The 72,089-nt window shown below is 38.3% G+C and overlaps 2 protein-coding genes across 2 annotated transcripts in view; both read left to right on the top strand.

The window, feature by feature from the left end:
- Positions 1–17,138: 17,138 nt before the first annotated feature.
- Positions 17,139–58,758, top strand: LOC131521267 (lysophosphatidylcholine acyltransferase 1). Its single transcript, XM_058745823.1, has 14 exons — positions 17,139–17,951; positions 33,867–34,006; positions 35,975–36,189; positions 38,865–38,977; positions 39,884–39,944; positions 40,603–40,661; positions 40,976–41,010; positions 41,160–41,214; positions 43,192–43,274; positions 52,999–53,124; positions 53,497–53,650; positions 53,779–53,877; positions 53,967–54,108; positions 55,152–58,758. The coding sequence occupies exons 1-14, from the start codon at positions 17,841–17,843 to the stop codon at positions 55,301–55,303; spliced, it is 1,545 nt and encodes a 514-aa protein (XP_058601806.1). The 5' UTR covers positions 17,139–17,840; the 3' UTR covers positions 55,304–58,758.
- An 11,503-nt stretch (positions 58,759–70,261) lies between these two features.
- Positions 70,262–72,089, top strand: part of slc6a3 (solute carrier family 6 member 3) — a 23,165-nt gene continuing 21,337 nt past the window's right edge. The window contains exons 1-2 of the mRNA XM_058745822.1: positions 70,262–70,465; positions 71,563–71,905. Coding sequence (XP_058601805.1) covers positions 71,617–71,905 — 289 coding nt within the window. The 5' untranslated portion in view covers positions 70,262–70,465; positions 71,563–71,616. The remainder of the gene's footprint in view (positions 70,466–71,562; positions 71,906–72,089) is intronic.

Raw genomic sequence — 72,089 nt, forward strand, 5'->3', positions numbered from 1 at the left:
GGGCATGGAGTTCACCAGAGCTTCACAGGTTGCCACTGGAGTCCTCTTCCACTCCTCCATGACCACATCACGGAGCTGGTGGATGTTAGAGACCTTGCGCTCCTCCACCTTCCGTTTGAGGATGCCCCACAGATGCTCAATAGGGTTTAGGTCTGGAGACATGCTTGGCCAGTCCATCACCTTTACCCTCAGCTTCTTTAGAAAGGCAGTGGTCGTCTTGGGGGTGTGTTTGGGGTCGTTATCATGTTGGAATACTGCTCTGTTGATCATGCTCTGCTTCAGTATGTCACAGTACATGTTGGCATTCATGGTTCCCTCAATGAACTGTAGCTCCCCAGTGCCGGCAGCACTCATGCAGCCCCAGACCATGACACTCCCACCACCATGCTTGACTGTAGGCAAGACACACTTGTCTTTGTACTCCTCACCTGGTTGCCGCCACACACGCTTGACACCATCTGAACCAAATAAGTTTATCTTGGTCTCATCAGACCACAGGACATGGTTCCAGTAATCCATGTCCTTAGTCTGCTTGTCTTCGGCAAGCTGTTTGCGGGCTTTCTTGTGCATCATCTTTAGAAGAGGCTTCCTTCTGGGACGACAGCCATTGATGCAGTGTGCGGCGTATGGTCTGAGCACTGACAGGCTGACCCCCCACCCCTTCAACCTCTGCAGCAATGCTGGCAGCACTCATACGTCTATTTCCCAAACACAACCTCTGGATATGATGCTGAGCACGTGCATTCAACTTCTTTGGTCGACCATGGTGAGGCCTGTTCTGAGTGAAACCTGTCCTGTTAAACCGCTGTATGGTCTCGGCCACCGTGCTGCAGCTCAGTTTCAGGGTCTTGGCAATCTTCTTACAGCCTACGCCATCTTTATGTAGAGCAAAATTATTTTTGTTTCAGATCCTCAGAGAGTTCTTTGCCATGAGGTGCCATGTTGAACTTCCAGTGACCAGTATGAGAGAGTGAGAGCGATAACACCAAATTTAACATTACCTGCAAATTTAACAATACCTGCTCCCCATTCACACCTGAGACCTTGTAACACTAACGAGTCACATGACACCGGGGAGAGAAAAAGGCTAATTGGGCCCAATTTGGACATTTTCACTTAGGGGTGTACTCACTTTTGTGGCCTGCGGTTTAGACATTAATGGCTGTGTGTTGAGTTATTTTGAGGGGACAGCAAATTTACACTGTTATACAAGCTGTACACTCACTACTTTACATTGTAGCAACGTGTCATTTCTTCAGTGTTGTCACATGAAAATATATAATAAAATATTTACAAAAATGTGAGGAGTGTACTCACTTCTGTGAGATACTGTATATATGTATGTGTATGTCTGTCTCTGTGTGTGTGTGTGTGTGTGTGTGTGTGTGTGTGTGTGTCTGTGTGTGTGTGAGAGAATTTGAACATCAGAAAGTGACACTTCATCTCTACATTCGATTAGATTTTGAGTTTGTTTTGTACTTTTTACAGCTCAACTTTGTTTGTTAAGAGAATGTTATTTGTTAACACACGTTCTGTGTGAAACTAGTGCAGAAAAGCAGGAAACACGCGCCCTGGAGGCTGCATTTCTCGTAGCTAATGCATGTTGATATTAGTGTTTGGATATGTTGGGAACAGGGCTGTGTTTGATTGACAGGCGGCTGCGGCTGGTAAAACACAACATCAGTCCATGTGTCAGCGGAGCTCCGCTGAGGCCTGAGGCTTCGCTATAATGCAGCTGAAGCAGAAACACAGCTCTGACAGAAACAGCTTCTGTTTCTCTGCTTATTTCTGCATTCATGTTCATCACGGAGGAGGGTTATTGGATCAGAGGCTTTATAAACCAATACCCTAATAAACAAATAATGTACTAAAATGCAACGTTGTACTATCATGCATTTTAATGTTTTTACAAGTGTGTTAACAGGCTCTGCACTTTCTGCAGTGTGATGTGTTGATGTCATTAGTTTGTCTCATTCAGGAGAAGTTCTCATGAAAACAGTTTCTTCATTTGACAACACATGTGATCGCACATGAATCTGTCCCTAACCTTGTTGTAATGTTAATGAATGTGGAGTACTCTTAATGAGCGACCAAGTGCCTGAAGTCAGTCATTTGCATAAACACACCCATAACTCTCCATATAAGGGCTATGATTTTATAATCATCATAAGGCCACCCAGAGTGTGTGGTTTTTGAGTGTGATTGCAGTTGTTCCATTACATGTTTTCTGTAACTATAGAATGGATGTTAGTATGTAAGATACTGGTCAATCATGATTAATGGAAATGTTTGTATGAAGAGCGCTGTTCTGTTGGCAGATTCCTGGGTTGCACTTTATTTTAAGGTAATATGGGGATGGCATCAAGACAAATTTCACAATTTGATTTGATTTCAGTTCCCAAGCTTGCAATACAATTAAATTTTGTCCTTGATTCAATTTAATTCGATTCAGGTGGATTTACGGGCAATCGGGTCCAGTACATGCCCATTTTTTTTTTTTTTTTTTTTCGAAGGAAAAAAGAAAAAAACCTCTCTCAACTAATTCTGTAAACTATACAGTAAACCCTGTCAGTTGGTACATTACTAGAGTACAGTGATTTGCAACTGATTTTGCAGTTTTTATTTTTGAAAAAAAATGTCATAACTTTTTAATTATATAATTATGTTTTTGCTCCAGTTTGTTGTTTCAAAATAAATATCAAAGTAACTAAGATTATTGTGATTATGTTGCAGGAGCAACAATTAATGTTTGATTAAGCGTTGTTCACACATCAACTGAAAACAGCATAGACTGATTCTTGGGGTTTAGAAATTGACATTGGTTCATCAAAATGAGAATCTATTAAAATTGAGACATTGATATTTTTAACCCAGCCCTACAGCATGCACTTAGTTGCTTGTAATTATGCATAATTTACATTTATGCATTTAGCAGATGCTTTTATCAAAAGTGATTCAGGAAACACTTTGATCAGTTCTTGTTTTCCCTGGGAATCGAAGCCACGACTTTGACGCTGCTAGTGCCATGATCTGCTGTTTGAGCTAGACGAAGCCAGTTTACTGTTATTACTACAGTAAGCACATGAAACAAGGACACTGTAAAATAAAGTGTCACTGATTCCTGCATGAATCTTTTGTGCTCTCTGCTGTTTTCCACAGCTGGAATATGATCATGTTAACAGAGACTCGCAGACATGTTCACATCAGAGCTTCAGTGTGCCAGAACGGATAACTCGAATACACCCTTTACCACGGTAATCTCTGAAGAGCCTCAGAACGCAATCAAAGATAGCTATGATAACTTACTTCAAAATGCACAACACTCCCTCCTAGCCACAAGCTTATTTGTCATTGAATTGTTGTGGTTTTCTGTAATAAAGTCACACAGTCAGGCTTAAAATTCATATGGCCTTTCTTTATGAAACCTGAGAACACTTATGCTTTTATTGCATGTTTAATAAACCATTGATAATAGAACGCACCTTAAATTCAGACTTTAATTTGAATTTGTGGGACAAGCATGGCCAATACTGCACGGGTTGCTAGTAATTGTCTGCAGTCTCTGGTAATTGTGCTGCATTTGCAAAGAGCGACTTCTGGAGTTTGTTTCTGAGAGGGAACAGAAGTGCTGCAGTGTATAAAACACAATGTTTGATTGTGTGAAATGTCATCGGGATTGATTCTGCTCCTGCATTACCATTCTAATCAGTGGTGTAGAACCACGTGTAGAGAAACACACGCGCCCCGGGCTACCACGGAATTGGACAAGGCCCGGGAAATTGTGTCCGCGCTCCAAACAAGTGTTAGGTGATTGTTTACTTCATGTCTTTAAATTGCATTTCTTCCGTTTTAATTCCTGCGGCGTCAGGAGAGCGACGGGCGGGGAGGTTTTCTCTGGCGAGGCGACGCCTCTCGGATGCTTACCAAATGCAAAAGTCACGACCCGAGGGCAGCAGCGACAGCCACTGACACCCGCGAACGCATGATATTATAACTCAATACAGCGCTGTTTTCCACTTCAGCAGCCGAGAACACGGCTTTAGCAAGCCTGTCCGATCCGCTTCTCATTTACAAGGGTAAAGAAAATGTTCTGCAGTAATATTTCCATGGCCTTCATCACTGCGACACACAAGCACAGCCGCAGTCTGAGATTCATCGCATTGACCTCATGATTATTCCTCCACAGATCCTCTAAAATCTTCACAACACGATGAGCAGTTATACTTGTGTCGGATCATGCACCACAGTAAATGTTAATCAAGGAATACTGTGTGAAAGCAAATTTAGTTCTTCTGTATATTCATTCACATATGCTTTTCAGCTGAGAAGGGACATTATTATTTTAGAAGTGGCACATCAATACATCAAACACATCTATGGCAATGAATGAAGCTGATGATTCAGAGAATTGTGATTCAAGATGATGTTGTGGTTCATGGTTAGTTCATCAAAAAGATGATTCTGTCCTCATTGACACATGTTGTTACAGACCCGTGTGCTTTTCTCTCTTTTGTGGAACATATAATAACATATAACGGAAATATAACGCAAAAATGTGATGACGGGACGTTTCCACCAATATTATTTTTAGTATCCTTGAGATATTATGTTTTTTATTACCGGTGATATTTTATTATTTGAAAAAGTTTAGTAATTTTGTTGTTTTGTCATTTTCAGGATTTTTTTTTTTGTTGTTGTTAATTTTTTTTTAAATTTTATATAGTTTCTATTAACTTTTATTTCAGTTTTAGTTATTTTAGTACATCAATTAAAACTAAATGATAATTGGAAATAAATAAAATAAAATAGTAAATGAAATAAGTTTAGATATACAAATGTTTCACAACATGTTTATTCACCTGCTCATAGTTATGATTTTATTTATTTATTTATTTTTTGTATTAATTAATTAATTAATTAACTAATTAAATAAAAATAAAACTTACTGTAAATCCTTTATTTAGATATTCCTTAAATCTTCCATATTAGGATTCTTCTGTCTTTATTTTAATTTAGTAGTTACATTTATTCTTGCAAATGTTAAACATGTTATGGTATAATTTATTTTTAGTTCACAAACAGAATTTAAAAGCAAATGATTGAAATGTATATAGGTTTTGGAGAACAGTCTCCAACTGGAGGCCTGTATGTGCACATTTCTTCTTCATACATAAGGACTTTCTCACAGAGGAAAAATCAAGAAAATATCAGTCTATCTGCATGACAACAATTCACTCCGCCAGCACAAGAGTCTTTGGCGCCCTCTTGTGCTGATATTATTGAACCGTATTACTGTAATTGTCAGTGATCAGCCACAAGAGTGTGCCAAAGCCTGTACAAAAACCCTCACCTCTCACTGAACACAGTTTCTGCAGAACCAGGTCTGATGTGATCAGCTGATCAGCGCTGTGGGTCCTGTGAATGACCTGACACTGCACAAATCAGCATCAGTAACTGTGTTGTTAAAATGTCCTTTAAGTTAATTACTTTAATATTAAACCTTACTGACAAAAATAAATAAATTAAAAATTCTGCTAACTCCTGGATGAACCTTTATGGGAGGTTTTTCTCCATGTTAACACCAGAGGACACTCTTTACAACACATGTGTATTGGCTGCTATTTTTGATACATTTTATTGAACCTTTAGGCAAAACATATATACAAAATATATTTTTTTAATTTGCATATGTGTTTTTGATGATCGTCATATTGCGATTCATCTGCGATAATGAACGCGATATTGCGTAGCTTTTCCGTGAACTACGGCTCAGTGTATTAAATGGCGCTCTATTTGAAAACAGGTGATGGAGATTTAGCGCTAATCACGGAACCGGCTTTACTGACCAGATGTTAGACTTTAACTCAGCATCTGTGTATCCCAGACTTAGAGGCCTAGTTGATTCATTATATGTTTAGTTGAACTCGGAGGGTCAAACAGTATCATTTTAGTCTTTGATTCATTTAGGTGGAGAAAACTGGCTGCCATACACTTCTTAATGCCATTAAAGTAACCAAAGAGTGACTGTAAAGCCAAGTTATACTTTATAGGGAGATAAAGCTGAGTATTGTCAGCATAAAGGTGATATGATATATTGGGTTTCTGACAAATATTGGCCAGAGGAAGCATATAAATGGAAAATGAAACTGGGCCCAATATAGATCTTTGTGGAACCCCTCATTTAATGTGAGCAGAAGAGGAAGAAAAATTTCCCAATTCAACAGGGAGAGTTCTCCGTGTAAAATACAAAGCAAACTAGTTAAGAACATTCCCTTGAATCCCTGCCCACAGCCTTAAACAAGTACTCCAGAGTGCAATCTGGATGATTGAGGCGGGGCGACACATTGGTTTACCAATTTCATTGGTTTATAACACGGCAAATCTTATTGGTGTAGACCCGAGCATGCTCATTCCTTTGTGTACAATTTTGTATTTAATTTGGCCATATTACAGAAATATTATGTGCTAACTCTAGAATCATAGGCCTATCTTAATTATTGTCTGTTTAGTAACCAGTGTTGGGGAAAGTTACTTTTAAAAGTAATGCATTACAATATTGCGTTACTCCCTAAAAAAGTAACTAATTACGTTACTTAGTTACTTTTTATGGAAAGTAATGTGTCACGTTACTTTTGCGTTACTTTCACATTACTTTCTAACCTGGGAAGATCTTGCTTGTTTGTTTTTAATATAAAAAGTTTTATTTTTAGCAAATGTAAAAAGCCTTTCACACCAAAAAGGGAAATGAATAAGCCTCAGGCTGAAGGAAAAGTAAATTCAGCAGAATGCACGAGAATAAAGTTTAACACTCTTCAGCAAAAAAAAAAAAAAAAACAATGGAGCATAAATGTTAGTTTATCTAAAGTAACTTTTGCTTATTAGTATGATTGAATTGGATAATCGAAGGTCAGCAGCAAAAACATTGGTTAATAAAATGGGATTAAACACATAAAGGATATTTGTGATATTTAATTATTGCAGGTTTGCATCATATTCTGAGTTTGCATTTCACTGTTTTCATTTTGATAAATACTGAATCTTTTTGTGCAAGTGAGATGAATTAACGCATGTTCATATTTAGTCTAGAACTACAGTAACATGTTTACACTCAACGCTCTGCACTTACTCCTGATTTCTCTCAACATGGCAACACAAGAGCTGCCAGTCAATACATGGGAAAACAAAGTAACTGGAGTTACTAATTTGAAAAAGTAACTCAGATATTTTCTTGTAAATTAAAAAGTAATGCGTTACTTTACTAGTTACTTGAAAAAAGTAATCTGATTACGTAACTCACGTTACTTATAATGCGTTACCCACCAACACTGTTAGTAACCATGGCAATTTTGTCTCCTTGTTTATACATTAATAAAATATTTGAGACTATATTGATTCTCTTACAGTTTTTAAAGGTTCCTATCTTATACACTCTCAGAAATAAAGGTACAAAAGCTGTCACTGGGGCGGTACCTTTTCAAAAGGTACACTTTTTTTAGGTTCAAATACAGTATGTACACTTTAAGTACTAATATGTACCTTTAAGGTACCAAAATGGATCCTTTAGGTACAAACATGTACCTTTTGAAAAGGTACCGCCCCAGTGACAGCTTTTGTACCTTTATTTCTGAGAGTGTGAGTACGGGATGCATTTAGATTCAGTTATTAACACTCGATAATTGTACCCATATAGACCTGCATAACTATCGAATATTAAATCACTCAGAGCTGTAAATCTGTGCAATAGATACGTGAGCACTTTTAATGAGTAAAAGAGACATTCTCTGTGATTACTATTTTTTTTTATTTATTAAAGACTATAATAACTACTAAAAATCTAAAATCAGATGGCCTAATATATGATTCCTGGTTATTTTTAAAGGATTGAGCCATAAAACCAGTACTTTAATTTGTGCATATAGCCTATATATAAAAGTATAAATAAAAATGTTACAGAGAAAATTAACATTTATTGCTTAAAATACGCACTAAAGCACATTAATAATAATATTTGCTGTAGGTCAGATTTAATAACAGCTGTTTTAGTAAACAAAAACATTTAACATAGACCTATATGCAAAATAAAAATTATTTATATATATATATATATATATATATATACAGTGGGGCAAAAAGTATTTAGTCAGCCACCAATTGTGCAAGTTCTCCCACTTAAAAAGATGAGAGAGGCCTGTAATTTTCATCATAGGTATACCTCAACTATGAGAGACAAAATGAGAAAAAATCCAGAAAATCACATTGTAGGATTTTTAAAGAATTAATTGGTAAATTCCTCTGTAAAATAAGTATTTGGTCACCTACAAACAAGCAAGATTTCTGGCTCTCACAGACCTGTAACTTCTTCTTTAAGAGGCTCCTCTGTCCTCCACTCGTTACCTGTATTAATGGCATCTGTTTGAACTCGTTATCAGTATAAAAGACACCTGTCCACAACCTCAAACAGTCCAACTCCAAACTCCACCATGGCTAAGACCAAAGAGCTGTCAAAGGACACCAGAAACAAAATTGTAGACCTGCACCAGGCTGGGAAGACTGAATCTGCAATAGGTAAGCAGCTTGGTGTGAAGAAATCAACTGTGGGAGCAATTATTAGAGAATGGAAGCCATACAAGACCACTGATAATCTCCCTCGATCTGGGGCTCCACGCAAGATCTCACCCTGTGGGGTCAAAATGATCACAAGAACTGTGAGCAAAACTCCCAGAACCACACGGGGGACCTAGTGAATGACCTGCAGAGAGCTGGGACCAAAGTAACAAAGGCTACCATCAGTAACACACTGCGCCGCCAGGGACTCAAATCCTGCAGTGCCAGACGTGTCCCCTGCTTAAGCCAGTACATGTCCAGCCCGTCTGAAGTTTGCTAGAGAGCATCTGGATGATCCAGAAGAGGATTGGGAGAATGTCAGATGAAACCAAAATAGAACTTTTTGGTAAAAACTCATGTAGGGACTCCTAAAAATATACCTTGTTTAACATGCTTTGTGTCAGAAATAATACACAGTATTAAAATGTGTTTTATTTTATTTTTATTTATTTTGAAATGTGATGCAACAACTATATGCTTGCTTATATCCAATGAGAGAGTGTTCAATACAGGTGTACTATTGCAAGCCAATGACTGTTGAGCTTGAGGTTGCATCATAACGTGAATCACATAATGAGGAAGAAGGGAGGAGGAGCATCGCACGTGGCAAGCCTAGGCTGCATGCAGGGCTGGACTGGTAATCTGGCATACCGGGCATTTTCCCGGTGGGCCGACGCACTGAAGGGGCCGACAGAATTTTTTTAATTTTTTTTTGCCAAGGACCATCACGAGCAGCCAGTGGCCCATTGGTTTGTCTCCTGAATTGACAGCGTAAACCACCCAATCACAATGCGCTATAGACGGAGCTATGAAGTGTTTTGCTCCGCCTATATAAAGAACGCTTCACCCCAACTTCTTCGTCGTCGGCTTTTCCCACGTTTTCACAGCAGCTTTATCAAGAACAGGCTTGCTCTGCAGTGAGTGATGCAGCGTAAAGAGCCGGCAGGAGGAGGAGAGGAGAGCAGTTGAATCGGTAAAGTGCTTGATAGAGACTCACAACGGAGGCAGGCATCTATATCCTGTGTGCGCGCGCCATTAGTGCAGAATACGCAAACACTTCTTAATTAAACGTAAATTTGTCCACCGCGATTTTTTTTTTTGGCCAAGTCATGTCAAGTGTGTCCATAGAGGTTTCCATGGGCTAATGCGAATAAATCTAGATTTAAATTCGAAAAGACACAATATTGTCAGACCTGAAGTTTTTTTATTATCCAAAACAACTAGATGCAATGATACATATCTACACTAGCAGTCAAAAGTTATTGAACAGTAAGATTTTGAATGTTTTTAAAGAATTCTCTTCTGCTCACCAAGCCTGCATTTATTTTATCCAAAATTCAGCAAAAGCAGTAATATTGTGAAATATTTTTACTATTTAAAATAACTGCTTTCTATTTGAATATATTTTAAAACGTAATTTATTGCTGTGATCAAAGATAAATTTTCAGCATCATTACTCCAGTCTTCAGTGTCACATGATCCTTCAGAAATCATTCTAATATGCTGAATTGCTGCTCAAGAAATATTTATTATTATTAATGGATTCTTTGATGAATAGAAAGATCCAAAGATCAGCATTTATCTGAAATAAAAAAGCTTTTGTAACATTATACAATACACCATTCAAAAGATTGGAGTCAGTATAATTTTTGTTTTGTTTTTTGGGAAAGAAATTATGGAAATTAATACTTTTATTTAGCAAGGATGCTTTAAATTGATCAAAAATGAGGATAAAGACAAAAGATTTCTATTTCAGATCAATGCTGTTCTTCTGAACTTTGTATTCATCAAAGAAACCTGAAAAAACATTATACTCAGCTGTTTTCAACATAATAATAAATGTATTTTGAGCAGCAAATCAGAATATTAGAATGATTTCTGAAGAATCATGTGACACTGAAGACTGGAGTAATGATGCTGAAAATAACGCTTTGATCACAGAAATAAATTACATTTTAAAATATATTAAAATAGAAAACAGTTATTTTAAATAGTAAAAATATTTCACAATATTACTGTATTCAGACTTGGTTAGCAGAAGAGACTTCTTTCAAAAAAAATAATGAAAAATCTTACTGTTCAAAAACTTTTGAATGGTAGTGTATATCACATATTATATATATATATATATATAGTGGTGGGCCACCAGGACCAAAAAATGCCAGGGCCGATTTTTTGTCCCAGTCCAGCCCTGGCTGCATGTGTATTCGGGGTGCGTGCAAATCTGAATCGTTGTCAGTTTGGAGACCGTGTATATTTGCAGTAATATAAGGCCCAAAGTGAAAGGGAACAACCCTTGTTTATTTTTGGTTTGCTTGCTTAAAGTATTTTTCTTTTCCTTGTTGTTTATTCGCGATCATCTGAGTCACCCTGTGTGTGCTGATAGCTAGAGACATTCGGCCTAGCAGCCATAGACATTTGCCTTCGTGAGAAGTGATTGCATCAAAGCAGTTCGTGTTACGAGTGCTGAATTCGTTCGGGACTGGACGCATCCTGTTTCTTCAAGAGACTTCGCTGGACTGGACTCATCGTGTGCCAGAGACTGTTTGAGACTAGAAGCCGTGAGTGATTTCAATATTGCCTCATTATCGTCGGAAGGACGTAAGTTGATTCATTTTCGTGACTCCTTGACTGTGAGCGAGTCCTCTGAATTCATCATCATCTGATTAATGTGCACCAACGAACTGGGCCCCAACGATAACGATCGATCGTACATTTGAACTGTTTGACTGACTTGCATATATTTGAACTGATCGTAAGAGATGTAATTAATGTGTATACAGTACTGAAAGACAGTGTATGGGGTGAATTGCAAGTTTTCTCAAGTGTATAACTGATCTTGAAAGAGAGTTTTTTATTATTGTATTACACGGTTCTGGAGGCAACTGAGTGTTTTGCCAGAATAGGGTTCTGAATTGACATTATATATCTCAGTTGAGTTATCATATTCTAAAATAGGAACAAAGCTAAGGTTAAGAGAGTGTAATAAGTGTGAAAGAACAAGAACCGTTCTGAGGGGAAAAAAAGGTTGATTTCTTCAGTTACTGTTTTCTTTAAGAAAAAAGGGAGTTATTACATTAATGTAAAACAAATAAATCTTTGTTATTCTTTTTCTCTTTAACATTTGTATTTTGGTGTTTCATTGAGTCTGGCAAGTTAATTCATTTACAAAGTTACTAAATTCCTGAGAATTGCAAATAAGAATTGTTTAATTGATCTTCAGTAAAGGATTGGGTAAAATTGGTACAGGAGAAAATATTTAACTTTTTGTAAGCACTAAAAGAAAAATACCGGCCTAATTCACCATCTAACGGCCGGGGATCCAGGACTTGTGTTAGAGAAATAATTAAATTAACCCCTAGGGTTAAGAAAAGGGTTACACTCAACTTGTCGTGTTTGGAGGAGAAAGAATGCCAAGTTGCATCCAAAGAACACCATTCCTACTGTGAAGCATGGGGGCGGAAACATCATGCTTTGGGGCTGTTTTTCTGCAAAGGGACCAGGACGACTGATCCGTGTAAACGAAAGAATGAATGGGGCCATGTATCGTGAGATTTTGAGTGAAAACCTCCTTCCATCAGCAAGGGCATTGAAGATGAAACGTGGCTGGGTCTTTCAGCATGACAATGATCCCAAACACACCGCCCGGGCAACAAAGGAGTGGCTTCGTAAGAAGCATTTCAAGGTCCTGGAGTGGCCTAGCCAGTCTCCAGATCTCAACCCGATGTTGCCCAGCGACAGCCCCAAAACATTACTGCTCTAGAGGAGATCTGCATGGAGGAATGGGCCAAAATACCAGCAACAGTGTGTGAAAACCTTGTGAAGACTTCTGTCATTGCCAACAAAGGGTATATAACAAAGTATTGAGATGAAATTTTGTTATTGACCAAATACTTATTTTCCACCATAATTTGTAAATAAATTCTTTAAAAATCCTACAATGTGATTTTCTGGATTTTGTTTTCCTCATTTTGTCTCTCATAGTTGAGGTATACCTATGATGAAAATTACAGGCCTCTCTCATCTTTTTAAGTGGGAGAACTTGCACAATTGGTGGCTGACTAAATACTTTTTTGCCCCACTGTATATATATATATATATATATATATATATATATATATATATATTGTTTCAGTAAGGTTTTTATTCCCATTATCCACACATAAAACCCCAGTTCATGCCGATGGACTATTTGGTATTATTGTCTTATTTGTCACCGCAGTTGTTCTTTAAAATAAAACCATTTGCGGGTTTGTCCTGTGTCTTACTGAACTACAGTGAATTATCATCATATCCAGTTTTTATCCACCGATCCTAAAATAAAGAATATAGGCTACATATAAATATACATTATACAGCTAAATCTCAAACAGTGGATAATTTTTATCAGCATCGCTCAGCTAAAACTGCTCAATGTTTAAGTATGTCTGCTTCGTGTACAGTGAAAAGTGCAATAATATCCGACTTCATTTAACGTGCAACCCACCTGTTGAGATTGAGGACCACTATTTACTTTCATCACACAGAAACATAATATTTCTCATAGGTGAGGCTATTTGTAGCATAGGTAGGACTATATCATGGCCACAAATTGAGAATTTGTTCCCCAGACTGAATTCGTGAGCCGCTCATATCACACAGCTCTGTTCTGCCCGAAGTACTCGGAGATCCCGCCACCAAGCCTTTGATAGGAACTTAATCTAATTTGTCATAGGTTTTTTAAAAAACACATTTGTTAATGTCATGTGACACACGGCAGCCACAATAGCACTTATGTTTTATTTATTTTTTTCCTTTTTATTCAAAACATTCCCAAACACATTAACTATATCATGAAATATCTCGATTCTCACCTTTATAGATTATGATGGTCAAAGTAGCTATGCATAAAAAACTGTCTGTTTACTTAAGTACCAGATATGGGTGTCATGCCATAATATATTTTTAATACGACTGACTTTATATTTAATGTGGATATTAAACACATTGTAAGTTAGGCTGCTTATCATAACACTTTGTACAGAAAGAGAGCAAAGAACATTTTCACTGACAGTCTAGAGTTCAAGCACTCTCAACAGCTCCCATTAAAATCACTGAATCTGTTTACACTGTGAAATTAATATCTTACTTACAGATTCATACACACATCTGCACTTTGTTGTTTCTGACGAGAGAATTCGCCAGTCAGCGAGCGACTCATCTGAACACCTCTGATTGGTCATTGCATTCATAAGCTCAACAGAATCTTGTGTGATTGGTTATAATGCGCAGTGCTGTAAAAACGCATCTGTCTATGACACACTGAACGATTTAATATTTGTAGCAAATACAGAAAATATTATTCAGCTATTTTTTGTCTTTTGGAAGCTGCATTCAAAATGCACTTGGCTCACTTTGAATGGGCATGACGCCTGGTTATTATTATTAACATGCAAGTCTCCAAAAAAGTAATGAACTTCATGATATTCTAACTGTGCAAGTGCTGTATTTGTGAACCTTAAAATATGAAGATGCAAGGAGGAAGAAACATTAAAAACATTTGTCTTATCTGTACGATCAAAAGTAATGGAACATTTTAAGATCTTTTCGCTGTTATCAGGAAAAAAAATGCAAGTGATCGCCTTCAAGTAAGTAGTAGAGTAGAAGTATACTTCTGTAATATTTTTCAGTCAATATTAAATGAATGAAAGAACTATGAGTTTCATTTTGTAGTGTATTTTTAAGTTTGATATGTTCTCAAAGTAACTTATAAGTAAAGTAATTGTTAATCTGATTACTTACATGCAGTAATACACTGTAAAAAATGCCGTAAAATTGACGGTAAAAACGGCAGCTGTGGTTGCCAGAATTATACCGTAAAATATATGGTAGCAACGTTTTAGGTTTAACGGTTTAAACTTAAATTTACAGTTAAATACCGTAATTTCAATTAAATACCATAAACTGATATAATGTTAATATAACAACCTATTGAAATACTGGAATCTGTTTTGTACCTTTGAAATACACTGATAACCACCAAATGCAGAAGGTGATGAGAAAGTCACATGATGAACCAAAGCCCATCACAAGCAGCTTTTAAATAATAACATATATAGAAGGTGCACAGTGTCATTCACACAAACACTAAACACCATCATGGTGAGACTCATTAAACTGAAATATGCAATAAACATTAATTTAACAACATTAGATGTAACATACAACCCTAATAAACATAACTGATAAGAAAAATAAGAAGAAACCTAGTTATTTCAAAGAAAAAACATCAAATTCAAACAAAATTTGAAATGTAACGCAGGAAATTCTGGGAACGTCAATTTACGGTTTTTCCCTGTAAATTTTACATTCTTTTTCACTTCCAAAAGCGGTATTTCAGCGTAAAATTGTCTGAAATGTCTATTACAGTTTTTCACCGTATATATTAGGGGAACTTACCGTTAACCATTTAACAGGTTTTTACTGTAGCTTTTTCACAGTTTTTCACCGTTAAAATCACGGCCATTTTTTACAGTGTATAATCAAGTTGCAATTATAAGCTTTGTAGTGGATTACTTTTTTGAGTAACTTACCCAACACTGGCCACCAATAAAGAAAAACTAAATGCCCTCTTTATCTGTGTACCGAATAGGCCTACTAGTTTTTCATGTCAATATTTGTGTGAACTGAAGCAAACTAGTCTTGTTTAACTTTAGTAAACCTATAGAAAGCAATCCATAAATGTGGGAACAAGTGGGAAAGCACTTACCAGTGTTAATATGAAGATTAGCCCTCTTTAATAAATTCGCCAAAAACATTAATTCAATGCAGTTCGATTGTGTAACTCGTGGCGCACTAGCTAAGACCACAACAAATTTATTGGCTGATAAATTTGAAAATCTGAAGAAAGAAAAAAAAAAAAAAAACTCTAATCGTTCGAAGAAAGGGATTTGAGGACTTTTTTTTTTTTCAAATATTCTTTTGGATGGAGAAACAGGGGTGAAGCAATTTAAAAAAAATGTCAATAAGGATAAATCATATAGAAGTTAATATGTGTGCATTAACTTATTTCAATATTACACAAATATTGTTTTTGTCCAACACAATTTGCAAATTCTTTAATACTGAAACATAAAACCACACAATTTTTACACACTTTTGCATAATTTGATAAATTAGGCATACGCCTTGTTTGTAAATGACAAGAAGATTCCTGTACAAGTGAATTGTATCTTGATTTTTAGAAACGGTTTTCTACACACATTCTCAGAGTTCATCTCAAGCTGCTCTTGATTGTTTCCTTCTAAATCAAGAAGGCATTGGAATGATTTATTTAGTGCACATTTTGTCATTTGTGCAACAGGCACTGTAATTGCTGCTTGCAGCTGTTGTGGTGGAAATGAAAAACATAAAATATATCTTAAATTATTTATTGGGTTTCATAATATTCTCTGGTGTGAAATGATTAAAAATGTGCACCAATTTACAACATGATTGGAATAACACACAATAAACAATATTCCACGCACAAGGGAAATTTACATTGCTTTTATTGGCGTTTTGTTTTCTTCACGTCATTATTTCAAACATGCTCTTCACTCTCATTGCTAAATAAAGCTTTATTAGGTGCAACATTGTTCAGTGTTGTGGAAAAAAAATATATATATATATATACACACACAATAACTGTGGGCCAGCTGTAAACTTTGAATAATTGATAGAAATACAATACATATTGAGACACTTTATTTCATGTGTTGTTCAGTTTATTATATCTTTAACACATTATAGCCTAATTTTAATTTTTCTCTCTAATGGATTTTCATAGTTTAAGATTGGAAGAGTAGATCTGAGACTAGGGTAAAACAAAATCTATATATGAAAGTTATTTTTAAAAAGTAGCCTAGCAAGTGAAGACGTTGTAAAACGTTCCCAAACCTAGTTCAAGTTCAACACATACTAAATCATATAATCTTAAAACAGCTGAACAGCTTCAACACGTGTCAGACTCCACTCACCTGTTCATCTTTACGGGCATGTGACGCTGTAGCGCCCCTAGAGGCCGTGTGCTGAACTACAGGATGAGCGTAAGCTTTTCAGAGCTAGAGCTGCAGGACAAGCAGCAGGAGCCGATGTCACACCAGCAAACTGTATTATTGAAGAAGTGTGTCGAATAAATAGACAGGGCTTGGTGTTCGCTAACTGCTATGGGTCCATATATTGCATGTCCTATGTTTTCTCCTCTCGGAGTAGTTTTTAAATTCACGTGAAATAAAGAATATACATTACTGCTAGAGCGTAACGTAGCAGGAGCTGTCACGTGATGCGTTACTTTTCTCATCGATGGTCAGGATTGACCAATCACAGCCATTTCTGATTACAAGATAATGAATCTTCCGAATTAAAAAAAAATCAATTTTAGGGACATTTCCCAAAACATGACGTCAGATACTACTCATTGAAAGGAATAGACTTAAACTATTTAAACTTTTTAGTTTTTAAAAATTCTCTTAAATATATATATATATATGTTTCTTATTAGTAAATTTACACTTGTGAATGTGAAATTTAGTAAAAATAATGTTCCTCTAGTCAGAGTAGTTAGTAAAGCCAAAGAGTGCATTTCCCCAAAGGACTCATGGGATGCGGTATATAAGACAAAAAAAAAGTAGGGGAGTAGGAGGCTCTGTGAAACCAAAATCCTCTAATAAAATATAATAAAGTATACATATACCTTGCTTTGGGACTTTTCATCCCTCGTAACGTCTCCAAATGAATTCCTCTTTAAAAACCACTAATTGTGGGGGAGTTTTGAAAAAATTACATTTATGAATGCAAAATTTCAGCAAAAACAAACAATTATTTATTACATAATATAGCCTTTTATCCTTAAATAACAAAGCAAACTTAACTATTTCCAACAAGTACTCGCGTTAGCTCTCAACCTTTGCCGGCCATCGGAGAGGATGGAGGATCCGCGCATGCGCAGTCACTGCGGAGCATCATTTTATGGCGTGAGCGGAGGAGGAGCGGCCCGCGCATGCGCACCGCGGCAGGATTGGTTCTGCCCCTCCATGACATCCAGCGGGACTGAGCGACTGCTTGCTGCTGCGCTATCGTCAAATACATGATCCGCTTAATCCCGCAGCCCTCCTCGAGCTCCTGTACCGCTAGATAATAACGCGCTCGAGGCTGACGCACGCAGACGCGCAGACAGCGGCGCTTCGGTGACGGTAATTGATCGGGGTTCGTCGAGGATGAGGCTGATCGAGACGCGTGCGGATGGAGAGGAGAAGCGCGAGCTGCCGCCTCCGTTCAGAAACCCGTTCGCGCACGAGCTGAGGTTCACGGCGGCGCAGAAGCTGCAGGTAGGTGTTCGCTGCTGTGCACGAGCGCGCTGTAGCAGTGCTCTCCTCTCTGGCCTGCTGCTGCTCTGGAAGCGGAGTTTCCTTCCTGTGCTACATGTTGCGCTCGGGCCAAAGAGCCAATCAGGATCGAGGATCCGCCGTGATGAGCTCTGCAGCACATGCGAGCCTCACAGCGGCCTTTGTCTGAACCAGCAGATGCGTTCAAACATGTGCCCTATCTATCTATCTGTCTATCTGTCTGTCGTTTTGCTGTCTGTCTGTTGTTTGTTGTGTCATTCATTCTCTGTCTGTCAGTCGTTTTAATTGTCTGTTGTCCTAGCTGTCTGTAGTTCGTTGTGTTTGTCCTTTAGTCTGTCTGTTCTCTCTCTCTATGGGTCGTTTGTTTGTCTGATGGAGCGGTGGATGTGTGCAAGGCTGACTTCAGCTGCTCGACAGATAATCAGCTTTTCCGGGTGAAGATGAGCACATGTGTTCATGGAGGCCTCTAGAAATAAACTTCTAGTTAGTTTTCTAACCGAAGTGTGAAACCACTACTTCAAATGCTTGTGCTGCTTTTTTCTTCTTCTAGTGTAATATACGTTCATATTCAGCAGAACAATTCGAGTGAAAGCTGAATGTGGGATGTTTCAGTATTTGGTGAGTCTCTCAGCAGCGGTGGAGCTTCGTGAAGTAAATCTAACGGTCATGTTCTCCTGCAGGATCTGAGATGATCCAGAGAGTGTCTCGAGTTCAGTCGGTCTGTGTGCATCAGCACATGTAAAGGTCTGTGACCAGTCATCTTTTCAAGGACCGCCAAGCAATTACCATGAACTGAATTGACCTCTCCGGGTTCCTTTAGTGTCACAATGTTGAAGGCTTTGCTACTCTGCTCTGTGCTTCTGAAATCCTTTAAGTCTTCAGCTCTCTAATTAACAGACAGCTCGTGAAGCCTCAGGTAATGAGCTATCGAAGACAAAAGTTTCTTGTTGCGCTGCAAATAATCATTCTTCAGTGCGAAGGACTGGCTGTCAGTTGCATGCTCTGTTTTTCTCTGTCAGTAAGTTTTAACACTTTTTAATGTGACATTGATATCAAAAGCAGGAGCTCGTTTATTCTCATCAAGCACAGGTTCCTGACTTTATTCTGCTCGTACAGTGAACGGTCCAATTCCACTGGAATAGACTTGACATCTCTGGTTTCTTGGTCTTTTTTTTTATTTATTTATTTTTTTTCCAAGGGCTGCTTTAAAACTTTATTTAATTTGCTTTTAATGCGTATTAACATCCTTGGGTTAGTGTGAGAATGTTTCTAATAATAGTCCAGATATGATCTGTCAGTGTGGATGGCAGACTCTCAGACACATGACTTCTTATGACCCGAGTCTTGTGCATCATGCTTGTGTTGGACAGACTTTTGACCCTGTCATTCATTCACAGACGGCTCCTGTCCTGTCACATCCGTTTAGAAACACACATTCACATGTTTTCAGACAGTTTTGCCCCTGAGGCACCATTATATGTCTGAAAAGCAATGTTTCTGCACTGGGTGTTATGATTTATGATTCATGGTACACTGTTGTGATTGTGTTAGTATATGCGGTCCCATCGTTTCTCAAAGCCTGTTTGCATGAACGTCTTTGGGAGCCATTAATCGCACCAATGCAGCAGCTTTGTCTAATTTTGTGCTTTCATTCTGCTTACTCAGCTTTGTGGAGTGTTTGCATTAGATTATTATGTGAATGTAAATCGGCTCCTTGAGGAATCATTATGATATAATATTTAACTTGTTTACAAATGGCATAAGTGCATTATATTTTTACTGCAGAAGCAAATGCATTGTGTCGTAGTCTTTACTACATCTGTCATCAGTTCTGACTCTGAGTGTTAGTGCTAATTTAAAGCGAGTGCCTCCATTAGCATTGTTTCCTGAGAGGTTCAGTCATGTGCTGCGGTCTTGTTTTAAAGGGCTAGTTCATCCAATATAAAGTAGTTATAGGATAGCTTTGTGTGTGTAAAATGTAACTTATTTACAGACAATCATGAGTCGGTGGTAAAAGTGTCCAAGATAAAGAACATCTTTCCAAAATATCATTTAAAGCACATGTAACGTTCTTTAAAAATGTACTTTTTGTATTTGTCATGTTGGATTCGAAATGAATGCTGGGGGTGTTGTGTGGGACTATTACGAATATAGATCATTTGATCATGAATTGTTTTGCTTTAATAAGTACAGTTAGTAATAATATTGCATGTTCACTTCTTGTTTATTTCATGAGTATACACATTTGACAGTGAAGCACTAAGCTTGAGTTGGGAAGCTTACAAAACTTACTTTTTATTTACAGCAGTAGCATGTGCAAAATCTAGTTCTTATAGAGAAACTTTATATATTCCACTCATATTAAATGTACCATTATTCTTCTATAGCATTATATCAGGGTTTCTGCAGGGTCTTAAAAAGTCTTAAATTGTACAAGAAAGTCTTAATTATGATTTCTGACGGCTGAAAGTGACGATTAAACTTCAAAAGGCTATGATTTCATGAAATAAACCTGAGCGCTGCACGTTCAGAGTCCGGTGCTGCGCTGCTTTGTGTTCTGCCGTTACCGGGAAAACCGTTATGTTTCTGCCAAACCTGCTGTCAGAGAATGATTCAGTTAACAGGTTAAAGTAGAGTTTCACTGCACGATTCAGTCTATTAAAATACATTTAGCATGATCACATAATTTGAGATATTAGGGCCGAAAATATAGAGCCTATGATTACAAATGTGATCTTGTTTATAGAACTGTTGCATAAAATCAAGACGTTGACACCATATGTCCTGCTTTTGCTCGGTTTCGCCAACAAAAATCATTCCAAACACAGCCACGGCACTGTTTTGCGTCTCTGAGCAACATGACAGTGTTTCATTCCTGAATGAATCAAGCGTTTAAATGATTCGGTTCAATCGCAATCACTCACTTATTAACAGTGACTTGCTGCCACCTGCTGGCGGTTTTAATTCCACATTTAAAGTATCTTCATTTTTAAAAATAATTTCAAACACCAGTTTTCAACGTTTTGTTTCAAATATCAAAACATTGTTTATGCGTCTCTAACTGCAGGTTAGCATTCGATGTCCCTCAGAGCTGCATTAAACGGTGTGTAAATGCATCTAGAGGCTGCTTCAGATTCATTGCAAAGATACAATTTAGTTGATACTGATTTAATTTGCTTGTTAACAGCCCAAATGCAAGAATTTGACTCAAAAGATGATGCACACTTTTAGAAAAAATACGGCTTAAAGGTAAAAATGCCCATAAAATTTATTTTCAAAAGATTAATTTCTATCACTGCTGTGAACTGACCACACAGAACATGAAGAATATCAAAAAAATGCTTGAGTCAGCTGTCCGCGGTAATCTATAAGATATCAGCACAATAACACACTCAGCAAAATATCGTCTAATTATCGTTATCGATAAAATCCCAGAAAATATCAAGATATCATTTTTTGTCAGTATCGCACACCCCTCATTCATGTTATTTAATTTATTTAAAAATGTATTGATAATTGTTTAAATCAATATAATTAATAATTTTGACTGTAAAGTTTAACATGTAAAGTTTTTGTGAAAACTTGTATCTGAATTGTAAATTATGCTTTTTAGAGTAATTTTACAGATTAATATGGTACTATAGACATTGCCCTACCATACCCGCTAATATGGTATTCATTTTATTTGTACAGGTCTTAAAAAAGGTCTTAAATTTGAGCTTAAAAATCCTGCAGAAACCCTGTGTGTGGAACTGACCAACTTCAGTGATTGTGTGATTTAGTCGCAAATTGAAGAAAAGTTTGTGACTTTTCTTACTTCATTCATACACAAAAAAAGTCGGACAAAATCTGATTTCTTGATGATTTTGATATTTTATTATAGTGATTTTATAATTTCAAAATACTAAGCAAACTGTAGAAATGAATGAATAATAAGCCAATAAGTGCTCCTCTGCTGCCATGTACTAGTTATAATGGTGATTTTATGTAGGGTAAAGGTACCCATTAAGCACACTTCCATTTTTGAGCTCAGATTATAAAAAGAAAAAAATAATTTATTATCCTACTTGATGTCTTAACCAATTGATATGTAATTTAAAGCCTGAGATACGAGTGTCCATGTGTTTACGCTGTCTGCCGGCCATTTTACAAGCCGTCTAAAAGCTTTCACCAAAAGAGGAGCTCCTTAAATGTGCGTTTTTTCAATGTTTAAGCCTTTATTTTGGGTAAGATTCACTACTTGTTGTAAAATTAAGAGATTAATGTTAAGAATGATGAATATTATAACCTGGAACTTGGATGTGGGACATAATTACATCAGATCCAAAAGATAGTTTCAGCAGCACAGCGCAGATGCTACAGAACACAGTTAGCTGACTAGCTGTATAAGACGTGTGCTACGCTAACATATTACTTCACAGGCATTACTGGCTCGTACTTTTACATCCATAATATTATAAATTGACTGGTCAGTGGTTTTACAGTGCTGTAATTTTTAAAGATTTCATATTATTGCAAGGTGAGCTTAAAGGTGCACGACTATGACCATCACAGCTTCAGTGTGACATCAATAAGAAGTATAATTTCATAGATATTGTTAATAATAGTTGTTCATATTAAAATGTGTGAACTTAATAAATGACCTAGATTATATTTTTAGCAAAATCCTTTTAATAAATATTACATGAACTTGTTGCTGCTCCAGTGTCTCTCGTTAAGCTCTTCCACATTCAACATCTATAAATACTTCATAAACAGACTTTAAATATAAACTGATGGTTGTCACTTTAAGTTAATCTTTATGAAATGATTTATAACTTAATAACAAAAATCATGTAGTGCATTCAACTACACGGTTCTTAGTGGAATAGATAAGTCGACATCCATTTAATAAGAGGTTTATAATGAGGCTAGTTTCTGTGTTCATCCTCATGAATCACATGTTTTATTTGATTTTTGAATGTTATTTAGCTGAAGGTGGACTAGTCCAGATGTTGATATGTGCTTAGATGACACTTCATTATGAATATATACCTGATTGAATTGAATGCCTTGTTGCTTGATTTTAGTCTTCTGTTTGATTTATGTTTTGTATGTGTGATTGACTTTATACCTTCAAATAAAACATTTTTTTCAATTCTTCTTTAAAAAGGTTGTTTAAAATAAACGAATTTTTAATAAAACGTGCGTTATTTAGTTTTTGTGTGCGAGATTAATATATTATTTTAACATAACTTCTTGTGCTGAAACCAATATCTTGTGCACTTACAATGTCTCAATGTAGATTTTGGTGAGCTTATTACATTTACCCTATTTTTTTTATTTTATTTTACATTAAGCGTTTGTTTAGCACAGAGTACATTTTGGTCATCCATTAAAAATATCATTCAAATTGGATCATTTTAGAGCTTTAAACCGCTGGAAACAGTTGTGTGAAATGCTTGAAAGTCATTGAAAAGTGTTTGATTTTCTCTCTCAAAAGGTTGTACAAACCCTGAAATGAATAATTTAGTTAGCACTAATACTTCTGGTGTTCTGACATATGTCAGCGTGGTTTATAACAGAGAATGCATTGGTCCAGCGTCCAGTTCATGAACCAGTCATTCTTTTGAAGCGATACTTAGTTCATGAAATCGGACTGAAGCGTCTGAAACCGTTTGCAGCTCGCTGCTGGCAGTCACTCAGACTCGAAATGAACCAATTGCTTGTGACGTCTCTCATTTGTAACTTTGGAAAATGAATTTGCTGAAGGAATAAATGTAAGTCAGTCGTACTGGTGTAGAATGACTTGAGTAAATGATGGCAGATTTCCTTTAACCGTGCGTGCGGAGAGGACCATCAGCAGAAAGACATGCATTTAGCTTCTTAGATTTAGGCTGTGCTTTCCACAAATAATCATTCAACAAAGCATATTCCACTCGTACATTTGTTTTTAATTTGATGTACAGTAATATCAAGCGGTGTGGGTTGCTCTGAATAGAGCTGGTTTGACTCTTGCACGTCGCGGTGGGTTTGTGAGTCTGGCGGTTAGTCAGTGAGATGATTCCGATTGTTTGTTTTGCCTGTTTATTTTTGTTCACTTAGACGTTTCTAGATGCGTCTCCGAGTGAAACTCTTCATGTTTTCTGCTTGTGAACCGAAGCTGAGGTCACCGAGACTCCAGATGAACTCCAGACCGGCTCTGCTTCTGGCCGTCCCGTCGGTCTCCAGCAGATCATTTTCCCCTCTTCATGGCGATATTGAGCAGTGAATGGAAACGCTCAGTAATCGGAAACTGTGAGATCTCCTTGATCCAAAGGACAGGAAGAGTGCAGCTCAGAATAACCAGGACACTTCAATCTACTTTGCATGACTTGAAGTTTTTAAAAGGAGGAGGCATTTCTTCAGATGTGTGGAATAGGTTTGAGATCTGCTGAAACTCTGATAATAGAAGTCAATTCCCAAAAGAAAAGCTGTTTTCCATGTTTGCTGAGAGGCGCTCGAGTTCATCGAGCACATTACTTCCTATCTGAGCTTCTGGGTGCTTTCACACTTTCTCTGACTTGGTGTGCTTGGATGTTTTCTGAATCTGGGTGGCACCTGTAGTGTACTTTTGAGGAAATTATAAAAACCCTGTGGTCAGACACTTGCATGTGTCATTATTAATGTTTTACTGAAATCAAGTTTGATCAAATTCAGATGGAGTTATGAGGGTTTCTGACCGTTTTGTCCATCATTGGCACAGCTGTATCTGAGGAAGTGCACTGAATATGTTTTCATTAGTATGCAGCTCAAAGTTTATTGTAGCTATGTGAGCGTTCAGTTTTTCCTGTTGTCAAATACATTTGGCCAAAATATGATGAAGTGCTGTTTAAGACAGTCTTGGCTATGACTACATTCTACTCTGCTCCTCAAATACATAAAACATTAGCCTTCATAGAGAGAGTGTTTCTTGAGTAAACAAGGCGCTGTACTTGTTCAAAGAACCAGTTCTTTATTTACCCTTTACTTCTCCAAACTGTGTGCAGTACTTCATTCAGGGTGGAGCTGTGAGCTCCTGCTGACACTGGAGCCCTTTTGAATAGTTTTCATTGGATTCTGTTTTTTTTTTTTTTTTTTCGTTCCCATTTAAATTTTTCTGGACTTCTTATAAATGAATAAATTACATTTTATTAATAAGACAGCATGTCTAATTAAAACCATGAAACTTATACAATTTCACATCAATGTATTAAAAGTTTAACAAATATTACACGTTAAGGGCCCTATGATTTTTTTTTTTTTCTCACCATATGTTTTGTTACCAAATTCTCTGTTTTAGCACGTCTAATAATTTGATGCATAAAAACAAATTAATTTATTCAAATTCGTTCTTAAAATAGACTTATGATTTTTTTTTTTTTTTTTTCAGAAATTCTGTTGTGTAGGCTATTTTTATTTATTTTTTTATTTTTTTCTGGCTATGTAATTAAGGCATAAAACATGAATTTAATTGATCTTTTAATTATTGAAAATTAAACAAATGGCCATCAAAGGGGATTTACTGTTAAAATTAAAACATGGAAATGTGTGATTTATTCCTTTAAAAATAAAGTTGTTATAATTTTAGTATTAGTATGTAAATTCTACTGAACAATTTTAGTCAAATGCTCATGAAGGGACTCTCAGAGCAGTTCTGGAGATGTTGTTCATGTATTTATGTCCTCATTTAGTGAGACGGCAGATGCTGATATCACTGTGACTGTCGCACGCTTCAGTGTGTGTGTAGTAAACGAAACCGCGCGTCTGCGCTATTCATTCACACAGAGACATGCACAACATGAACGATTCATATTTAAATAGTCATTTTGTGGCTTAATATTTACAGATACTAGTCCATATTGCAATTTGATTTAAGTATACTGACCTACTTTTGATTAATTCATTCAAAGTTTGACAAATTCCGTGATGTTCCGCGTTATACAGTAAATCCCGTTTTTATAACTGGATTCTGTGATTCCGTCCGCCTTTTCCACATCATGGAAATCAAAGGGCTTTACTGATCGTATCGGCTCTCTTGAGCCTGATCCTTATCTTATGTCAGCGGTCATGCCAGTGTCGTGCAGTAGGTGGCAGTATTTGCCTTCCAGCAGATTTGCCAACCGCCATAAAAGGAAAAGAAGACGCTCAAATGTGCGTTCAGCCATCATTAAAACCAAAATAAGTAGAAATGTGAGTGTGTGACGGACGAGATCCAGTGAGATCTTTTATAGTATGTCACACACGTTTGAGCTTCTGTGTTCAGTGTATTTGATGCACACTTTTGTAACAATCACTCATTCAGTTGCTATTGTTTACTTTTATCTGCCGTCAGACGATCTGAGACATCGTTGTCGTAACGTGTTGCTATAACTTGCGTTTTGATTCAGACTTGACTGACAGACTGCATTCTAACGCTGTGAGCTTCATGCTTTCTAACCATATCGCCACTATTATTTATGTTGCAATTTTCTGCTTGTTTATAAAATACAATGTTTACATCAGTAGTCCCATATTCTACCAATGCCTTTATACAGTATGTGCAAATATATACATGGAGAGAGTGCATCTTTTATATGTGTGTATACACGCATATTATTTTACTCTCTGCACAACTCTGTATACATTGGATTGATTTTAATAACTTTAATGTACTTGAATTGTGCGTCAAACACTAGGAATATACAAGTATCAGATCGGGACTCCGTATCAGCTGATGCTGAATATTCGAGGACATCCCTAATAATTAAAAATGTAGTTAATGAAGTTGACAGGAATGACAGTAATTATGGCCTCGTAACCGCTGTTTCGCAGCTGCTGGAGTGTAAATCCTGTCAGTCATATGTGGAGAACAGGCTGTCTGAGAAAATCATGATGAACAGCGAGCTCGCATCGACTGCTCCATCTCACACACCGTTATTGATTATTGAATTACTTTGGGGCCCATAACTGACCAGAATGGCTCCTGTTTCACGGTAAATTAATTTCTCCTCCTCGGTGTGGACAGACCTGAACCGACCTGAGGTGTGTTTCCCAAAAGCATCGTTGGCTAACTATGGTTGTAAGTTCCATTGGACTCTGTTGGTAACGACGTAGTTGCTTTAGGGAAACACACCTCTGATGAGTGACGCCTGCAGTTTCTGTGAGGTTATGGAAGACTTAAACAGAAGCATCCTCTCTGTCCACCTGTCAGAATAGGTTTCTGTTCACCAGGTGACGGGTGAATGATTTGCTGACTCTCATGACCTGCTAAACCACACCAGAAAAGAACCACAGTCAGTATGACCTTGAAATGCACTGAGTTTTAAGACCTTTTTTGCCAAGTTTAAGATGTACAAAACATTAATCTTGGCGCAGATGGAAACAGATGCTCGGCAGAATGACTCGCCTGTCAATTTTTCTCCATCTGTTTTCTATACCGAAACTAATCTGAAAATAAGACCAACATCTCCATGTGTGTTCCGCAGAGGGAAAGGCATACAGTTTGGATAAAGTACGTTTAATTTAGGTTATTCAGTAATGCAGTGAATATGAATTGTGTGATGCTTTTCCATCACACATTTTATGGTTTGTGTAAAAAAAGATTTATTTATAGCAGTCAGTTAAGTGCTAATGATTGTGATGTAATGATGTGCTTCCACCGTAATTGAAATCATAAGTCTAGCAAAGTGTTTTTAATACATTGTAACACAGTTCATAGTTACGGGAAGAAGTAGGTGGGAACTGGCACAGAATTCGTCAAAGTTAGAATGAATTAATCAAAAGTAGACTGAAATCAGATCGCAATATGGACTAGTATTTGTAAGTTTTACGCCGCAAAAAGAGTATTTAAATATGAACCCTGCATGTTCTGCGTGTTTCTGTGTGAATGAATGGCGCAGATGCACGGTTTTATTACTCGTACTGAAGCGTGCGTGACACTCACGGTGATTTCAGCGTCTGTCACCTCAATATACGAGTACATAAACACATGAACATGATCTCTTGAACTGCTCTGAGAAGTCACTTCATGAGCACTTTACCATTTCTTGTGAGAAAAACTGTCGTCATATCATATACACACAGAAACCTAAAGGTGTTCACAGCAACCTTTTAAAATAAAAATTCGATTTAACTTGAAGACATTGTGGCAGAAATATGTTACTGTTGTTCAGCAGAATGTACGTAATACTACTACTTCTACAATTATTAAAACCTTTTTTTTTTTCTTTTTTTTTTTGGAGTAATCATACATTTTAATTGTAATAGTAAACCCCCTTTATTTGCCCCCAAAAAATGTTTAATTTTCATTAATGATAACTTTAATATAATAATAATAATAATAATAATAATTAAATATTTTTGTTTTTTTATACATTCAAATAATTAGACATCCTAAAAAAGATCAAATTTAATAATTTGATTTTTTTTTTTTTTTTTAATTTTTAACTTTCATGATTTTAATTAATTAGACATGCTTTTTTTATTAATACAATTTAATTTAACCATTAAAATGGAATCCAGAAAAATTAAAAAAGGAAAAACGGAATTTGGAAAAAAATAATCTGAATTTTTGGGGAAAAAAATAAAACTGAATTCATTGGGCCCTACATCATAAATGTCGTCACTTCTCCTTTTATCCTCCCAGAGCTCCTCCGTGGGACTCCAGACCGCTTCCATGGCTTTTCTACTTTGTTTTATTGCCTTGGCATTAAATTACAGAAAATGTGTTAACACTGTGAGTGTTTCTAAAACAACAGCTGATGGAGAGACAAGAAATATCACAGGTTTCTGACCAATGTAATCAATCATGTGCATTGTCATGCACATCTTGTCAGTGAAACACGGTTCTGTGATCAGTAGTAAATCTCCATCCAAAGGCCAGAGAAACTCCAAATATGCCCCACAGAAGAAATCCAGGAAATCCCTATAGCGGTAGCTGGATAAACAGAAGATTTAACTGCTTTCATTGATTCAGTGTGACTAATAAACACACGACTACGACAATATATGGTTTATCGGAGTTCTTCTTATTATGATTTTCCTTATAATAAAGTATATCATAAAGCAATGCCTTTATCACTGCTTAGAATACTATGAAATATGTTGCATGCCTTATTCTGTGTAAGAAGCCACATCGTCTCACAGAAGGGTTTACTTCAAACTCACTTCATAACGCCAGTCGAGTGTTTGGAGTAAAAACATGTTATTAAATGTGCTATTTTCACATGCTTTCAGATAGAGCAGCATTTACTACACCGAGCCATAGTTCACTGATAAGCTACGCAAACGCCTTTCATTATCGCATAATGATATCTTCAATTTCATAATTGTGCGATATTGCGTAGCTTGTCAGTGAACTACGGCTCTGTGTCGTAAACGCTGCTCCATCTGAAAACATTTACTACTGATCACAGAACCGGCTTCACTGACAAGATGTGCTTGACAATCACCTTTGATTAATCATGCAGCCCTATTACAAACATTACTTCTTGTGAAATTATTTATCCACAAAATCATCCGAGAACTCATTTGAATGATTGTTAGATTATTTGTTAATTGCTGTTCATGAAGATGAGGATTGAAATGGCCTGAGTGCAGACAGGGTGGCGATTGGTCCAGGTTTTGACTCTTCTAGCTGCAGGAGAAGTTGTTGTCCAGGTTCTGTCATGACTGTTGCACATCACATCACACATTGATCTGTAACTTGCGCTTTGAGCGTGATGATGCAGAACTGAACTGATGGATGAGCGTCCGCTGGTGAGGCGAGCACACGGAATCGCTCGCAGCAGTGCATGATGATGTGGAGGAGATGAGTCATGATTATTTCAGATGATGCACAAGGAGTCTTCACTTCAGGGACACCGGTCTGCAGTCAATCAAGGAGATGTTGGTTTCTTGAGGACAACGTTAAAAAGACAGCGGTCTGTCTGAATGACTGGTGTGTGTTTTTAAAGGGACTGATCACCCAAAAAGAGAGGTTCATTTACTGTCATTTACTCACCCTCATGTCGTTCCATCCAACCTAGAGATGCAGCGATAACATATATATATATATATTTTTTTTCCGATACCAGGGGAGGGTTTTTTTTTTTTTAACCAATGTAGAATTTCTATACTTCTGTGTTTTGACCTGATCGTCACTCTTTTGTGTGTTAAACACAATCTACTAAATATAGACAATCTACTCTGATTTTTTTTACAATTTGAATAAAATTAATGCTTAAAAACTTTCAAATCACATGAGCCAATATTTTATAATTAACATAACAAATGTTTAAACGGAGAAATGTTACACTTATCCACTAAATGAGCTCATTTCAAATTGGATGCCTGCTACAGGTCTTAAGGTTCGCACGGGGGCAACAAAGGGCTGAAAAAGCAAGACATTTTGAAAAGATTAAGCTTGGAGAACATCTAGTAACTAATTAATTAATTAATTAACATAACATAAGAGAGGCAGAGTCTCTCAGAAGTAAAGATGGGCAGAGGATCTCCAATTTGTGAAAGAATATGTAAAAATCTCCATTGCCCTCCACACTGTACTGTGCCATCTAGAACACCAAGGAACGCATGTACAGCTGTTGTTCTTGGACTTCAGTTCTGCTTTTAATACCACTTTACCTACCAATATGTCTGATCTAGGCATTCAGCATAACATCTGCCTGTGGATCAAGGACTTTTTAACAGAGTGGCCACAGTCAGGGAGAACGGACTCGCATAATTGCTCAACTTTGACGATCAGCACAGGAGTGCCACAGGGATGTGTGTTAAGCCTGTTTCTCTATTCTCTGTATACACATGACTGTATACCATCGTATAATACCAACACCATTATCAAATTCACAGACGATACGACTGTGGTGGGGTTAATCACCAGAGGCGATGAGTCTGCCTACAGAGAGGAGATAAAGAGGCTGATGGGGTGGTGCACGGAGAACAATCTGGCCCTGAACATCAAGAAAACAATAACACATTGTTGATTTCAGGAGGAAACAGGATGTACATATACCATTATATATCAACGAGGAGATGGTGGAGAGAGTGTTCAGTTTTAAATTACTGGGCACACACATCTAAGAAGGCACCGAAGCGGCTATAGTTTTTAAGAATTCTCAGGAAGGTAAACCTGTCACAACAGCTCTTGTTGTCATTCTACCGCTGCTCCATCGAGAGTGTCCTCACACATGGTATGCTGGCGTGGTACGGAAGTAGCTCTGCAGCTGATAAAAAGGCTTTGCAGAGAGTTATCAAGACTGCACAGAACATCACAAAACAACAGCTGCCGGCCCTGGACGACATTTTTACCTCCCGCTGTCTGCAGAAAATACACAATATTCTAAAGGACTCATATCACCCTGCACATAACTTAATTGAACCGTTGCCATCTGGGAAACGGTACAGGTCTATCAAAACACGTTCCACAAGATTCATGAATAGCTTTTATCCTAAAGCTATAACCATACTGAACACTGAACTGAAAATACATTCTTGACATGTAAGAACTAATCACGTGCAATTATATAGTTATACATGTGAGTGTACCTGATGAGGGAAATACCAAAGTGTCACTGGAAAACTGCTCGCCAAACTCACATTTCAATACCGTATATCTCAAATAAGCAATACAATCTGTCATAGGCTGTCCCATAAATGCTTCTTAAGGCGTTAAAATACTTAAAGCGAAATAAAAGGACGAACTGGTGTGATGTAATTTCCAACAAAATCATAAGGCCCTATGAAGTTCTTTTTTTTTTTTTTTCAAAATTCCATTTTTTCTTTTCCCATTTTAATTTATCTAGACTCTTGTTTTAATGGTAAAATACAATTTTATTAAAAAAAGCATGTCAAATTATCACAGAAATCATAGGGCCATAAAATCAGGCCAAAAAGAAGTTGATTTCGGGATTTTAAACAGCTTGCCATAACAAACTTTCCAGAAAAGTTAACTCTTCAAACTCCCATTGGTCCATAGTGGTGATGCAATAGGTAGGTGTGGCACTGTGACTCCGCCTCTTTGGCATGGAATCTTCTCCTCTTCATTTATTTTATTTGGTCTGTTGTGGTCAGACACATGCAATTGTGGACACACTGTAGAGCTGAGTAGCGTGATTCGTGACGAGTGCGGAGAGAGAACAAAACAAAATGCTGGTCACGAATTAGAAGCACAAAACGAGCATGTGTAAAGAAAAATGTCGGAGGATTTCGATATAAGCCAAGAGGAGACTGGTTTTCCTTTGCTAAAGTAAGGAAACTTTGCCTCCTTTGCTCCTGTAAACAAACGTTGGTTTTTGCGCAGTCTCACGTAGCCAGACCTTCAGACCGACGGCTGAAGGTCTGGAATCCATGTTCCATTCATGGAGGACTCTTGTTTTGTGCTCTACAGAGTCATGTGAGTGAATGGCATCATGAAGGAGCTGATGGCTGGTCAGCAGCTTGGTTTCAGTGATATTTCCAGTGTGAAGCTGGTGGAATCAGCAGATCGCTGTATTTTTAGCGCGCTCGTCCCACGCCTCAGCTAACTGATATGGGATTTGGCAGCCTGTTGGATCAACTCAATTAAAGCAGCTCAGTGGAAAGCATGAAGGCATCCTGAACGTCCTCCAGCACTGTTAATTGGTCACTTTGAAAGCTATCAGTGTGCAAATGCAGTCGAGTGCTGATAAGAGCAAGGCAAATATTGACTGCTGATACCCCGTATCGCCGCTGCGCTGATAAGAGTCGTTTGTGTTTGATAATCACGGGTTCAGGGCCCCATGAAGCTTGTTTGTTTGTGTTGTAATCTGCTGAATGTGTCCCGTGTCACACCTCATCCTCGAGGATCTTGAGACGTCTCAATCTCTCTGTGTTGTGGCATCTAACCTGCTTTCAGACAGCCTGGATTAGACCAATATAACAGCCAGGCCGCTTCAACCAATGTGATGAGTCACAGTCTGCCAACTGCCTTGTCAATAGAAAAATACATGAGCAACTTTTGAAAATCAGTTGATTCAGGGTTACATGGCTGACGGTCGTCTTTACACACTAGTGTAGAGATTATCTTTTAATATTTGAAAAAGTCATAAAATGCAAACAGCAATCATTTAAGAACATTGACATTTAATCCAATTATTTTGTTCAAATAAACTAAATCAGCGTTAAATGACTGACTGATATATGAAGTCGCCATACAAAAGTGCAAAAAGAGCAGAACGCTGTTGATCCCAAGAACATTCAGGCCTAATAGATTGACATTTAACAACATTTAATAAATTACTAAATATTTTTGGGAGCAATATTTTGGTGAAATTCTTATGCATTGTTTGTTATTTTTTTGATCACCTGAGTTACATTATTTGTTTGGATATGCATGATTTCAACATTGATTATTTGAAAAAGTCATTAAAAGCAGTCACAATTAAATGTTCTTTAACATTTAATGAATTATTAAATATTCTTGGGTTAAATGCAGAGCATAAATTCCGAGTATGGGTCACCATACTTGGCCACACTTCAGTTTCACTTTCTTTAAACGGCTCATATCACGTATTTTTTTTCATTTTGAAATACACATTTTTTTCCCCCCTAAAATCCACCTACGATGTTAGTGAAGTTGTTTTATTAGTCATAATTTATGTTCGAGTGATTATTTTCCACCCTCACTATGAACCGTAGGCCAGAAACACACTTGAGGTGAGTGTGTGAATGCAGCCTTTGGTTAACACTGGTCTGCTGGACTCGAGTCGTGTTTCTCAAGACGTTGCTGAGAGGAAGTGTTGAGATCTGAAAGTTTCACTCTGTTTTGATAGTATAATGAACTCTGAACTCTGTCGATTTGACCCTCGTGAGTTTTGAACAGGAAGCACGTGTCTCTGATCTGTAGAAATGCTTCATTCAACAGCGTTGTGTGTGTGTGTGTGTGTGTGTGTGCTCTCTCTGCAGATCGGTTTGATGACTGTGACGCTCTTCCCCATCCGGCTCTTCATAGCAGCGTTCATGATGCTGCTGGCCTGGCCGTTTGCCTTCATCGCTTCGGTGGGCCGCTCCGAGACGACGGTGGAGACGCAGTGTTTATGGAGAAAGTAAAGAGCTGCTCTGCTTCATTTCAGCTGAGAATAACAGCCATTATGACTCGTTCAGATTCACAGCGCTGCTTTGCGCATTACCTTCGCTCCTCTTTCAGTAGTGTTTATAGTTTTTCTGTGCTGAGATGAATTTGACTTCAGATCCTCTATTTGGTAAATCAGGAAGTTGCTGAGAGAACTGAAGTGAGCAGCGCAATCACAGCCACACAGCTTCTGTTTCTGTCACCCAATGCAAATAGAAGAAGAGCGCTTCGAATGAGTCCCGCTTTAAACTCACAGCATCAGCAAACACATTAATGTTCTCACATCAGTGTTTTAACACGTTAAAATGACACACGTCTGCTTAAAGATTAGTATTACACTATGGTTCAAAAGTAAATTGCCTTTTGAAAGTAATTCAGTTCAAATAAAGATTTATCATTACATTGTTACACCAGTAGGTGGCGAAAAAGTGGCCGCCAAATTGTATTTGTCTTTGAATTAATCAAGAGCGTGCTTCAAAAATGCTGATTCATCCAGTAATTAAACAAGTCGATCTTGAGTGAGTCATTGAATCATTCATTCATAAATGACATGTGATTTTGTTTAATGTTTGTGATTCTCACGATTCTGAAGAAAAAAAAAAAAATTCTCATTTGATCCAGAATCGTGCAGCTCTATTTTGCACACAAACAGCACTTAAACGAGTCCAGTTTTATGCAGCCGGCTGATTTTTGTTCATGGTATTCAGCTGCAACTTAATGTTTTGCAAAAAGAGACACATAATATCTAAATGTTTGACTGCTCAAGAAACATGTCTGATTATCAACGCTGAAAACACACTCGCGCTGTTGAATCTCTGTTTCCAGATGCCCGTTAGGAAACATGTCTACACGTTCTGTACAGTAGATCCAGTGTCTAATTAAACACTTTAAGATGCTAATTACGTCCAGCAATGTTAATAACTGCTGATAAGCTCACATGACTTCATCGAGCTGTGAGATGGGATAAACGGATCCTGACTCAGTAATGCTTCTGTGCGTGTCGTGATGCTTTTTTAATACAGATCTGCAGTGCGATGTAAAGTCTGCTGTCCATTTAAAGTTGGCCGTGTTGAGTGATCTGGGCTGCGTTTCCCAAAAGCACCGTAAGCATAAGAACATCGTAGACCCACTGCCAGCAATGGAGCTAGGATCAATTTAGGCTCACGGTGCTTTTGAGAAACGCAGCCCAGATCGGTCGAAGTACATTCAGATGTTGTCAGGGATGAATGTGGCCGTGAACGCTGAAATGTTTCAGTTTTCCCAAATCATTCAGCCCTAAAAAGATGCTTTGCACTCAAAGTCATTTTTCAGCTTATTAAAATGATTTAAAAAACACATTTGGATGCACTGTTTTTTTATATAGCACTTTTAACAATACAGATTGTGTCAAAGCAGCTTTATAGTATTAAATAGGAAAATAGTGCACTGCAAAAAATTAGATTTTTTGTCTTGTTTCCAGACAAAATATCTAAATTCTTAAACATGAAGTATTTTCTAGACAAGTAAAAAATAGTCTTGTTTTAAAAAAAAAAACAAATAAAAATGAAGTGAGTTTTTGCTTGAAACAAGAAAAATAATCTTGTTTTCTGTTTGAAATGAGATTATTTTGCTTGCCCCATTGGCAGATTATTTAGCTTGTTCTAAGCAAAAACTCACTTAATTTTGACTTGTTTTTCTGAAAACAAGACAATAATTTTTACTTGTCTAGAAAATCCTTCTTGATTTAAGAATTTTGAGATATTTTGGCTGGAAACAAGACACAATGTGTGTAATAATGTAAAAGGACGATAGTAAACACTGAACTCGGTTATAAAATCACCGTAATCATTCTAGAATAAATGGTTTCCGGACGGAGCTGTTCAGGTGTATTGCGTGGCTCATCGACGTGTTCAGACAGCTGTAGTGCTGCAGGCTGATGTATGTGCCGGCTCTTCTTCTGTAGGCTGGTGGACGTGGTGCTGAGGACCATCATGCGGGTCATGTGGTTTGCCGGCGGTTTCCATTGGATCACCATCAAGGGCAGACAGGCTCTGCCCGCCGAAGCGTCCATCCTCACCCTCGGTCCACACTCGTCCTACTTTGACGCCATTCCTGTCACCATGACCATGGCGTCGATCGTGATGAAAGCGGAGAGCAAAGACATCCCGGTGTGGGGCAGTAAGTCTTCTGTTCTCTTCTGCTGCTTCTTAACAACTGATGTTCCCATTCATTCATCATTCATCCTTTGCCAATGTTGCTGTTTTATAAAAAGCATTATAATTTAATTAATTAAAATTATATATAATATTATAAAACAGACAGATTAAGAAGACTAAATCCAGAAGAACTTCAGGAAACCTCCTGCGAAGCTACAGTGCTGTTAGAAGTTTTAGGCACTTGTGTAAAAATGCTGTCAAAAATAGTGTCATAAATAGATTTTCTTTATCAATTAACTTCTATGAACTAAATGAAATCCACATTTGTTGTGAGCATGCTTTGTGTTTAAAGCAGGTTTTGTCCTCGCTGCACTCGAGCAGAGTTTCTCAGGAGCGTCGCAGGAGGTTTCTTGAAGCGTCTTGAGACGCAGTTCTTCTGGATTTAGCCTCAGTTTGTTCTGTTTCTTCATGTCACTCCAGACAGACTGATGATGATCAGATCACATCTCAAAAATCTCACTGGATTATTACAATTAATGGCAAAACGAATGTTTGGAAATGTAAACTGATATTTCCTCCTGACACACTCCAGCAGAAGATAGAAATAACTGACTTAAAACCTGCTGAAAATACTAGTGTTCTGATCGTTTTGGCCACCGCTGTATACATGTAATTTTTTCCGGTTTCCACAAGCAGCAACAATAACTTTTTTGACATTGATAATAATAAGAAATGCAAAAAAAAAAAAAAAAATCTTGTTTTTATATAAACATTTCTCTCCTCGCATGCATCCAGTTACTTTCAGGAAGACAATACTATCTTTTTTTAGTTTTGCTCAAACAGCAGTTCTGCGCACAGTTTTAGGGTTTATTAGTCTGATTGACCAGCAGCAGCTGCTCACATGACAGCGTTCACATGAACTCCAGTCATTCAGATGACAAATGCCACAAACCACCAAGTTTAGCAAGATTAGTCACATTCAGCCACGCTTTAGACTGTGCTTCATGATGCACCGTTGAGACTGAGCGTGCACGGTTTGCAGATCACGGCTGAGTGCTGGTTTTGTGGCGATTAGATGAAGCTGGTTAGTGCTAATTTTGGTGTGGGCGCTAAGTCCCTGATCAACCGGCCGCTCTGAGCCTCTAATCCCCAGATAGTGTAGATCTCCGTCCATCTCTCGCAGTCATCTCAGTCCTCCACACTCCTCCAGAGCGGCTGAGGATGATGAGCGCACTGATGTCAGTCTGAGGGCGGGTTTCAGCCGCTGTAGGGAAGTGAAAGAGGAAGATCTGAGTCTGATTCTGTGACTCTAATCATAGTAAACAGAGAAAAGAAAACAAAAGCTTAATTTAATAGAGCAAATCAGGCCATACTTCATTGTATTTACACCACAGAGCAGTGAGACGTCTCTTCCGCTCACCGAGGCTGTGTTTATTGGATCAAAAATACTGTGAAACTAGGGCTGCACGATTATGACAAAAATCATAATTGTCGATTATTCCCTTGAAATTGTAATTGCGATTATTAATAACGATTATTTTGAACATTTATGCCATTGTTTGAAGCTGCATGCCATATTTTTATAGAAAAAAATAAATAAATAAGGCTGAAAACACTCTTCCTGAACTTTTATTGCTTTTCTATTGCACTGAGCACTGTGTGGCGCGCAGTTCAGACGAGTACCGCTATTCTGTTCCGCTTTTGACACGTTTGGCGTTTAACACATCTATCACGCGCAACCGTGACAACGACCATCAGTTAGACAACATGTCTTTTATCCAGTGTGTTTGAGTTTGTTAAACCCGCGCTGCAAACACATCTTAAGCACACAGAGGAATGCAAGTGGGCATTTTTAATTGTTTATTTATTTTTGTAATCGCGGCTTTGAACGATTATGTAGTCGTGGCATACATAATCGTTATCATGATTAGAAATTTGATTAATTGTGCAGCCCTATGTAAAACAGTGAAATATTATTACCGTTAAACTGTAATGTATTTCTGTGATGTGCAGCTGTATTTTCAGCATCATTACTGCAGTCTTCAGTGTCACATGATCTTCAGAAATCATAATAATATGCTGCTCAAGAAATATTTCTGATTATTATCAATGCTGAAAACAGTCGTGCTGCCAATATTTTTGTGGAAACTGTGATGCATTTTATTTTTCAGGATTCACAGATGAATAGAAAGTTCAAAAGAACATCATTTGTTTGAAATAGAAATCTTTTGTGACATTATACGTGTTTTTACTGTCACTTTTGATCATTTAATGCAATTCATTAATGAATATGAAGCATTAATTAAAAGATGTAATTCATTGACATGTTTTCAGTTTGTATCTGATGTATTGACAGTAAAGCATGTGTAATTCCACGCAGCTCCTCAAATTATTAGAAGCTTGATGTGAAGGAAAAACATTAATCTTATTACATTACTTAGACTTGAGAATGCAGTTGTCTTTGTTACACATGAAGTTGATCTCGACACCTCTGAAAACATTCTCTGTGTGATTCACCCTATAATGGGAAACTCTTCTCTCCGCTCAAGCGTGACAGGTTTGAGAGATTCGCTCAATCAGGCGGCTCATTAAAGTCTGGAGAGTAAAAATAGCTCTTCACCTTTAGAAAACCTTCGTGCACCGCCGCAGCAGGACAGACGAGGTCCTACCTCTGAAACGTGTCTGTCTGTCTCTCAGCTCTCATCAAATACATCCGGCCCGTGTTCGTGTCGCGGTCGGATCAGGACTCCAGGCGGAAGACGGTGGAGGAGATCAAGAGAAGAGCTCATTCAGGAGGAGAGTGGCCACAGGTACATCACAGCCCACAGAGACTGTGTAGTAACATTTAAAGAAGTCTTTACCTAGATGTGCATATCAGACTTTCAGAGATCTGCTCACTTTATTATTATTATTATGATGATAACTTAAGTTCATTTTCATCATTTGAAATGTTGGTCTTTGCGAACTGATTTGTTGTTTGATCAAATGGTGAATTTTTAGAGAGATAAATAAAAATAGGGCATCAATTAAAACGCTGTTCCCAAGAAAATTTATGTTTGGAACATTTTGATTAAATAAACAAAGAATATTAGTAATAAATTGTTTCTCATTGTAACATGAACATCCAGTCAAATCAGAGCAGTGTAATGATTTCAGATTCACGCCATGTTCACTTTACTGATGTGTTGTTGATTTGCAGGTGTAAACATTGTAGGGTTAATGTTTTGAACTATACACACACACACACATATATACTTATACATATTTAATTAAAGGTATTTATCTTGCTGGATTTATTTATTTTTTCTTGCAATTCTGAGTCTCAATCTTACAATTCAGACTTTGTTTTGTGCACTTCTGATTTTTGGTTTCTGCCACAACATTAAAAAGATAATTGTGGCTTTGTGTCACTTTCAGCTTTTTTACTCAGAATTATGAGTTACATCGCAATTCTGAAAGAAAAAAAAAGTCTAAATCGTGAGATAAAATTACATTTATTCATTATTTTATATCCCATCGCTGAAATAGGCTTCCATGTGTATGATTGGGACTTTGTGAGTTTGTAGTTCTCTTTAAATCAGTTGCTCATATGCGAGGCGTTACAGTGAGTCGTGTGTCATCATGTCGCTGCGGTTTATTTCCAGATTTGTCTCACTGTTGGTTTGGTGAATTGATTCGTGAATGTGAACCGATCAGAAACTGTGTGTGTTTTTCAGATAATGATCTTTCCAGAAGGGACATGCACCAATAGAACCTGCCTGATCACATTCAAACCAGGTGTGTGCGTGTGTGTGCGCGTGTGTGTGTGTGTGTGTGTGTGTGAGCTAGTTTTAGGCGATACTGTATGCTCAATTTTCATATCGTCCTACGCGATATTATTTTGCTAATTTATTTACTTACTTAATTTAATTGTCAGAAAGTGAACCAACATCAGCATAAGGCTAAAAACAGACTAATGTTTTTAATATGACTGAATTTGTATTTAACATAACAATTTAATAGAAACATAGTAAGTTACTAATTATAATGCTTACATTTCCTCAGTTATTCAAACAGCAGCTACAGAAAACAAGCAAAGAACATCATCACTGACTTCAGTCTTTTTTTTTAAGTTTATGCTCTTTAAAAACACTCCCGTTATAATCACTGATAATAATAATAGTCTTGCTATCATCAAAGGCATCAGCAACAGGCGATATCTCTGACTGTGATCTGTTGGCACAGCCCGTGTGTAAGAGAGAGCGTGTGTGTGTGTGTGTGTGTGTGCGCGTGTGTGTGTGCACGTGTGTGTGCGCGTGTGTGTGTGCGCGCGTGTGTGTGTGCGCGTGTGTGTGTGTGTGCGTGTGTGCGTGTGTGCGCACTCTTGCTGCCTAATGGGCAACGCTACATTCAGAAGCAGCTGACGTTGATGTTGATGTTTGTGTGTGTGATTCAGGAGCATTCATTCCTGCGGTTCCTGTTCAGCCTGTTGTGATCCGCTACCCAAACAAACTGGTGAGACATCTGACTTTATACGGTATTACACACAAAACTGAAAGATTTTTCTTGATGTAATAACATCAGACTGGGTTTATGAAACTTTTAGGACAAAGTAATGTATGTTTCTTTAAAAGGACGAGCACATCCATAACTAATGATCTTTAAGTAATAATTGGTCCAGTAATGAAAGCTGTACTGATGTGCAGTAGATTGATATCTCTGACTGTGTTCTGTTTGATGGCGTGGAGCGTCCTGTCAGCAGGTGTTTTGTTCTGAGCTGTGTTTGTGTGGTGAATGCTGATGGATTGACGTTGTGCTTCTCGTTACAGGACACTATCACGTGGACGTGGCAGGGACCCGGAGCGTAAGTGCCTCATTTCTCCACAGCTTTTCATTCGGCTCTTTCACAGCTGTAGTGCTAGAGGGACATTCACTGCCAAAGCAGAATATATGAAGGGAAGGAACCTTCATTTGGAAAACGGCACACATCAGTGTAACTCTGCTCTTTTGCAGGTTTAAGATCCTGTGGTTGACCCTGTGTCAGATTCACAATGAGTTCGAGATCGAGGTGAGTCTCTCTGCTCTGACATGTTTTGTGTTGTCATCTGAACCGTAGAAGATCTTCTGAAGAGCGTATGCGAGATGTGTGTCTGTGCAGAGCCCGTCTGTTTGATTAGGTGCTGTGAGGCTCAGTGAGGTGTTTGCAGTGCTTTTTAGCTAGGGTTGGGTATCGTTTGAATTGTATCAATTCCAATTCTTATCGATTACCAGTTTGATTCCAGTGTGGTTAAAAAAAAAATGAAGTTAAACATATAGATATCAAACATATATTTATTATGTGTCTCTTTTTGCTAAACATTTAATTGCTGCTGAATACCATGAACAAAAATCAGCCGGCTACATAAAAACTGGACTCAATTAAGAGCTTGTGTGCAAAATAGAGCTGCACGATTCTGGAATTTTTTTTTTTATTATTTATTTATTTATTTTTTTATGGAGGTTGTAGTTCTCTCACAATTTGGAAGAAAAAAATAGTATACAACTAAACAAAATCTCATGGAATGTATTAATAGAATGATTACTCACTCATGATTTACTCGTTTCATTACTGGATGAATCAGTGTTTTTGAATGAATCTCTTGAATGAATGATTCAAATACAAATACATTTTTAACAGCCCCTTTTTGCCACCTAAAAATAAAAGATGTGCACTCAGAAATTCATAGGTGGAATTGAAATTTTAATTTTGCAAGTATCCGATTCTGGAATTGGAATTGATTTTCTATTCCCAACCCTATTTTTAGCACATCAATATGGATGGAGACCTATGATTTCTGCAGTGCAGACAGAATTCCAGAATTCAGGCATAAAAATGGAGTGTCACAGAATTTGCCTAATTTTAGATGAATGATTCAAAATGATATGGATGACTGTGTGTAAATATTAAAGCACTGCTGTGTGAATGTGGACCTGCTTTGCTCTACTACACACATTGAAACACACGTGGCGCTTGTCTGCGTCTCACTATATTAACACATGAACTTCATCTGAGAGTCACTTCAGCAGCATTTCAGCATTTACTTTAAGAAAAACTATAAGCAGATACATTACACACAAACTCAAAGATCTGCACTAAAACCCGTCAAAATAAAAGATCGGACAGAAAATCCAGAAACATTTGCTATTGCACGTTAGAATGTATGTCTCAGTGTAGTAATAATAATAATACAAATTTTGTATTTTAAGGAATATCACAATTTTCTGGCATGTTTCAATTTTAACTGTAAAGCAGAAATTGTAAATTGAGCAGCACTTTGTTTGCCAAAACATAAAAGGTATTGTTAAATTTTCATTTGATTACATTAAGAAATTCATTAAATTGTGTATGCCTTCATTTTTTTTTTTTTTTTTAAACTGATGTATTTTTATTACTTGATAAGTCCAGGAAAATTCAGATACAAAACACTGGATTTCAGAAAAAAATGAAACATTTCATAGGGCAATATTATTTCAAATATAGAGATAGTTTTATCAGTTCAGTTGATTAGACTTGCTTTTTGATGATTACGATTTAATTAAACCAATTATAAAAAAAACTTTGTTGTTGAGGAAGGAAGGAGGGTTATTTAGGTGTCATGGTCTGTCAGCTCTCCTCAAGACGCATGAAGTCGTTCACTCAGGATACTCACAAGCTGAAGTTTATCAGGGTTAGTAATGTGAACATGAGCAGAATATTAGTGATGCATGACTTGGCAGAAGAGCAGAGGTTTTGATAAGATTGCTGATCTATTAGTGTATCTGTGTCTGTGTTCTGGAGTGATTCCTGCAGATTCTCCAGACTCGTTCTTGTCATTAGAAATCATTAAGTTGCTGTGGTAAAGTGGGACGAGGCGCTGCATGTCAATAGCGGTGATGTGACCTGCTTTAGCGTGAGCTGCAGTCCAGCATGGACAGACTTTGCTGAATGCTGCGGTTTGTGTGGCTGGACTTCACTTGAGCTGATTCACACAGACGAGTCTTCAGTGTGCTTTTCTCTTTCTCTCAGTATCTGCCCATTTACTCGCCCTCAGAGGAAGAGAAGAAGAACCCAGCGCTCTTCGCTCACAACGTGCGCCGCTTGATGGCAAAGTAAGATCTCCGGGCGCTCCTCATGGCCTCAATCCCTAACTGTATTTACAAAAAAATGTGTACATAAATTTGTAAAGATGTTTAAATATTTGTGTTTTATTACCTGTTGTTGCCTGTTTAATTACTGTCCATATCAGGGGTATTTCCTCCGATGAGGCAAGGGAAGCAGTGTATCCTCAAAAAAACTGGTTGAGAAAATAAAACAACACAAATATTACTAAATATGACATTAAAAGTATAAAAGTCACTCGTTTTTATAAAGTAACACTTTCCAACAGCGACACCTGCAGCTAAAGTTACAGCTGAAGCTTGCCTCCCTTCGGTCCATTGACTTACAACAGAGACCCCTAGCGTGCCGTGGGTTTACTGGGGGGTATTTGAGAATAAATGGGTTAAAGTTACGTGAGGGGGAGCAATGCCTCCATCGCACTATAATTGGATATGATCGGTTATAACTGGATGTGATTGGTTCGTGCGATAAATCCCGCCTCTTGGTTTTGTGCGAGCCCTTAGCCTGAATGAACTTGAAGAAAATGATGGCGTTATTGATTAATTATAAAGCAAGTAAACAACTCACCCTCTTAAATATCACTGCTTTGTCACATCAAAGAAAAACTTGGAATGGCCAGAAAACATGATGACTGTGTCAGTTTTTAGTGAGCATTCAGCTCGATGAAATTAATATGTATCTTTGTGCCTTTATGACGATGACCCGGAAATAAGTTGACTATTAAAAAGAACAGCTGAACATCAGTTCACAAATACAAAACGGAGTGACAATTTACTCCAAGTACAAATAACCTGCCTTGTTGGCAGAGGCTATTTACACTTAGTCTAAATAGCATATCGCTAAAAAAAATTGCTATTTTCACTTAGCGTAAAAAGCAAACTAAGATTAATAAATGCTGTAGAAGTTTTGTTCATTGTTAGTTCATGTCAAATAAAGTAGTTAAACAATGTTAACTAATGAAACCTTATTGTAAAGTGTTTTCAAAATATTGTTTAAATTGTTACTGCCTTTTAGGTATTGTTTTAGAACAAATGTAAAAATGCATAAAAACACTGATACAGTCATGGCCAAAAATATTGGCACCCTTGGTAAATTTGATCAAAGAAGGCTGTGAAAATTAATCTGCATTGTTAATCCCTTTGATCTTTTATTTATTTATTTTTTAATTCACAAAAATCTAACCTTTCATTGGATAATACAAATTTAAAATGGGGGGAAATATAATTTAAGAAATAAAAGTTTTTCTCAAAAACATGTTGGTCACAATTATTGGCACCCCTAGAAATTCTTAGGAGTAAAATATCCCTGAAGTATATTCCCATTCATGTTCATAATCACCCTGGAGTTCTCAAAATTGTGAATATGAAATTATCCAGTCATGGCTTCCTGTTTCACAGAAATATAAATAGGAGGGAAAACAAAGCCCAAATTCCTTAATCATCCATCACAATGAGAAAAACCAAATAGTATATTTCTGATGTGCAGCAAAAGATAATTGAGCTTCACAAATTAGTGAAGTGGCTTTAAGAAAAGAGCTAGAGCAGTGAAAATTTCCATTTCCACCATCAGGGCAATAATTAAGAATTTCCAATCAACGTAAAATGTTAGGAAACTGCCTGGAAGAGGACGTGTGTCTATATCGTCCTAATACACAGTGATAAGGAGAGTTTGAGCGGCTAAAGACTCTCCGATGACCACAGCTGGAGAATTGCAGAAAATAGTTGAGTCTCGGGGTCAGAAAACCTTTAAAAAAACAAACAAAAAAAAAGTCAAACAGCACCTACATCAGCACATGTTGTTTGGGAGGGTTTCAAGAAAAATTCTCCTAGCTCATCCAAAAACAAACTCCAGCACGACTGGATCTTCAAATGGGACTGTATTTTTGATGTTGTGGGCCTATATTTCTGCTGGAGGTCCTGGACATCTTGTTTAGACGCATGGCATCATGGATTCTATCAAATACCAACAGATAAAAAATCAATAAGTGACTGACTCTGTTAGAAATCTTATAATGGGCCATGTTTGGATCTTCCAACCGTACAATAATCCAAACACAAACCTCAACAACAACACAAAAATGGGTCACTGAGCACAAAACCAAGCTTCTGCTGGCCATTCCAGTCCTCTGACCTGAACCCTGTAGAACATGAGTGACCTGAAGAGAAGAAGCTGTGAATCTAAAGGGTCTGGAGTGATTCTGGATGAAGGAATGGTCTCTGATCTCTTGTCAGGTGTCTCTAACCTCATCAGGCATTATAGGAGAACATTTAGAGCTGTTAAACTGGCAAATGGAGGTTTCAAAAAGTATTGAATAAAAGGGTGCGGTTAATTGTGGCCAGTGTGTATTAGAGAAAATCATTTATTTCATAATGATATTTCCCCCAATTTTAAATTCTTATTATGCAATGAAAGGTTAGATTTTTGAATTATTTTTGAATTTTTTTTTTTTTAAATAAAAGATCAAAAGGATTAACAATGCAGATTAATTTTCACAGCCTTCTTTGATCATAATTACCAAGGGTGCCGATATATTTGGCCATGACTGTGTACATACATACATACATGCATACATACATACATGCATACATATAAATGTATTAAAGGGTTAGTTCACCAAAAAATTATCCTGTTATTTACTCACACTCAAGCCATCCTAGGTGTGTATGACTTTCTTCTTTCAGATGAATCCAGTCGGAATTATATTAAAAATGGTCCTGGCTCTTCTAAGCTCTATCATTGCAGTCTGCGGGTGTTTCTGTTCAACAGTCTGAAACGCGTAAAATAAAGTGCTCGAATCCATATAAAAATGTGCCTCACACGGCTCCGGGGGGTGAATAAAGGCCTCCTGTAGCGAATCCATGCATTTTTGTAAGAAAAATATCCATATTTCAAACATAATAAACACATCTCTCTCACTTCATAACTGTGGTATGTGGAAGCCGTTCCGGCGGATGACATAGGACGTATGCGTCGCGTGATTAGTGACTAGTGTGGAGAGAGAACAAAACAAAATGCTGGTCACGAAATAGCAGCACAAAACGAGGATGTGTAAAGAAAAATTTCGATATAAGATTTTTAAGCCAAGAGGAGACTGGTTTTCCTTTGCTAAAGTAATGACACTTTGCTTCCTTTGCTCCTATAAACAAACGTTGTTTTTTGCTAGACTCACACGCGGATGCGCTGTGCCGGCGTCCTACATCATCCTCCGAAAAGACAGTCTCTCGTGAATGCGCGTACGACAGATAGCGGAAGTTAGACCAAACTGTTTATATCGTTTAAATATGGAATATTTTTTACAAAAATGCATCAATTCTCTACAGGAGGCCTTTATTCATCCCCTGCAGCCATGTGAGGCATGTTTTTTTTTTTTTTTAGTGGATTCACGCACTTTATTTTACGTGTTTTGAACAGTGTAACAGAAACACCCGCTGACTGCAATGATAGACTTATTTTTTAATATAACTCCGATTGTATTAGCCTGAAAGAAGAAAGTCATATACACCTAGGGTGCCTTGAGGGTGAGTAAAACATGGACTAATTTTCATTTTTGGGTGAACTATACCTTTATAACTGCCTCCTCATTTTAAAACACCACTGCACGCCACTGGTTCATATGAGAAATAAAAAAATCCAAATTACTGTATAGATTATTATTAGTAGTAGTAGTAGTAGTAGTAGTAGTAGTAGTAGTAGTAGTAGTAGTAGTAGTAGTAGTAGTAGTATTGGTGTTATTTTTGTTTGTTGTTTTTAGTATTTAAGTTTTTTTTTAGTATTTATTTATTTGAAACAAATTCATCAGCAGCAGAAAACCTGTTTGCAAACGGTTTATATTTTATTTAGGTGGAAACAGGCCTTTTATGGATGTATTTCACGAAACCTTTTGTGTTCCTGACTGAGTTTTGTTTCTCTTTCGGTCGACTCACTCTACATCTCACTATGGGAAACGGCTCTTGCGTGGCCATCCATAAAGCCCTATACAATCATGCCCATCAGGCCCATGCTCTCGGGAAGCTTCATCCCTTCCTATATAAACCGCAGCGCTGGCCCAGTATGGCATCCTACATCTCTTCACTCGCAGCATCCAAGCTACGAGCCCTTGTTTCAGTGCACTTAATGTTACTTTGGCAAGACTAAACTGTCCAAAAGACAAGTTACCACTGTAGGTTGTCAGGCTAAATAAGAACAGTAAGTGTATTGAAGTGCTTTACCAAGCATATGAAGTAGACAAAAATCAACATACCAGTTGAACATGGCTTCTTCTATGAAATCAAGCAAATCCCCCCCAATCCCTTGTCCTGGGGGATGTGGATTCACTATTGCAGCTAGGGATCTGCATTTAGTATGCCCAGTGTGACTGGGTCCGGAGCATGCCCAAGCAGCATTACGGTCACCGGTCTCTTGTAATCAATGCAGCAAACTGTCTCCTGGGATGCTGTGCAGGAGAGCGGTGTTTGTGTAGATGTGTGTAGCGATCCCATACAGGGGAGAGATACCACAGCATCCCTGCAGGTAACAGTATATCCTATGCTGACGAGTTGGGTTGAGCTCTGAGTTTTATTCCTTCGGATGAGCTTGGGGAACTAGTCGCTTTCGAGATGGAAATAGAGTCATTCCCTTAAGTCCTACCAGACGATGACTCGGTTTCCATCACATCCTTGAGAGATATGTCAGATGATGGGGAGGAGAAGGATGATGAAGATCCGTTTGCTCCCCAACCGGAGTCCTCTGGTTACCAGCCAGGGGTGGAAGAACAGCAGACGGCAACAGGGTGTAAAACTCTGCTCAAGGTTTGCCGTCGAGCAGTGAGCAGGCTTGGCATTGATTGGCCATCTGCTCTCTATGCTCGAGGCTAGATGGGAAGTTACTTGTCCCTACTACCTCAACAGTTCACCAGACACTTCCACCTTTTCAGGACTGCATCTAGGATTCATCTAGGATTCCAGTATATGGCTTTTCCTCACTGGACATGGCAGGCATGCAGGAGATGGGCTGGTCTCGCATGGTGCCAATGCCACCAATCGGCGGTCGGTTTATCCACGATCACACCTAAGCTGCCAACGATCTGATCATTGCTCAGCATCGATTTTTGAGAATATTCATAAATCTTCTCCTCAAACGGGGCACACTACCAACACGATCACTCTTCTGTTGGCTTACATTGCTGAGCTGGAGGAGGAGATGACAGGGGCTTTGTCATGGGGAAAGAACGTCACTGAGCTGTCGATTGAGATTTGCACTGTAATGGATCTCTTATTGTGCTCCTCAAGATGCCTGGCTCAGTCTGCAGGATGAACTCTGGGTCTGGCGGTGGTTTGTCAGAGAGCACTTTGGCTGAATTTGTCCACTATGGCAGAAAATAAGGCTCATTTCCTTGATCAGCCTATAGATCCTAAAGGTCTGTTCGGGCTGGCTATGGCAACAATGCAACCACAAATCCCCCAGAGTACAATGATGAGCGTCAAAAGCACTCACCAACCACTGCACATACCCTGGGGTCCAGTAGAGAAGCACCGTCACACACCTATTTCCCCTGTGTTGTTGAATCAAATAAAGCAGACTGTTTATGTGCAAGAACATTGTGTGGTCTCTTGTTCTCCCCCCTTTCTAAATTCAAGGTTTCATACAAAACCTCATGAACAGAGATTAAGTTGCAATACGGTGTTTCTCAAGCACCCTGTGCAAACTGTATTGTTAAAAACACCCGCAATGCAAGGAGTAAGTCTACAGCAGTTTCATGTTTGACCACTAGAGGTCTCTCCAACACCATGTTTAAATGAGTTGCGAGACTTATCGGTACACCTAGACAATTGGGTGAAATGCACAGACTCTCAGTGGTTACTGAACACGATCTAAAACAGGTAGACTGCAGTTGTGAGAGAACCTCCGGGGTTCTCAGGAATAAGACAGTCAAAAGTGCAAGCAGAGAATGCAAACATTTTGAGGGAAGAGATAAAATATCTCCTTCTCAAAGAAGCAATTAAGGAGGTGGCAGCAGAAGGATCGAACAAGGGATTCTTCAGCCAGTACTTTCTGATCCCAAAGAAAGGGGGAGGCATACGGCCTATTCTGGACCTCGGAGAGACCTCAAATACCTGAGGAAATACAAATTCAGAATGCTGACACACAAGTCCCTGCTCCATTCTATACAAAAAGGAGATTGGTTCACCTCAATAGATCTGAAATATGCTTGCTTCCATATTCAGATCCATCCCCAGCACAGACAATTTCTAAGGTTTGCATTGTTCAGCGTTCGGCCTGTCTCTAGCACCCCACATTTTCACAACGCCTCTCAGGCAGCAGGGCATAAGGATATTAGTGTATCTCGATGACTGGTTAATTTTTGCCAGGTCAAAAGAGATGGCAGAGCTGCAAACAAGGGCAGTGTTAATGCATTTGAATGCTCTGGGGTTTGCAGTAAACCAGAAAAAGAGCTCATTAAAGGGGTCATCAGATGCAAAATTCACTTTACATGTTGTTTGAACATGTTGGAAGTGTGTGTACACATCCACTCTATAATGATAAAAATCCGCCCAGTGTTTTTTTTTTTTTTATTAATCCCTATTTTAAAATCCCCTTTCTCAAATCAGGCTGTTCTGAGATTCCTGTCAGAATGACATAGTTCTGTACAGGCCCCGCCCATGATAGTTGATTGACAAGACCGTCTTACCTTAGACCCGCCCTGAGTGAGCTGAGAGCTATCCGCCATTGTGTCGATTTCGTTGCAGGGGAAGACAAGATGTCTCCGATTAAGTGATTGAGGCGTTTAGTTGTTGGATGTAATAATGAACTTAGCGGTCGTCGTTTACTCCCGACATCTGAGCCGCTGAAGACGCAGAGGATTAATGTTACTTTCGTTTTTGAAAGGAATGCGCGATCCCCAATGTGCCTAAATGCGTTTGTTCGCGCGAATCATTCGTGATCCAGCTTCGTCTACAGAAGTGAGTATAAGGTTGTTGTTGTTTCTTTTTATGAATCCTTGCAAATTGTCTTTCCTAATAACATGCTAGTTAGCCAGTTTTACAGCTAAAGTAAACAGTACTGCTCATCACTCCATGGAAGAGAGGGGCAGGGTCAGCAGAGCTCATTAGCATTTAAAGCAACATGGACTAGAACAGTGTGCTGGAAACAGAGCTGATTTTGACAGGGTAAAAAGGGTGTTTTTTTACACTACCATTGAGAAATTTTAACCAAAGTATGTTAATCAACTTGTGGAAAAGGTCCGATGACCCCTTTAACTCCAACACAGTTAGTGACATTACTGGGTTTAAACCTATATTCAATATCTTACCGGGCAACCCTGTCTGAACAGAGGGGACAGAGTTTAGGAAACTGTGTGAATCAGCCTCATCTGGGGAAAACGGCCTCTTTTCAGCTGCGTCTGAGGTTGCTGGGCCTCATGGCTTCAGTCATAGCAGTAGTGCCTTTGGGGCTGCTGTTCATGAGAGATTTTCAGAGATTGCTTCCCTGAAATTAAATCCCCCCCCAGACTTCTCGGCCCAATGTCTCAAAGCTCTGCTCATCTGGCGGGACAGGAAATTTCTGACGGAAGGTATGCCAATGGGAGTGGTCTCGAATCGCAAGGTGGTCACCACAGACACATCCTCACTGGGTTGGGGAGCGATAAGGGAAAGACAGCCTGTGAATAATGTATAGACAGAATCAGTCAAAATAATGCATATAAATTGTCTGGAACTCCTTACAGTTTCTTTTGCCCTCAAACACTTCCTCCCCGCAGATAAAAGGCTGACATGTGTTAGTCAGATCAGACAGCACATCAGTGGTTGCGTATATAAACAGGCAAGGGGGAGTCCGATTGAGGAGTCTGCATGCCCTGGGAAAGAGAGTGTTGTTATGGAGCAAGAAGCACTTACTGTCTCTCAGAGCGACACATGTTCCAGGCCGAATAAATATCAGGGCAGACCTGTTGTCGAGGGGGAATCCTCACCCAGGGGACTGGAGTGTATGGCCAAAGAAACAACATCAACAACATAAAACATAATTGTAAATATTTTTCTGATACGAGACTTTTATTTTAAAAGATGTGCATAAAACCTGTTGACACTTCTGTCAGATGCAGTTTAAGTAAAGAGTGTCTGAGAAAAATGCACTGTCCCAATTCAGTATCTGCGGTCAGATAAGATGTTGACAGGTTTAATGTCAGTGTCATTATTCTATCGTTATTTTCATAACTTATGAAATAAAAAGTCTCTCACCTCAGAAAAGCGAACTATCCTGTCCTGCCAGATGTTACCGTGTTTGTAGCGTACACAACGCGTAAAATAATAGTACAGTACCGATAAATCACATAACTGGTACTGTGTGTTAGCTGGGAAGGATTTGCATGAAGGTATGATATTCATTCTATTCAGGAGCAGTTTCCACATTTCATTAACAGTTCATGTTAGTATTGTATATTCACCATGGTAACTGTTGTTTCAATAACCCAAAAAATACCATGTTATTTTCACTTTGTGTCATTTTGTATATATGTTTAAATGACTGTGGTGGCTCATACCAACTTAATTGTATTAACAAAAACTAGTTTGGGACTGCTATTTAATAGCTTTACCTAATAGGCTGTTTATTCAGTATTAGTCGTATTCTTAACAGTCTTAACTTCATCTTTGTGAAATAAATTTGCTTGTTTGTTTTTTTAAAACATATATATATATATATATATATATATAGTGGGTCATAGCTTGATGGCCATGGGAACCAAACCAGTTGAGAACCACTGCACTACAGCACACTGGGCCCTCAGGCTGTTTCTGATTGTTTGGTCAGAGACATTCACATCAGTAGCCTGCTGGAGGTCATTTTGTAGGGCTCTGGCAGTGCTCATCCTGTTCCTCCTTGCACAGAGGAGCAGATACTGGTCCTGCTGATGGGTTAAGGACCTTCTACGGCCCTGTCCAGCTCTCATAGAGTAACTGCCCGTCTCCTGGAATCTCCATGCTCTTGATACTGTGCTGGGAGACACAGCAAACCTTCTGGCATTGGCACGTATTGATGTGCCATCCTGGAGGAGTTGGACTGCCTGTGCAACCTCTGTAGGGTCCAGGTATCTCCTCATGCTACCAGTAGTGACACTGACCCTAGCCAAATACAAAACTAGTGAAAAACAGTCAGAAAAGATGAGTAGCGGAAAAAATGTCAGTGGCGTCCACCTGTAAAGCCATTCCTGCTTTGAGGGTCGTCTCATTGTTGCCCATCTAGTGCACCTGTTGTTAATTTTATTAACGCCAAAGCAGCTGAAACCGATTAACAACCCCCTCTGCTACTTAACTGACCAGATCAATATCCCAGGAGTTTAATTGACTTGCTGCTATACTTAATTTTTTTTTGAGCAGTGTATATCCCATAGTGAGATCTTGAGCGAGTCGAGCGGAAGATAACATTTGGTTATAGTTATAACCTTGGTTCTGTGAGGGAGATGAGTGAGACATCTCACCAGAGGTCCCATTATTCTTATGCTCAGAAGAGCTGTAAAGCATGCACTGGGCCAGTGCTGCGGTTTATATAGGAAGGGGCGGGGCTTCCTGAGAGCATGGGCCTGATGGGCGTGATTGTATAGGGCTTCATGGATGACTACACAAGGTGTTTCCCATAGTCAGATGTCTCACATCTCCCTCAGAGAACCAAGGTTATAACCATAACCAAATGTTTCTGCTGTATGTTAGGACAGACTCTGATTGTCATGTGTTGTGTCTGAAGGGCCCTGCAGGTCCCCGTCACAGACTACTCGTTTGAAGACTGTCAGCTGGCCATGGCGGAGGGTCAGATCCGGCTGCCTGTCGACACGTGTCTGCTGGAGTTTGCTAAACTGGTGCGCAGTCTGGGGTGAGTCTCGTTATCATCACAGACGCTGATGAGGAGAATCAGCCTGCAGACACTTCAGCATGCAGAAGATGATGAAAAGAATCCATTTTACGTTTCCCAAAATTCTTATTTTTCTGTTTAAATTTTTGTATTGGAAATGAATTTTAATTTAGTGGATTTTTCCATTGGAAAAAATAATTTCCATTGAATGAATACATTGAGTGTGCAGCCCTGCTTTTGATGCATTCATTCAACATTTGCGTGACATTCTGGCTCATACAGTAGATTGCGTTTTCTGACTGGATTGTGATTTCTGCATGGCTGCACTGATGTGAGTGAATGTGTGCTGATGCTGGATGAGGTTTGTACTGAATTGCTCGTGTCGAATCTCAGGCTGAAGCGTGTGAACTCAGAGAAGCTCCTGCAGGATTATGGGAGGCGAGCTTGTAAACTGCAGGGTCAGAGACTGAGTCTGGAGGATTTCGCCCAGTTCCTTGAGCTGCCCGTGTCAGGCGAGCTCAGACACATGTTCGCTCTCTTTGATGAGGTAAATTAATATCCATCTACACAGGTTTTAATGGTTCATGATCAGATGTGAATATGTGTGATTGACTGATTAGCTGTTGTTTGTGCTCAATGCCACGAAATATTTCCGTCTCGTCTCTCTCTGAGCAGAATGAAGACCGCTCGATGGACGTCCGGGAGTTTGTGATTGCCTTCTCTGTGGTGTGTCGACCTGCAAAAACACTGGACACCATCAGGCTGGCCTTCCAGGTCAGATGAGTAGATTATGCCAGGTTTTCTGAAGCGACTGAATGACTGCAATGACTCTGAGAGTCTGCTGGTTTCTGTGATGTCTTCAGATGTTTGAGGCAGAGGAGGACGGTGCGATCACAGAGAGAGAGCTGATGTGCATCTTGAGGACGGCGCTGGGCGTCGGAGAGCTCAAAGTCAGCCGTCTGTTCAGAGCCATCGATGAAGAGGACTCGGGCAAAATCACCTTCGGTAAGAGACAACTGATCTGCTGTCTTCGTTCTTCTCCTGGATTTCTTGAGAATGAGTCATTATTTCCGTTTCGGCTGATGTGGCCTAGGATTGTGTAGATGATGATAAAACGTTTGTCTTTAACACAATCACCTAGGGCTGCACAATTAATTGAAACACAACTGAAATCACGATATGGCTTAGTATGATTATTGAATTACTGTGATTTAAATTAAATTAAATAAATGCATGCACTGGATGTTTCAGAGCGAACGGTTCATTTATATATGCGAGTAACACAGGATTCATTTTTTTAGTGAGTTGCTTTAACAAACATTTCAGGAAATTATCGACAAAAGAGAAGCTTTAAGGACTCCCTGCAGTTATCCATAAAAATAAATGTCTGATGGTTTATTGTTTGAAAATGAGGAAAGTAGGATTAATATTAGGTGAATATTAGCCATAAATGTTAGTATTGCAATTTTATAGTTATAATGTAATATAAAAGGATTTCTATGTAACTTTTCCTCAATACCCTGTTTTAATGCTTTACAGTGGAATATTGCAATAGTAACAATTCTTACTTTTATTTAGTCATTTTATATTAATATAGTAATTTTATTGTAATGTTTCTTATGTATTTTATTATTATTATTATCACAATTTTGAGATATAATCACTCTGGCCAAAATTGTGCAACCCTACAAACAAGCACAGCAATCTGGATTTTTTTTTATTGCATTTTAAGTTTTAATCATAAATTTATCAGGAAAAAAATGATTATTATTATTTTTATTTTTTTCCCCAATTCATGTTACCCTGCTGTAACTTAATGCCGGTTAACATTCACATATTTGAGGTCTCGAGGGCCTCATTCTGCTATCATTTGATGGAATATGTAAACACGCAGCCTATCCTGTGTCTCTGACGTAGTTCCCACAAGTTGCTCTTAACAGAAGCATCTGAATCATGTGTCAGTTATTTAGGCAGCAGCATCAGACGCTGTCTGTCAGATGATGTTTTCCTGCTCTAACTCTTGTTCCTCTGGCGTCTCCTGCTGGCAGAGAGCTTTAGGGAGTTTGCCGATCAGCATCCAGACTTCGCCGAGCAGTACCTCTACTCAGACAACGCAGGCTTCGGCAGCAGCTCCCCGTCCCACGCCGCCAACGGCTTCTGCGCCGACTTTAGCCCCAGAGAGCAGAAGAAGCTCGACTGAGCACCGCTGCGATGTTTACTTCCTGCTGTCCGTGACATTTGATTGGTTCCTTTACGCTTGCTGGTTTTCTCTTCCCCTCAGCATCACTATTTCAAAAGCAAATTGAAGGGAATTTGTTATTTGTGTTTTTGTTTTTTGGTCAGAGAAATACTTGAAAGCCAAGCACTTATCTCATTTCTCATTGGGGGATTTATTTGTGTGACTGATGCTGACCAATGCATGTTTTTGTAATCCGGATGAAAACATCCAGTCAGTAATGAACGCAAGCGGTTTCTTGCGCTCTCATTCAGTCCCTCGCCCGTCCACGTCTTTTGTTTTCCATCTTTCATGACTGTAGATGCCTTTATGAATTCATAAGTGAGTATTTGCATGGGCTCGATGCTTGATAACAGTATTACTCAGTATTTGATCTGATCGTTGAGCGCCAGTGACGGATATCTGAACTCTGTCTCCTCCTGCTGGACGGAGGTGAGCATCAGGTTCGAGGTGCAAAATACGACTGGATTAAGTGCTGGTCTGAATCAGAATGAGCCAGTTTTATTATATTATTATATCTCCTTATTCCTTAATATTTTGTCCCTTCGCTCAGGGGAAAGTGGCTAACGGTGTTTGTTTTGGGTGTGTGCGCGTGTGTGTTATTTCTTTTTTCATCCTTTTGTACAGTCAGTTGCACATTTATGAATTTTGTATGTCCAATAATCATTTCATGATCACATGGCAATCGGCTGGGTTTTTCTTTTTCTTTTTTATTTGTATTTTTTGTATTTTTTTGGGGGGGGGGGGGGGGTAATTTTCAGGTACTGAAATAAACTGCTAAAATCTTGCATTGATATGGACCAAATACAGAATAATGACTGTGGTGTAGTTAGAGAGTTAGGAATCTGATCAATGTTATTCATTAGATATAGTCCATAACGGAGCGTTTACCTTTTGATAAACATATTCCTGTATTTTTCTATTTTTCACTCTCAGAGGCAAGTGAAAAATTGACTTCAAGTCCAATAATTTGGCCAATACTAGTGGCTTATTCTAATATTATAGTAAATTTTTATCTGCATTCTATGTCAAGTAAAGTCTTCCTTCATTTGAGCTTCGGTGTCGTCACGCAAACAATCAGAGTCTGACTGATGTCACATTGAATCCCTGATGAACGGTGTTTTCTGCTTTAACACACACCTGAGGGAATAAATCTACTGCCTGATGTGATTGAAAACATTTATTGAATCACATTTTTTTATTTCTTTTCATTTGAACCACACAATGAGGCCGAAGTTAAGCGAAATGCAGTTATTTTACTTAAATGTGACTTACCACAAAGATTTCAAAAGTTGTTTTGCTAAAAGATACTGTTATTATTCATAAATTTTATACGATTTGTTTATGGTTGATGATGTGAAGATGCAGGTTTGATCAGTTTAGTCTCCACAACATTTCACCAACACCTCAGACTTCTGCGTTTATTACAATCTGAGATGTGATTCGCTCTTTACCTTCTAGTGAAATCTGTTAGACCCTCGAAAGGACTCCACCATCAGTTCTCAATTCAACTCACATTTTTGACAAAGCAATATTTCATCGACGTCACCACCTTTTTAAGAACGATTTCTGATATGTATTTTGAATATTCCGAGTGCTGGGCATTTTGTGAATTTTGATATACATAAAAGAATTTTCTCTCACTGCCATGACAAATTTGTGATCTAAAGTGTTATTTTCAGATTGACCTTGTTAGCTAGTATGATTAGCTTCTGTCTTTCTACACGTTCTGTGATGTTTTCCTCGCTGATGGCGCTATGTATGTAATTATGGTTACTTTTTTCTTTTTTCTTTTTTTTTTCCTTCCCTAAACAATACAGATTTCACAAAGATTATTGTTGGCCTTGAATTTCGATGTCATTTTAATGAGGAAAAGAGAATGTATTGACAATCCATCACAATCAGCGGTCAAAAGCGCATCATATTTCAGTGGCGATAGTCTCAAACAGGAAGCAGTGAGTGGCGGATCTGGAGCCTGATGTACAGGGTCTCTGTGCTCATGACGGCTCCGGTCTCAGTCCATGCTTTTTCTCCCTCTTTCTAAATTTGATGCATAATTACTCGTGCTGGCACTTTAGATTTTGAAGCTTTCTTTTCATGAATCCTCTGACGAATGTGATGGTTTGCTGGTGTTCATGTGACCGGTTTCTGAATTACTGTGATCAGTTACCGTGTTACAGTGAATGGTTACTATGTAACATGTTACCGTAATCAGTTACTGTGTTACAGTGATCTGTTTTTCTGTTTTACAGTAATTGGTTACTATTTCACTTGTTACAGTGATCGGTTTCTTTGTTACAGTTAACTGTTACCGTAATAAGTTACTGTTACAGTGATCAGTCACCGTGTTGCAGTGATTGTAACTAGGTTACAGTGACCGGTTTATGTGTTACAGTGGCTTTGTTTTGATATGTACCCATACAGATGATACTGTATTGCACAGAAAGGGATTGTGGGTTTGCTCTGGGTCTGATGGGGTTGCAGTTCTTGGACATTAAACTAGTTCATTCTTATCTGATGGGAATCATTGTCTTTGTGTTGTAAAGAAGTGAATCTCATGAAACCTGTCAAGAACATGTTTGTTTTTACCCTAAAAACCTTCACCATGAAGAACACAAAGGCTATTTTTCAGACAATTAAGGTTTTCTTTTTTTTTTTTTTTGCTTGTTTGTTTGGTTTTTCATAAACACATTCACCCCAAATTCATATTATCATAATGAAGCAAAGTGTTATTTCTGTGAAGAAAATAAAATGCAATGCGGTTTTCAATTAAACAATCCTTTTATCGGTGTTTTAAATTAGACTAATTAGAATATCAAAGCAAAAGAGTCAAATGTGTGTTAAATTGTCATGAAAATGTCATATCAAAGTATCTCAGTTGTTTCATTTGTTTCAGTGGCCGGAATATTATTGAATGTAATAATCAGAAATATGTGCTCTGAGCAAACCTTAGTCTCCTTTCTCACAATCAGAAGCAGTGATTTAAGATGGAAAGAGTTTTGTTTTGCATTGTTTTCATCAGTTTTGTAATATAATGAAACGAGGACCCAGCATCTCTCTGGTGTGATCCTTTTTTTCTTCTCAGCGTAGACTTTATTTGAAATACCTCACAGAAGACCTGCTCTGCTCTGTGTTCGTAAGGGTTCCTGTATTTATTTCTCTGGTGTTTGTGGCGCATGTCTAACACTGAGCTGAAGAAGAAAGGCTGAACTCCTCCAGGTCGTGTGTCTTTCTGATGGCTCTTCTGGCACTCGTCCGGCTGAAGTAGATCTTAGCTCTGTTTTCTATTTTGCCCTGACTTTTATTTTGTAATGTATCAAAAGAGTCATTTTTACAAGATTCCTGGGCTTGTCTGTTTTGACTGCTATGAAATGACTTCTCATTCTGACTCTTCAATAAAAAAGGGACACTTGACGACATTCTCTCTGGCTCTGCTTGTTTTCTGCTGAGATCACATGAGCTTCAGGTTCAGATCGCCGTCATATAAAAAACTATAATGTAGGATTTCTTAACTATCATATTGTCTTTTCAGGGTTTCTGCAGATCATAAAAAGTCTTCATTTGCCCTTGCTTCATTTCTTAAAAAATGAAAATCTTCCTCAGTATTTTTGTTTTGTTTTCCAGTACAAATATCTGAATATCCTTAAATCATGATAGATTTACTTGAGATAAGATATCATGTTTTCTGAGAAATGTGACCAATTTAAGTGAGTTTATGCTTAAAACAAAACCAATATCTGTCGATGGGAAATGAAAACGTGTTTTCTCTTTGAATTCGTTGGATTTTTCTGAGCAGGGACCGAGCACTGGCAGATATTTGTTCTTGCTTTAGTCATAATCTCACTTCATTTCATTAGTTCGTCTTCTGTCATTTTGCTTTTCATGTAAATGAATTTTGATTTAAGAATATTTAGGTGTTTCTTTTTGGTAACACTTAAAGCATTCCCTGAGTTCTTTCATATTTTATCACCATTTTCTAAACTATAGCGAATAAACTGGTAATGTGAGAAATGTTGAAGGTGTCTGAATAAATTTTGGTTTGAGTATAAAGAAGGTTAAAATTTGGCATTTAAGACTTCAGTACCTTTTTAAGACGAAGAAAATTCGAGGAATAAGGTATGGTCTCTAAATGTAAATGTCTTGTGTCCTAAACACATCTGACATTTACACAAAAACTTAAAATACTAGAACATTAACAGTTAAACTGTGTCGGAACAAATTCATCTTAATGTGAGAGAACTTTGATAGAAAGGTATGTAATGAATTCGGTTGAATATCTGTCAGCTGTCACACAATTAGCTCAACCAATTACCAAGCAACGCTTCATTTTGTTCAGTCTGTGTGTAAAAAGGTCACATTAGCGTTTAAAGAAAAACATGGTCAAAGTGTCTGAATCATGTTTGGGTATAATATGTCATGGTTTACTTTATTTCGCTATCCTGAATAATTTTTGGTTTGACTTTATAATTTTATATTGGGTTTTTGCATTTGTCTTGTGTTCTGTGGGAGTTGTTGTGTTCATCTGTGTTTCTGAGCTGTACAGCTGTGTTGGGATCAGGGCCGTCCCGAGCATGGGGCTCTGGTTGCAATGTATTCATTGTCAAATTCAAAAATTAGTTGAATTTTAATTCTGAAAAACACCATTATTTTCTTTAAAATAAAATCATATTTTAAGCTATCAGGTCATGTTACAATGTGCCAGATGTTATGATGTGCCCCACCTATGGGGCATGTTGTCACATGTCACTTATATTCTTTTGGGGTAAATAAATTTTAAAAAAGTATGTGCTGTAATTATGAAACAAACCACATACAGTATTTGTACTAGACAAGTGTGAAATTAATGTGGGGAAAAAATAAATAAATTATCTGAACCCCATGTGGATTTATACAAACTGAGAAAGTCAGTGTTTTTAGTTGTTGTTGTTTGTTTTTTACGTGTGTCTGTGAATTCATTGATTCATTTGTACAGTGTATAGAATGCTGGATGTCATGATTCTTTAATGGACCGATGCGATTGAGTGATCAGCGTCTCCTGAAGCTCATCACTGTGTTTTTCCTGATTCTCTCATAAATGCACGAGTGGATCTGATGAATCTGACTGACAACAGAGTTTCTCCCGCAGCGTCCTTGTTCTCACAGAAGTGTTTTCATCAAATGAACTGCTCTTTTAATTGGCTCCGGTCAGGTGTGCGGCGGAGAGCAGCTCTACGGAGGATTGTTTAAAAGCAGTGAGTCTTACCATGACAGTCGCTCCGAGGAATCTCTCATTGAGAGAGACGTCTGGACCATGACCGCTCTGTCCTACATCATTCATATACCATTCACTCACTGCTTTCTTCTGCCATAGTCTTTTCTTTTTTTTTTGTACCATGACTGTTTTTCCTCATCATTAAGACCCGAGCAGCAAGAGACTCGGTTTGGCATTAAATGTGAAATCTGCAGATCCACATCAAACCTTCAATCTGTTTGATCATGTTAGCAGGTGGCGTGTGATGGAAATGAATCTCTGAAAGGTGTTGAGTATTGAATTAGCGCTGTCAGCCACTAATGATAATAATATTTGTTCAAAGGCCATGCTGGGATATGAATTACCACACGCCTGTGCCATTTGATAAACACCACATTATTTTCATGTTATCATGCCATTTTGTAAATCTAGCGAAGAGTGCTATTTTAGTATTATTTATACTGTATACTTCATAGGGTTTGTTCTATTCATTTTAAATTAACTTTTTTTTTTCAGTTTTCACTTTAATTTTACTTTCGTTTTTAGTAATTTTGTTATATGATTTAGTTGTTTTTATTCTTTTATTATTATTATTATTAAATACTTCCATTTAGGTTTAATTTATTTTCATTTTTAGTTTTAGTTTTTATTTATTTCCAGTTAGTAATTTTAGTGACTCAAATGAACCTTATTTCATTTGGTTGCAGGGTTTTCTTTCTTTCTTTCTTTCATATTAATGAAAACATTTTAATAGTTTTAGTAATAACAATAACCCTGGTACTTAAAAAGTACAGTATATTGAGGAGACAAGGGGCTAGTTGTAATTTTTCCAATTTATTGAACAGACATAAACCTTAAAGTATTAACTATATTAATAAACATTTTAGTAAAACATTTTTTCCCCTAACTTTTTTTCCAACATGCCACTGATGAAAAATCCTCTCGTCCTGAGAACACAGTTCAGTCTTTCAGTTCATTCACGAGTTACCATCCAGCTTCACGTTTCTTGTGCAATTAGCACATAATTATGGGGGTAGAATTGTTGCATAATTCCAAATAAATAGATTATGATCCACAAATAAATATAATATATTGACAAAAAATAAACATATTGACAAATAAATAGAATGAGATCCACAAATAAATTGTAGAGTTTCACAAACATAAATTAAATTCACATTAAAAAAAAAAAAAAAAAACATAAAATGAGATTTGCAAATAAAAAACATATTCACGAATATCTTCTTATGTCACAAACAACTTTGCCTGGCATTCATTTGTGAATGGCGTCCTGTGGATTTGTGGATCGCTGTACGCATTTGTGGATTTTGAAACATTTCTTGGAGTTCATTAGACCATTGGACTGTGTATCAAGCCAAGCCACGGTATATTTAGCGTGCCTTTGAAAATGCCAGAGAAACAGCGTTTTAAATCACGGCTATGGGAACAATGATACTGGATACAAATGTGTTATGGAAGCGTCATGTTATTCAAGATGGAAAGAAAAGCATCAGTACGTAACTGACTAATAAATAACTGGATTCAACCTCATGATAAACATACACATTTGTGTAATAGGTTAAATTGCCGTCACACAACAGCCAACAGCGTTTCCCAGTTTTTCAGTCAAGCTGTTTAAACGATGTATATGAACAGCTATGGATCTAACCAGGGGCAGACTGGGGCCAAAAAGTGACCCACCAAACCCTGTCCGCAACACACCGCACCACACAATAAATGACTGGCATATATTGCTTATATATATTGTCTTGGTGTATATGGTAAACAGTAAATCATTTTTAAGATTTTTTACGAGGGACAGTTTAATATCACTAAAGTTAAATACCTATTTTATCAGTCCATATGACACAATGCTCTGGTATCGTCTGAGACTTGAATAGTGCAGAATGCAGACTGTTTTATGGGCCTTTCTATTGGCCATCATGTACAGTATGTGTCCTTTTGCAGGAGCTTGACATCTGTCATTTTAAGGAATAGAGCTCCAATTGTGGAAAAGAGTATACAAATCATTTTGATAATGAAAAATACAGTAAACAGTACTGTGAAATATATAATGTTACAATTTAAAATATAGCTGTCTTTTATGCGAATATATAGTAAAAACAACAACAAAAAAAGTATTTCTGTGATGCACAACTGAATTTTTAGCATAATTTCTCCAGTCTTCAGTGTCACATGATCTTCAGAAATCATTCTAATATGCTGATTTGCTGCTCAACAAACATTTCTGATTATTATCAATGTTGAAAACTGTTGTGCTGCTTCATATTTTTGTGGAAAATGTGATACCATTCAGTCTTGGGTAAGATTAAAATATATAAATATTTTTTTTTTCTTCAACAAGGTTGCATTAAATTGATTTAAGTGACAGTAAAGATATTTACACTTATTACAAAGTACTTATATTTCAAATAAATGTTGTTATTTAACTGAGAACCATTATACCAATAATAAAAACCATTATTAATAACTGATCACAAATAATAACTGATAATAATTAAGCAGCATTAAAATGATTTCTGAAGGGACACTGAAGATTGGAGTAATGATGATGAAAATTCAGCTTTGATCACAGAAATAAATTACATTTTAAAATATCCTAAATAGAAAAACACTATTTTAAGTGTAATTTTTCATAATATTATTGTTTTACTGTATTTGTGATCAAATAAATGAAATCTTTTTTAAATTATTTAATACTTTTAACCATCTAAAATAATGAATGTGTGAATTATTAAGCAAATTATATTTTTATTAAGCCTATAAATATGAATCACTTCCCACAGCATTTGAAAGCAAAAATCAGATTTACAATGTTCTAGACTTGAGTAAGACTGAGAATGAATTTTATAGATTTTTACTTGATTGTAAAAGTTAATTAACAGCATCCAAAGTACTAAATGCAGGGCTTTTATTTACATCATCCACTCACAAATCTCCAGTACACACTGCAATGAGGCTGCTACCCAGATGGTCATTTGAGGCCATAATTGATATTATACGTGTTATTATGCCCTATATTTGTCACCGCGATTGAGCTTTAAAAGGCCATGTCTTATGCCATGTCTACTCTGTTCGCTATCTCGCTGAGCTGTAACTGCAACTGGACACATCAAAGCAAATCTGCGAATCGTTTGCCATTCATCGTGTCGCGCCTCATCCAGTGTTGACAGTATCGCTAATTATAATGATTTTTATTTGCATTGGATGCATGGCGAGGGTATTACTGATGATTATCGGGATCATAAATTGTGTATAATACAAAATTTATCCTCTTTCACTGATCCTGATGGAAACAGAAAGAAGCCTTACACTCCAGCAATCTTTGAAGTGTAAATAGAATGTTCTTTATCCTTACAGGGGTGCAAAATGAATCTGCTCCCGCCCTGATTGTAAAGTGAAACTGATTGGTTATAGTGAGAGTGTACTATGATTGGTCAGCGAAGTGAGGCTGTTATTTGATTGGCTTCAGTAGACGGTGGGTGGAGTCCATGCATTTGTGGATTGTCAGCGTCTTGACGCTAGAAATGTTTCAAAATCCACAAATGCACAGAAAGCTATTCACAAATGCACAGTGAGCAATCCACAAATGCATACAGCAATCTACAAATACACAGGACACGATTCACAAATGAATGGGGGGAGGGGGGTTAATTCATGTTCGTGAAACTCTAAGATTTATTTTCATTAAGTTTCATTTTTGTTAATCTCTTTATATTTATTTGTGGATCATAATCTACTTATTTAGAATTATGTAACAATTGTACCCTCATCCATAATCAATGTTGGCCATATGATGCTGTCAGTTTTCCTAAATTTTGTCAAATAATAATGTGTAGTTACCTTTCGAAAATGGTCTCCTTAAACATGCTTATGGTGAAACTCCTGTTAGTCTGAATGTTGAATCCTGATTTGTTCGCATTCATGTATCTGCATGAACAAATGAAATTTCAGTCCGCCAAAACAGGCAGAACCAACTACCTATATAAATCAGCACTGAATGTCAATTTTCTCCTTCAGTGCAAAGATCATCTCCTCGCTGGACAATGAAGAAGAAGAATGAAGAAGCCTGCTTACTCGCCATAGAAGAGGCCTGGCAGCAGAAAGACACTCCTCTTCAGCGCTTCTCCCCTGCAGCCATCAAGCAAACACCGCAAATGCTTCAGATGGGCACAGTGATTGTGTTGCCCACACTGAGGCTGCGCTTGCTGAGACAGACTGCTCTCACTGCAAGAGCACGAGTCTCGCCCTGCTTTGCTCGCGGATCGCCTTCTTCAATGAAGGCACCCCGAACCCTCCTGCTCTCCCGTTTCTCCCCTCCCAGGAGCCTCGGAGGAAGAAACAGCGGAGTCACAAAGCTGAATTATCGGGCTCGAGTGAACTTACGCTAGCACAGGTCCCACATGCTTCACTCTCCCCACAAGACTATGATTCACCGGTGCACTTCTCACGTGAGGATCAGTGTCCCTCATCTGCAGTGAGCAGTTTGGTCTCCTTCGGTGGATCTGAGGAGTAAGCTGTCTCTGACGACTCCATGTCACTGACAGCTTCAGATGCAGAGGATTGGATGTGCTCTGGAGAGGATCCCGGCACTCTTCCCCTTAAAGAGTCAACACGGGTCGGCGTGGACAGCGAACTGATTTGCATCCTCACCAAGGCTGTGGAGGAACTCAGCTAAGAACAGTCGGCTCCAGAAGAGCCTGCCCGCAGTCGCCTATACGAATGGTCCCTGCCATGACATCATAAGCGAATCTCCTACCAAAGACGTCACAGTTCTTCCTGAAAGTTCAAGCACAGAGCGCTTCACTCCAGCAAAGAAGTCATTGCAGGCCATGCACCACTTCCTGCCTAAGCCTTCAAGTGAAGTTCTGTTCATGCTGTGCCTGTCCTTCCCACTCAGCATGTGTTCCCGAGCAAATTACCACTGTGATAGCAGACCCGCCTACTCAAAAGAGCACTTCTCCTCTTCACAACAGCACAAATGTCAGTTCCCTGCTCCTGTACAAGGAGCTGACACTCAAAAAGCTCAGACCTCTCGCACCAGGCTCCAGGCTTGGGATGCCATCCCCGGCGTGTCAAGCTGGGTTCTGCAGACTGTAGACCGAGGTTACTCGCTCCTGTTTGCTCGCAGAGCCCCTCGTTTCAAAGGTTTTATTTAAACTTCGGTAAAGGACAAAAATAACATGTTCTCTGGTCTGAAGTGCGAAGTCTGCTTGCAAAAGGCACTGTGGAGACAGTTCTATCAGTGAACAGCGAGTCAGGCTTTTGTAGCCGTTACTTCCTCGTTTCCAAGAACCTTGCCCTAATGAAATCCCGTTCAGAATGTTAATATTGAAGCAGATCCTCACACAGATATGCCCCAAGCAATGTTTTTTTTATTTAATTTTATTTTTTATTGATGGATATGAAAGATGCTTACTTTCACATCCAAATAGCCCAGGCATGGGCAAACTCGGTCCTGGAGGGCCGGTGTCCCTGCAGAGTTTAGCTCCAACCCTGATAAAACTGTAGCCATCTAGTAATCCTGAAGAGACTGATTAGCGTGTTCAGGTGTTTGATCAGGGTCGGAGCTAAACTCTGCAGGGACACCGGTCCTCCAAGACTGAGTTTTGCCATGCCTGAAATAGCCCCTCATCACAGACCATTCTAGAGATTTGCATTTGAGGGGGTGGCTTATCAATATACAGTCTTGCCTTTCAGACTGTCTCTGGCTCCATTCACTTTTACGAAGTGTGTGGCTGTGGCTCTTTCCCCTCTGAGACAGATGGGAATCCGCATTATGACTTACCTTGACAATTGGCTTGTGTAAGCCAGATCGGATCACAGATCACTGCTGCTGATCACCTAGTGTGCCTTGGGCTCAAAATTAATTTATCCAAGTGCATTCTGTATCCCAGCCAGGGTGCGACAGTTATCGATTCGGCACAGATGCAGACCTGGCTCACGATGGGATGCTTACTAACAATTCAGAGGCTAGCAGCATCGTTTACAATGGGGGCTTCTCACCCCCTCAAAGTTTTCCAGAGGATGCTCAGCCTCATGTCGGCTGCCTCCTCTGTGATTCCTCCGTGTCTGCTTCACATGCGGCCCCTCCAATTCTGGCTCAATGCCCATGTACCATCCCACACTTGGCGCCTGGGATGCCTTCACTTCAAGGTGACCCACTGCTGCATCAGAGCTGTGGCTCTTTGGATGGCACCTTGCCTGTATCGACTCAGGACAATAGAGACTACACCCCCAAGTGGTTCAGAAAATATGGTCTGTCTGCGGGAGGGCAGAGGTGGATCTCTTTGCCTCAGAAGACAACTCTCACTGCCCAACTTATTTCTCAAAGGAGCGAGATGCTCTGGACTCTGCACTATTTGCCAAGCGCTTGTCTGCATGCCTTCCCTCCGATTGCCCTGCTCCCTCAGATCTCCTCTGCCAAGCAAGAGGCATGATTTGGCAGACCCAGCCTAAGCTGTGGAGCCTTCATGTTTGGTCCCTCAATGGGAGTCTTGACAGCTCCCCATGAGGGTAACTAACATCATTTTGGAGGCTAGAGTCATGTCTAGGAGACACCTCTATGCCCTTACGTGGTCTGTGTTATCTGACTGGTTTGCAGTCCAAAATGAGGACCCGTCCTCATGTGACGTGTCATCCATTCTAACCTTTCTGTGAGAGCTGCTGTATAAGGGGCACACCTCTTCCATGCTCAAAGTATAAGTGGCAGCTATTGCAGCGAATCACACTCTTGTGGCTGGCCAGTCAGTCAGCAATAATGGCCTTGTTGTTAAGTTCCTGAGGGGAGCTCGGAGATTGAATTTGCCTCATCCTCATACTGTGCCGAACCGGGACTTATCCACAGTCCTCCGGGCCCTTTGAGCCGCTCCAGTCGGCCGAGTTACAGCCTCTTTCGCTTAAGACCGCCCTTTTATTGGCTTTAGCATTGGTCAAGTGAGTGGGCGATCTGCAAGCACTTTCACTCAGCGCTTCTTGCCTTGAGTGGGCTTAATGACTGTAAAGTCATCTTCAAACCAAGACACGGCTATATGCCCAAGGTGCTCTTTACTCCGTTCAGAGCACAGGTTATCACCCTTCTAGCTATTCCTAACTCAGAGGACAAGCACGGTCCTTATGCACACTTCCTGGTTAGGGCTCTTAAAGTTTACATAGAGTGCTCTAGCCACTTTAGGCAATCAGAGCAGCACTCCAGAGGAGTCTCGATCAGAAATATCTGTTTGGCAGCCGGCTGGTCTTCACTGTCTACCTTCCCTAGGTTTTATAACTTGGATGTCCTTGCCCTTCAGGCATAGATCTTGTCCTCCTGATCACCCTGATCCCCTATATGATTGAAAAAGGTGTTTGTTAGACCCTGGAAGTTCTGGGGCTGGGCTTGCAGAGCGGCTTTTTTTTTGTTTTTGTTTGGCGCTTATTTATAGCACGGCGCTGTAGGACTCATTCCCCATAAGCGTGTTTACGCAAAGTGAGAGACAAAAGGGAACGCTCCAGTTACTAACGTAACCTCGGTTACCTGAGATAACAAGAACAAGTGTTGCGTAGACTGCCATACTATACAACTGCATGTCGATGACTGTTGCTATCGGTCGAAAGATTCTGTTGAAATTGCATTCAGTGCTGACTTATATATAAGCAGTTAGCTCCACCTGTTTTGGCAGGCTGAAATGCCATATGTTTGTGCAACTACACAAACGTGAGCAAATTAGGCTTCAGCATTCCGAGTTGCAGGAGTTTCCCCATAAACGTGTTAATGCAACGTTCATTCCTATTATCTCAGGGAACCGAGGTTACATTAGTAACCGGAAGGTTTACTGTCTCACGGAAACTGCTGTATGGTCTGTAAACGGTGGTGAATTCTGGTATTCTTTACTGTCTGTTGAAGTGTTTTGGTTTGGCAGAGTCAGATGAAGGTTTGTGTTCTCATCATCAACACAGGTCCTGTTGTTTGGCTGTGGATCTGTGATATGTGTGAAAGGGTAAGATGATAACCTCCGTTTGATCTGGTATTTGCTGTGCTGGAGCCAAACTGCTGTCTCACTTCAACAGATGCCGTCTTCAGATGATTAATGCTCAGCCTCAGGCCAAGATTAACACGCTGAAATATCATCACATCACCACGCGCTTCCCTAAAACCACACACGTTCACTTCATTCATTGAGCAGTGCTGTGGGCCATTGAGATCTCCTCAGTGTCTCAGTGGTTTCTCCCTGAGTGTTAGTGGAGAGCAAATTGATCTCCTGCTCCTCAGACGTTTCTCCTCTGTATTCTCACGTGGTCTGCAATCAGACGATCTCAGTATAAACATTTCTCATCAAGTTTTTCTTCCTGCTTTCCAAATTTATTTCATACAGTGAAAAAACTACTGGTGTAGGATTTACTTAAAATTACTTTCACTCAGAAATTTGTTAGTAAACTTCACAAACAATTATAGAGAAACAGCACACTGAAATATGAGATTTGGTAGCAGAAAGACTGCGATAGTATTATTTTGTAAAATATACTCTAACGATCTAGTTATTTGTTTATTTATTTAGAGTGTTGGGGGTAACGCATTACAAGTAACACGAGTTACGTAATCAGATTACTTTTTTCAAGTAACTAGTGAAGTAACGCATTACTTTTTAATTTACAACAAAATATTTGAGTTACTTTTTCAAAAAAAGAAACGCCAGTTACTTTTTATCACATTTATCGATTGACAGCTCTCCTGACCCCATGTAAGATGTTACTGTAGTTCTAGAATAAATGTGAACATGCATTAATTCATCTCAAAAAAACAGATTCAGTATCAAAATCAATAAAAACAGTGAAATGCAAACTCAGAATATGACGCAAACCCGCTATAATTAAATGTTAAATAAAACAAATATCCTTTGTTTTTTATTAACCAATGTCTTTGCTGCTGACCTTCGATGATCCAGTTCAACCATACGAATAAGCAAAATGTACTCTAGATAAACATTTTTGCTTCTTTTTTTTTTTTTTTTTATTGTTGAAGTGTGTTGAACTTTTTTTCTTCTGAGTTCTACTGTACAAACGTGAATTTACTTTTCCTTCAGCCTGAGGCTTATTCATTGCACTTTTGGTGTGAAAGGGCTTTTATGTTTGCCAAAAACACAACTTTTTATATTAAAAACAAATAAGTAAGCCCTGCCCAGATTTAAAAAGTAATGCAAAAGTAATGTAACGCATTACTTTCCATAAAAAGTAACTAAGTAACCAAATTAGTTACTTTTTTTAGGGAGTAACGCAATATTGTAATGAATTACTTTTAAAAGTAACTCCCAAACACTGTTTATTTATTTCATTTTTCTTTTTTACAGCTCTAAATCCAAAACAAGAACTTTATCAGGTGTCCTTAGGTGTCCTTAAGACCAATTACTGAGAAATTAAAATGAGATATGTTTGTTTTTGTTTTCTTGTTTTAAGCATAAATCTAACGGTTTTGTTTCACTGTTAAATTGTTTATGTTTTTAGTTTATGCTTAAAACAAGAAAAAAAGAAAAAAAATAGACTGTTTTAAAAAGGGGAAGACATGTAATGCAGGATAATCTCTGAAAAGCAGCCTCATTGTCTCCTGGTGTTGTTTCTGCTCTGGATTTGAGGAGGTTTATTGAAATGAAGGAGCAGATGAGGAGGTGTCAGAGAGTGGGAGGAGGAGGAGACATGGGAAGGTGCTCGTCCTTCATATTCCATCTGCTGTGGTCAGTGGAAGAGTGTCTGCTTCTACCTGTGTGGGAGAAAGACCGTCAGCTCTCATCATTCACATCTGCATTCGCAAAGAATGGCCGTAATTATTGCACACGCTGACGAGGATCATCAACGCATGGAGAAGTAAGAGGCTGTTTGGAGAAGTGCTGTACCCCACACTAAAGGTATAATTTTACTATGCTTTTACAATGTTTTCATGGCATGATTGCTATTTGGAGAGATAGTTCAGATGTCAGAAACTCAACAAGTGCTGCTTTTCTGTGAGTTAAACAGCTCAGGTTTTGTGTTCTTGTTTGAGCTGCAGTTGACTATATCATAACTATATGATTCTTGTGGTTTTCTTTTTCATTTCAATATTTGCAGCTTAATTGTGGTCAGATTCATTTACTATTTTGTTGAATTTATTCTATACACTGAAAAAAAAAAAAATTATGGCAAACAAATTTTCACCTAGAAACTGCAAGTAAATTACAAGGTAATTAAATTACACAGATAATTACAAGGAAACAACAAGTGAAACATTGAACTAAATGTGAAATTTGTGAAGTAGAAAGACTCAAATAGTATTTTCTCTGTACTATAATAATCTTTATTTTACTTGGAACTTAAAAAAATAAAATAATATATATATATATATATATATCAGTTAATTCAACCACATTTTGGTCTTTATTTAGCAATAAAACATCAAGAAAAATAAAACACTGTTAAAAAAAGAGAAATAATTGGAGTATGTTTTACAAGAAAATACTATTTCACTCTTTTTACTTCCAAAATTCATGTTTAATTCATGCCATTTGTGAAATTTACTAGCTTTTTTTTTATTAAAAGCAGTTTCTTCACTATTTTTTGTCAGTGCATGAACATCATTTGTAAACAGTAAAACTGTAAGGAGATATATTTTAAAATGACTTTCATTGGTAGAAGAATTATTTTGGTGATTAAATAATGTTTTGATTTGAGTAAAACAGTTCATTTAGATATCCATGGCATTTTCTAGAAGGATTTTGGCTGTTCTGAGACATTTATAACATGTTTATTACAACATAATAACATTTTTATTACAACATAATGACTATTTTGAAGTGCTTTCTCATCGAATGGCTCTACATGCGCTGTATTTGCTGACTGTGGAATAGATCGGTCTAGTTCAGACTTTTAGCGAGCTCCGTCAGGTCTGGATGTCTGATCAACATGGCTGATTTGCTCCTCCCTTCGTCTCTCTCCTCGCGTCCATCTCTTCTCTCCTCATACCCGTCAGAGAGGCTTCTGTGTCTGAGCCGCTCTCTCGTCCTCCACGGCCTGCCGGCGACCCATGCTAAGAGGCAGACTCCCGGTCACACACATGTCCTCGGCCATCGCCCCCGTCAAACCCTCCGGCACCGCCGGCCCCAAAGAGGTGGAGCTGATCCTGGTGAAGGAGCAGAATGGGGTGCAGTTCACCTCCTCGGCCCTGGTCAGTCCCAGTGGTCAGACGCACCCCTCCGGAGAGGAGCGCGAGACCTGGGGCAAGAAGATTGACTTCCTCCTGTCTGTCATCGGCTTCGCCGTGGATCTCGCCAATGTCTGGAGGTTCCCTTACCTGTGCTATAAAAACGGTGGAGGTGAGAGACGGACAAGTCTGAGATGTGCTTGACATTGATTAAACTTTTACAAGAATATAGATTTTCTGTGGAAATCTGCCATTTACAGCTGAACGGTCTGAGAAATCAAGAGAGATGTTGATTTAAAATGTAAAAGCTTAATGATATAGAGCCTGTAAAACCTTGACGAACCAATAATGTGAAC

The sequence above is a fragment of the Onychostoma macrolepis genome, chromosome 16 (genome assembly GCF_012432095.1).
Source record: "Onychostoma macrolepis isolate SWU-2019 chromosome 16, ASM1243209v1, whole genome shotgun sequence".
In the NCBI taxonomy this organism is placed as follows: Eukaryota; Metazoa; Chordata; class Actinopteri; order Cypriniformes; family Cyprinidae; genus Onychostoma; species Onychostoma macrolepis.

What these genes read in the sequence shown, in the direction of transcription:
- LOC131521267 (XM_058745823.1), top strand. Translation starts at nt 17,841, where the DNA reads ATGAGGCTGATCGAGACGCGTGCGGATGGAGAGGAGAAGCGCGAGCTG. An exon ending in ACGTGGCAGGGACCCGGAGC is followed by an intron (nt 41,011 to 41,159) that starts GTAAGTGCCTCA and finishes GCTCTTTTGCAG; the next exon opens with GTTTAAGATCCTGTGGTTGA. An exon ending in CTCGGGCAAAATCACCTTCG is followed by an intron (nt 54,109 to 55,151) that starts GTAAGAGACAAC and finishes TCCTGCTGGCAG; the next exon opens with AGAGCTTTAGGGAGTTTGCC.